The sequence below is a fragment of the Gopherus flavomarginatus genome, chromosome 23, assembly GCF_025201925.1.
Source record: "Gopherus flavomarginatus isolate rGopFla2 chromosome 23, rGopFla2.mat.asm, whole genome shotgun sequence".
In the NCBI taxonomy this organism is placed as follows: domain Eukaryota; kingdom Metazoa; phylum Chordata; order Testudines; family Testudinidae; genus Gopherus; species Gopherus flavomarginatus.
In genome coordinates this window covers 14,280,596-14,341,543 of record NC_066639.1, presented here as the reverse complement: position 1 = coordinate 14,341,543, position 60,948 = coordinate 14,280,596, and the positions used below count along the sequence as shown (strand labels likewise).

The 60,948-nt window shown below is 51.6% G+C and overlaps 1 protein-coding gene, 3 non-coding genes and 1 pseudogene across 4 annotated transcripts; 2 read left to right on the top strand and 3 right to left on the bottom strand.

Annotated features, from left to right (window-relative positions):
• Positions 1-217: 217 nt before the first annotated feature.
• LOC127039370 (zinc finger protein 436-like) lies at positions 218-18,831 on the bottom strand. Its single transcript, XM_050932953.1, has 10 exons — positions 18,767-18,831; positions 17,757-17,843; positions 16,991-17,212; positions 15,464-15,486; positions 14,023-14,138; positions 13,745-13,777; positions 12,122-12,189; positions 11,325-11,451; positions 3,652-3,765; positions 218-3,279 (listed from the first exon to the last, which is right to left on the bottom strand). The coding sequence occupies exons 1-10, from the start codon at positions 18,815-18,817 to the stop codon at positions 2,354-2,356; spliced, it is 1,767 nt and encodes a 588-aa protein (XP_050788910.1). The 5' UTR covers positions 18,818-18,831; the 3' UTR covers positions 218-2,353.
• Positions 18,832-26,396: 7,565 nt separating this feature from the next.
• On the top strand, positions 26,397-26,468 carry TRNAC-GCA (transfer RNA cysteine (anticodon GCA)). The gene has a single exon. It is a non-coding gene; the product is annotated as a tRNA-Cys (tRNA).
• A 16,826-nt stretch (positions 26,469-43,294) lies between these two features.
• On the bottom strand, positions 43,295-43,366 carry TRNAG-UCC (transfer RNA glycine (anticodon UCC)). The gene has a single exon. It is a non-coding gene; the product is annotated as a tRNA-Gly (tRNA).
• A 4,030-nt stretch (positions 43,367-47,396) lies between these two features.
• Positions 47,397-47,468, top strand: TRNAC-GCA (transfer RNA cysteine (anticodon GCA)). The gene has a single exon. It is a non-coding gene; the product is annotated as a tRNA-Cys (tRNA).
• An 8,872-nt stretch (positions 47,469-56,340) lies between these two features.
• The window catches only part of LOC127039741 (zinc finger protein 271-like), an 8,242-nt pseudogene continuing 3,634 nt past the window's right edge, over positions 56,341-60,948 (bottom strand).

The window sequence follows — 60,948 nt, the reverse complement described above, 5'->3', positions numbered from 1 at the left end:
GTCTCTAATCATTGCCACTGAGCCGGGGAGCTTTGTTCTAAAAACAGTTTTACTTGGACTGTAGCTCACCACGGCTTTCATCTCTGCGGTGAAACCCAACAACCCAGGGCCTTCTGTTTCTACTTGAGTAGTTCTTGCCAATCTTTGGTCTTGCTGAGGGCAAATTTACATTTCTCTGGAGAAGAATCCTTTACCAAACCACCCAAAGTCTCAGCAGTGTTAGTGAGGAATGGCTTCTCCAAATATGCCAAGTTTATTTCCTTCATCCAATTGCACCTGTTTAAATCAGAAACGAGACACAAGCCTGGGTGAGACTCACTATACAGAACCAGAGGTGGGGTTTCTATTCAAAACGAGTAATTTTTCTGCAGCTGTCTCACATTAAACACTGATCTCATTTTATACACATTCGAAGCATTGCAAAGGGTGAATTCAAAAGCAACAAAAACCACTTCTATTTTCTGCACAACTGCATTGCTAGAGACAGTATTTCCCAAACATTAGGATTAGCTGGGAGATATCTTCAGGAGTAACCACCTCGAGGGCCTGGGTCACAACTGTTTTAGGAAACAAGTACATGGGTATTTTGCATAGCTCCTTACTGTGAAACTCTCTCCCCGGATGATCTGAAATAATATTGACCTAAATAACTGAACAACCCTGTGATTATATCCAGTTACTTAAGTTAGTTGTACAGTTTGGGGTGCACTGTTCTTCACCATTTCAGACTGGAGATTTCAAACCACTGCCATTTCTTTGGTAGCATGTCCCATAACTGGGACTATTCGCTCCAGCTGACTGAGTTGCATTTGAATTTTCCCCATGACATCACGGAGGCGTAGGAGAAAAGCAAAAATAAATCAATGGGAATTTGTCTCCAAATCCTCAATAAATCTGAACTACATTCTGCCAAAGAAAACTAATATCCAGTTGTGTGGCCAACCAGCCTTCAGGAAAGAGAGAAAAAATCTCCATCTCAGAGGGGTGTAAGACATTTTCTGTTTCAGATAGAATGAGATTCTAGGGCAGGTTACATCTGATGACTCAGAATCAGGACCACAGATTTTCCCAGAGCATTGTCCTCTGATCCACTGAAACCTGCTTCACTCAGCGCTCTCTCGTTGTTATTCAGTTGTATTTGCAAAAGTTTTAGCATCATGATAAATTAGCAACAGGATTCTAAACTAGGAAAGATATTGTACTTGGGACATGTCAGTATAGAAAACACAGCTGTGATTTTACATCTGATGGCTCACTGGAGCTGGCTAACTACAAAAAATGCTAATGACACCAGGCCCATGCAGGTTTCTGTTCCCCCCCATCTGGGGCGGGACTCGTACTCCCATGACTCATGGAACAAAGCAGTAGATAGGAAGGCTCTTTGGGGATTCAAGAGCTGCAAAAAGCAAAACCGGACCACTCACCCGGGAGAGCTGAGGCCACAATGAAGGAAATCGCACCGACAGCATAAAGGCCACATGTGGGAATTAGCAACAATATTTAGGTGTTTATGCTGTTTATCTAACTTGTGGATTCCCTGATGATAAATAAGGTGTAAACTCTGATGGAAGCGTTTCCCACACTCGGAGCATCTACAGCAGTGGCCTCCAAACTTTATACGCCTAAGATCACTTTTTGAATGTAAGAGCAACCCAGGATCTACCTTGTCCCTTCCCCTAGGCCCTGCCCCTTCCCCAAAACCCCACACACTCCATCTCCCCTCCCCGCCATTACTCGCTCTCCCCATCCCTCACTCACTTTCACCAAGTTGGGGCAGAGGGTTGGGGTTCAGGAGAGGGTGTGGGCTCTGGGTGAAGGAGGGGGCTCCCGGCTGGGGCAGAGTTTTGGGGTGCAGGAGGGAGTATGGGGTACTGGCTCTGGGAGGGGGCTCAGAGCTGGGGCAGGGGTTTGGGATGTAGGAGGGGGTATGGGGTGCTGGCTCTGGGACGGGGCTGGGGTGCAGCCTCCCACTGGGCAGCACTTACTGAGGATGACAGCACAGGGAGGCTAAGGCAGGCTCCCTGCCTGCCCTGGCCCCTTCCAGAAGGGGCCAACGCACCTCTGTGGCCCCTGGGTGGGTACGGGGGGCACGTGGCTCTGCATGCTGCCCCTTTCTGCAGGCACTACCCTCAAAGCTCCCATTGGCCACAGTTCCCTGTTCATGGCCAGTGGGAGCTTGCAAGCAGGAGCAGGGCACGGAGACCCCTTCCCCACCCCGGAGCCACGCAATCGACAGGTTGGTGCCCACTGGTCTACGGTGTCTATCCCATGTGGATCTTAGATGTCTCCCAAGGTCTGAGTGAAAAATGAAGGTTTTCCGACACCCACAACATTCATAGGGTCTCTCTCCTTGTTAGATTCTCTGATGATTAATAAGAGCTGATCGATCAGCATTCCTGGGGGCTGGCGCCTGTGTGGGTTCTGTGATGTGACTGTCCAGCAAAGGTTTTCCCACACTCGGAGGTTTCTCTCCCGCGTGGATTCTCTGATGTATAATAAAATCTGAGCACTGAGTGAAGATTTCCCCACACTCACAGCATTCATAGGGGGGCACCCCCCTGTGGCTCCTCTGGTGTCTGATAAGGGTTGAACGTCGCGTGAAGGTTTTCCCGCACTCACAGCACCCATAGGGGCTTGCGCCCGTGTGCATTCTCTGATGTCTGATTAGGTGCGAGTGACGATTGAAGGTTTTCCCGCACTCGCAGCACTCATAGGGTCTCTCTCCCGTGTGGATCCTCCGGTGTTCCACAACGTGTGAACGCCGCGGGAAGGTTTTCCCGCACTCGCAGCATTCATAGGGGGGCGCGCTCCTGTGGATTCGCTGATGTTTGATAAGGGTTGAGTGTCGCGTGAAGGTTTTCCCACACTCGCAGCACCGGAAGGGTCTCTCGCCCGTGTGGATCCTCTGATGTCTGATTAGGTGGGAGTGACGACTGAAGGTTTTCCCGCATTCACAGCACTCATAGGGGCGCTCTCCAGTATGGATTCTCCGGTGTTCAATAACGTGCGAGCGCCGCGGGAAGGTTTTCCCGCACTCAGGACACACATTTTTTCTCGCTCCCATCAGGATTCTCTGCTGGGCAGTGGTTTCCTTGAGGTCCTTGTGATTTTCCTCGCAACTGATGGATTTACCCACTTCCTCCTTTGGCTGCCTCTCCTCACGACTCCAGGACATGTTTCCTTGAGTTCTTTGTGATAATCCCCCGCATAGTTCCACGTGCTCAGCATCTTCCTGCTCTGGATTCTGTTCCTTGTTCTCACTCACCATCCCACCATCTCCTGAGACAGACAGAGAAACCTCAGAGGCAGGGAGGGAAAAGGGGATCGGAAACCAAAGTTAAGTGCTGGAGAGAGGGGGGAAAAGATCAGGAAATGAATCCCCCAAACTCTTCCCCAGAGAGGAGAGAGAAGGAGATCAACTCCGCCTCCACATCCCATCCCAGCGCTCAGGATGAAAGGAGGTTGGGAACTGAGCTATTGCAATGTGTTGATACGGATGGGTAGGAAGCCATATGCAATATCTGCTCTGAGGATATGACACCTGCTGGGGGACAATCCTGAACTCAAAGAGCTCTCAAGGGTCCTGGTAGGGAATTCCAGCTGTGTCCTTCAGGCACAGACTATATTTGATTTGGTCTAATAATTCCTCACCTGTGCAAATTCCTCTCAGGAGCTCTCTTTCCTCCAAGCCCTGAAGATGTGAGTCCCACAGCTCTTCTCTTTGTTCCAGCTGGGACATCACCTCAGGTCTGGAAACTGGAGACCCTACTCAGATGAAGGAAAGCAAGTGAAATCACGTGAATTCATGAGACCTTTGTCACAAAGGACATGGCCTTTTTTTAAAACCCCAGTTCATTTTAAAACATTGAAATTCTGGAGCTAAGCAGTATCAGGCACTCTGCCTATAAGGAGATTAATTCTGCTGGCAAACACACAGCCAGACACTCATCAAAGGGGCTCCTAAAACCCGGAGAAAGGAACTCCAAAGGGAAGTCACCTTGGAACTGCTTCTTACCGAGACCAAAAGGGAATGAGACAGTCATAGGGGGAACTGGGACCGGGGAGTATGAGTTTGTGGGGCTCAGCATAGTACAGAATAGGAAGGAGAGGGGATGTCACTGAGTGCCGTACAGTAACTCCTCACTTAACGTTGTAGTGATGTTCCTGAAAAATGCAACTTTAAGCGAATCCAATTTCCCTATAAGAATTAATGTAAAGGGGGGGGGGTTGAGTTCCAGCGAAATTTTTTTCACCAGACAAAAGACTATATTACACACACACACACTATACTCCCCAGAGAATGCCTTACTGCTAAATGATGAATTAGCAATTGGTGGCTCCCTCAGGGGTTAACTCTCACACTCTACAAGGCAGTAGGAACGGAGGGAGGGGAGACTGCACAGCAGACAGAGACAGAGACACACAACCTGTGTGTGGGAGAGAGAGAGAGATGCACAAGTCTCCTTTAAGTATGCTGACCCTGCTCTTAAGTACACTGCCTTGTTAATTTGATCAGTTTGCTGAGACGGCAGCTGCTGCCAGCAAGCTCCCTCCGTCCTGAGCCCTGTCGTGTGTCCCTGCCCTGCTCTATGGAAGATGCGGTAAGCGGGGTGCAGGGGGGAGGGGGACACCCTGACATTAGCGCCTCTCTTCCTCCCCTCCCCTGCCCCACAGCAAGCAGGAGTCTCGGGGAGGAGCTCCAAGGCAGAGGGCAGGAGCCGCATATGGCAGTTGGGGGAGTTGACAGCCTGTGGGGCAGATGCAGCACAGGGAATTTAGGGGAGTGGGGAGCTGATGGGGGAACTGCCAGCTGCAACGGGCTGCTCTTCCTGCAAGCAGTGAACAAAGCAGGCGGCTGCCAAACGACGTTATAAGGGAGCATTGCGCAACCTTAAACGGGCACGTTCCCTAACTGACCAGCAACGTAACAACGAAACAACGTTAACTGGGACGACTTTATGTGAGGAGTTACTGTATGTCAGGGGTGTTAGGGATCAGGGAAGCATATTCTGAGAAGTTGGGGGATATAGTGAGTCAGGTATACCGGAAAAGAGCATGAAAATCCCCCAGCGCATGGTGAAGGGTTTTAGAATGATAGAATCACAGAAACGTAGGGCAGACGGGACTTCAGGAGGTCATTTAATCCAGTCCATGCACTGAGGAAGGAACAAGGAAATCTGGACCATGAAGTATTTGTCTAAACTGTTCTTAAAAGTTTCCAGTGATGGGGATTCCACAACTTCCCTCTGAATCTTATTCCAGACCTTAACTACTCGTGTAGTTACATTTTCCCCTCCTATCTAACCTAAAATCACCCTTGCTGCAGATTAAAATTGAATACGGTCTTTCATAGACTCATAGACTCTAGGACTGGAAAGGACCTCGAGAGGTCATCGAGTCCAGTCCCCTGCCCTCATGGCAGGACCAAATACTGTCTAGACTATCCCTGATAGACATTTATCTAACCTACTCTTAAATATCTCCAGAGATGGAGATTCCACAACCTCCCTAGGCAATCTATTCCAGTGTTTTACTACCCTGACAGTTAGGAACGTTTTCCCTAATGTCCAACCTAAATCTCTCTTGCTGCAGTTTAAGCCCATTGCTTCTTGTTCTATCATTGGAGGCTAAGGTGAACAAGTTTTTTCCCTCCTCCTGATGACACCCTTTTAGATACCTGAAAACTATCATGTCCCCTCTCAGTCTTCTCTTTTCCAAACTAAACAAACCCAATTCCTTCAGCCTTCCTTCATAGGTCATGTTCTCAAGACCTTTAATCATTCTTGTTGCTCTTCTCTGGACCCTCTCCAATTTCTCCACATCTTTCTTGAAATGCGGCGCCCAGAACTGGACACAATACTCCAGTTGAGGCCTAACCAGCGCAGAGTAAAGCGGAAGAATGACTCCTCGTGTCTTGTTTACAACACACCTGTTAATGCATCCCAGAATCACGTTTGCTTTTTTTGCAACAGTTTTGTACCCACTTTATAATAAATTAATCTAGACCCAATTTCCGTAGTTTCCCTATGAGAATGGCATCTGGGCCTGTGTCAAAGGATGTACTAAAATTAAGATATACCAAATCTGCCGCCTCCCTGCAATACCCTAGGCCAGCGGTCGGCAACCTTTCAGAAGTGAGTGCTGAGTCTTCAATTATTCACTTTAATTTAAGGTTTCGCGTGCCGGTCATACATTTTAAGGTTTTTTAGGTTTCTCTCTCTAAGTCTATATATAATATAACTAACACTACTCTTGCAGGTAAAGTAAACAAGGTTTTCAAAATGTTTAAGAAGCTTCATTTAAAATTAAATTAAAATGCTGATCTTAAGCCGCCGGCCTGCTCAGCCCGCTGCTGGTCTGGGGTTCTGTTCACCTAGGCTGGCAGCGGGCTGAGCGGCGCCTGTGGCCAGAACCCTGGCTGACAAGGGGCCAGCAGCCAGACCTCCAGGTTGGCAGCAGGCTGAGCGGGGCCAGCAGCTGGGATCCCAGCTGGTAAGGGAGCCGGCAGCCAGAACCCCAGACTGGCAGCAGGCTGAGTGGGGCCGGGACCCCAAACCAGTGGTGGGCTGAGCAAGACCAGCACCCCAGACCAGCAGCGGGCCAAGCGGCTCAGCCGGCTGCCGGTCTGGGGTTCTGGCTGCTGGCCCCTTGCCGGTTGGGGTCCCAGTCGCCGGCCCTGCTCAGCCCACTGCCAGCCTGGGGTCCCGGCCCTGCACACATAGAGCGGGTACCTACCTTCTCCCTGGTTCTGGCCCATTCTCTTCCTCTCTCTCTCTCTGCTCTGAGCTGAGGGTGGGGGTGCATTGAGCACAGGGCTGGGGGTGAAGGAGCAGGCTAGGGGTTGGGGTGCAGGGTCTGGCCAGGAGCTAGAATGAGGAAGGGGGCTCAGGGTTGGGACAGGAGGTTTGGGTGTGGAGTGCTTACCTGGGCAGTTTCCATTTGGTGCAACAGGTGCAGGTGGGAATGTGAGGGGGTGTGCAGGAACTCCCACTTGGTGCTCAGGGTGGGGGGAGTGCAGGAGTCAGGGCAGGGGGTGTGGGGAAGGATGGGTACATGTGGAGGGTGCAGGAGTCAGGGCAGAGGGCTGGGGCATGTGAGGGGGTATAGGAGTCAGGGCATGGGGTGTGAGGGGGCTGGGTATGTGTGGAGGATGCAGGAATCAGGGCTGGGGTTGTGGGGGGGATGCAGGGGGCTGGGGTGCAAGGGGGGTGCTGGGATCAGGGGGGTGCTCCCAGCCCCCTGCCCTGAGCGGCTCACAGCAGGGGGCTGGAGGGATACGCCCCACTCCTACCCTCCCTCCCCACAGCCCCGCTCCTGCCTCCCTTCCCCACCTCCTTACCGGTCTGAGCAGCGAGGGCGCTGGGGCTGCTCTTCTCCCCTCCCTCGCAAGGGCCATCGGTGGCAGGGAGGGAGAGGAGGTGGGGCTCGACGGAGCATGCTGGAGGAAGAGGCAGGGGAGGGGGAAGCTTGGCTGCCAGTGGAGCCTGCCCTACAGCAGCAGCCAGCAGGACCAAGCTTGCTTCTGCCCAAGCCCCGACCAGAGAGAGCAATAGATGGGGGGCGGAGAAGAGTGGGCTGAGCTGGGCACAATTTTTAATGACACGTTGATACCTGCCGGGATCTGGCTCAGCCCGCTGTCGGGGTTTGGCAGCTGGCTGAGCGGGACCCCGGCAGGCAGCAGCATGCCATTAAAAACCAGCTTGCGTGCCATCTTTGGCACGCGTGCCATAGGCTGCCAACCCCTGCCCTAGACCAATAACGCTGATAAAGAAGGAAATTAGCTTGGTGGCATGATCCGTTCTTGACAAATCCATGCTGCCTATTCCTCATAACGCTCTTATCCTCCAGTTGCTGACAAACTGAATGTTTAACAATCCATTCCAGTATTTTTCCAGCTCTCAGCATTAGGCTGACTGATCTATAACTCCTCTGGTCCTCTTTGTTCTCCTTTTAAAGACAGGTACTGTATTTGTCCTCCCCCGGCCCTCCGGGATCTCACATGTCCTGCAAGAGTTCTCAAAGACAATTGCTACTGGTGCTGAGATTGCCTCAGACAGTTCCTGAAGTAGACAGGACACGCTTGGGGAATTAGATATTATAATTCAATAGCAACAAACTAATTCCTCTGGAAAAGGAGACTATGAAAAGTAAAAATAAGACCGTGTGATCTCAGGAGGGACTGCCTCAAAGATCCAAGGAGCCTGCAGGGAAGAGAGACTGTGGCTGCTGCAGAGAGGGATGGGGAAGTGAGACCCTCCAAGTCCCCAGAAGTTTCATTACCAACCTAGGACATCACCAAGAGGGAAGAAGTCACCTTGTGACTGAGAGGAGTGTAAGGAATTAGAAACGGTGGCTGGGGTCACAGTTTGTAGGGAAGAGGGGGGTGCGTGGGTGTGAACCTTGCTGCAACATTTGCACACACCTAGGATGGATGTGAGTTTCTAACTTCCCCCGAAGGATCTCAGCCACTTGGCATTTATCTCAGCTGGTACAGGGCACCCACTGCCTCTCCGGGGAAGCAGTCTTGAAAAAGTGAACTGTAAAAGTTGGAATTTCAGATCAGTAGGAGCCAAACTGATGAATCAAAGTGATTGAAATGCGCATGTGCAGGCAGACTAAGGCTACGTCTACACTACAGCATAAAATCGAAATTACTAAAACCGGTTTTATAAAACCGATATTATAAAATCGATTTTATGCGTCCACACTAGGGCACATTAATTCGGTGGTGTGCGTCCATGGTCCTAGGCTACCATCGATTTCCGGAGCGGTGCACTCTGGGTAGCTACATGAAAGGAATGAGACCAATAACTTCAATTTCCGTCCACACTAACACTAAATTGATATAGTAATATCGATTTTAGGGTTACTCCTCTCGTTGGGGAGGAGTACAGAAATCGATTCTAAGAGCCCTTAAAATCGATTTAAAGTGCCTTGTAGTGTGGACGGGTACAGAGTTAAATCGATTTAACGCTGTTTAAATCGATTTAACTGTGTAGTGTGGACCAGGCTTAAGGCTCTGTTAACAGCAGGTTTCTTGCAATCAGCTCTCACGGTGTTTGGTTGTCTCTAGGGGACGGGCTGGGGCCATTGCTGAATCTGAGCTACCTTGAATGTGAGCCCCACCATTGATAGCTTTCAGACAATGGGTGTTTTCAGCCTTTTTTTTTTTTTGCATTTTATAGGGGTTCCCTTTGGAAGATTTGCCCTGAGGCCAAAATCTCTGGGGGGAAATAATATTTAAAGTACTCCAATCCAAACACAGGTTTTCACTTGGCCTACACTTGGAAGTTTTGCTATCACAGCACCTATGTGAAAAATCAAGTCAGTAACGGAAGTGGGGGAGGAGATGACACCCTGCTTGCGGTCTCCCCTGTTACACGTGTAAGCACAATGAATGGTATAAAATTGGCGAATGAATGTCCTGAAAAAGCCTTCCTTTCAGCAACGCAATGGCGCCATACTGAAGACGACAACGATGTGTAACTGAAATAGCTACGTCAGCAAAAGCCTGTTACGGTGGCAAAAAAAGTCAATTTAAAAAAAAAAATCAAGGTAATGAAATGTTCATAAGCCATATTAATGCAGTTCAGGTTGCCCAGTGCTGTGTTCGTGCCTGTTATTTACTATGAATGCTTTTAGTTCTTTCTGTATATTTGATTTATTTAAATATTAACTCCTCTTTAGAATCTTTCCCTTCAGCAAAGAGTGTGTCTGAATTCGAAGGCCCAGAACACTGTTCAGGAATTGTATCTATTATGCTGCATTTTAACCATCTCGGGCGCCTTCGTGTCTACACAAGTCCAGATGTTCGTGGAAACCATCTCCTTAACATATATCTACAATGCTGACATAAGCACGTATAGACTTGGGACACTAACAAGGGTTGCGTGCTACAGCAGATGTTTCCTGTTGGGAAATCAACAGCGAAGAATGACTGTGGGGATAAGAAGGACCCACTGAGAGAGATTATCTGGTCAGACTAACAGTTCTTCAAGCTGTAAATAATCATGGCGTCACACATAAATCAGGTAAACCGAGAAATGACACCAGAACATATGTTTCTGGGAGAATATTCCTGGCAACGAGGTTTCCTTTGTTTGAAACCCTATCTAATGATACTGATATGGGAACTGAGTTGGGAAGGAATAAAAACTGCTCCTCCCCTCCAAATTCAGGAGAGACACAGATCCATGCTCTTGGCGTGACAACAATGTAACGTAATGTACCTAGTTCTGTCTGTGCTGCTGTACTGATCTCTAAGATTAAATCATTCCAATCGAGCTTGTTATTTCGACAATCTTGAGTCATTAACTCAGACATGCAGCAGCTGCTTCATGCCTTTCACTCTATGGACAGGGATAAACCAACCTCTAAAACCAGGAAATGAAAAGTTGAAGCCCACAACACCTTTGCAACAATCTTAACTTTGCCCCGAGCCCCTACCCTGGAGCTGGGAACAGTTCAGTCAGGTTGGTGCAAAGGTAAACAAACTATCAAGGGAAGTGGAGGATTCTCCATCTCCTGAAGTCTTCAGGTCCAGACCGGATGCCTATCTGGAAGATGATTTAGTTCAGCACAAGATATTCAGCTCTGTACAGCAGTAACTGGATGAAATTCTATGGCCTGTTGTACAGGAGGTCTGATTAGGTGACCTAATAGTCCCTCCTGGCCTTTTAATCTATGAATCAATAATATCTAAGAAGAAGGACCAAGAAAACGTGTCATTGTTTGCGTTGTGTTCCACAGACTGGAATGCCAGCATTTATCTGCAGGCCCTCCAGCTGTGTGCAATGTGTCAGCTGTAGCTGTAACTGGATGGGGGAGGGAATAGTTGGAGCAGTGTTGTAGGTTGTGCCAGTGACTGTGCACAAGGGTGTGTTCTTGCCGGGGGATTGTCAGCACTCTGGTGCCGTACATCTCAGTTGCTTACAGGGTTCAGTGAGGGGTAAGTGAAGGCAATGACTCAGAAATCATCCTTGGGGGAGGGAGGGAGATAAAGGGGTGGCAACATTTTGTAAGTCTGAGCTGGTTTGTGTGAACTAGGCTCAGTGTTTGAGTGTTGGCCAGGGGTCGGCAACTTCTGTTCTGTATGCCTGACCTAAACCCACGTTTGCCTTAGCCAAGAGAAGACGTTGGACTTTGTGCTGTGTGCTCTGCTCCCAAAGTGTTCTCTAGCATGGGAGGGCAGAGCGCTAGGGTTTGTGTCACTGCCATGTCGGGGTGATGCTGAAACAGGGCAGAGCAGAGGTGGCATTGTGGGATGATGTGACCCTTCACCCTGCATTTCCCCTTATAAGAACTGAGGGGACAGGACTCCTTACCCAGCGAGGTCACATTCTCATAGTTCTCCTGCATGACATCCCAGCAGAGGACTCTCTGAGTGGAGTCCAGCAGAGCCCACTCGTCCCTGGTGAAATACACAGCCACCTCCTCGAAGGTCACCGGCCTCTGAAAGAGCAAGAGGCCAACACTCAGGACCTGCTGCCCCACTCACAGCCCCACAATTCACAGGGGCGCAGGGCCAATCAAATGGAAGCTCTGGGAGTTTCACAGTTAGCAGAGTCCCATCCGCACCCCTCACAGAGCAGCCAGGAGGCATCAGGGTGAGAGGAGAAAGAGAGAGACCCTTGTGCCTCCCCTCTCCCTGCTGGGGTAGGACATTCTCATGCCTCACAGGCGGATATAGGACATGGAGCCCCCAGCAGTGCCCAGGGACAGCTCCCTGGTGGGAATCCAAACTCCCTTCTCATTGCTAGCAGCTGGTGTGAAGGGATGGGGCACCTCCTCTAAGCCCCTTTGTATCTCACAGCAGCCCCTGGTTAGTGGGTTCTGCCTGCAGCACTGGCAGTCTGGTAATTTCTCCAGCTCTGCCCGACGCGGTGTTTCCTGTCACTGAAATAGGGCAGTTTCCTCTCCCAACCTCCATGGGTCTGTTCCTAGAATCTAAACCCCAGCACACAAGTCCTAGCAGGTCTGTCACAACCTGTCCCCCTCCTTTCCTCCACCCTGTGGATTTCCTGCCCCCGTCCCACCTCCAGACTAAACTCCCACCTCCTCTGTGTTTACTGCCCCTGTCGGTGCAGAGGGAACCCCCCAGCAACTCCCTGATAATCCCTACCTGAGCCAGCTCCTCGGCCGTGGGAGGCTGGGCCCATCCGGAGGGAAGGGTGGATGTCGTTCTGCAGCCTGTCAGTTTGTGCAGATAACAGTCTCAGGGAACCATGCTGGTGCTCATTTTAAAAAAAAACTTTTCTATACAGGTTCTTATATGGTGTTCACCACGGTAGTATCTGAGCACCTTCTGGTAGTGCGTGAAGCAACATGTCAGGGTGAGGAGGGGGATTGGAGAGATTTCAGAACCAGCTTTAGTGCATTTCACAGCACATCCCCCAGGCTCTTTCCCTGCAGCGAAATGTTCTAGACTCTCCTACTGGCAAAACACGCAGTCGCTTTATTGCCGGGCAGACCCGACCCTTCCCACCAGGGCTAAACCCACTGAGATCCTTTAACACCCGACGTGGTCCCTGAGGGCAGCACATCCCCCGGCAGGGTGGGATCTAGGCAGAGGTAGAGACTGGATAAAATCTGTCCAGCGTTGAGACAGGAACTGGAGCTGAACAGGTCTGGGAGCTTGTGACCTCTCTTCCCACTTATTTCTCCTCAGTTCTCTCTCCCTCCCTCCGGCTGGGGGACTTGGTTCCTGTCTATTCATGGAGGCCTTCGCCATCCTACTAGTGCCAATGTCATTCTGGATCCAATCTTTGTGCTTCATCCTCAACTCTGCTAGCCACCGAAGGGGTTTCAGTCTCTCTGGCTGTGACAGATACAGCAGGGAAAGGGTCACTGGGCACAGCTGCAAGCCGGGATTCTGAATACGGAGAGATTTTAGAAATGGGGGTTTTATGGCAATGAATCGTTCCTTGGCTCGGTCCGTATCCCAAGAAATGCCCTCTTCCCTTTCAGAGCCAACAGGGATAGAAGACAATGAGGGAGCTAGTCCGTGTTTCTCAAGCAGTGGTTTGCTACCCCAGGTGACTCACGACAGGCATTAAGAGGGGTCGTGAGATACGACCAGTTTTGTTATGAGCTAAAGCAACGCAAGTCTCACTCTCCCACTTTTATCTTTCAAGGTCAACAGTTCTGTCAGCCTCTTGAAACAGCCGTCCAAGTTATAGAGGCTCAGTCTTGAGACACATTTTATTCTTCCTTTCCCCCCCCCCTCAAAACCTGACTTCAAATAAGGGGTCACCAGTGTGAAAAGTGGGAGACACTCTGACATGCATTCTTAGCAGCTCCCTTCTCACTCACAATGATCCCAAATACAATCTACGGCTCTCCTCTCCTTGACAGCCAGTCTGGACACAGGAGATCAGCCCCATCTCTCATTCAGGGCCAGGGTCTATTCAGGGTACAGCTGGGCTCCCCCCATCCTCACTCCAGAGACTCCGCTGCCCCCACGTGGCCATGTTCAGTCACTCATTAAAGCAGTCAGACTGTCCAGGGTATGGATGTTTTATTCTTATCTCACCTATATCACACCTTTCAAGTGTGGTTGTTCCTTTTCCCAAAGGGAAACACCCCCCTGAGATCAGGATTCACTCCCCATTTGACGTCACAGCAGGAGTGAATCAGTCATGGGGCTCACCCAGCTTCACATTGGGACTGGAGGCAGCACCCCCCTGTCGCTAACATGGTTATTGGTCTGAAATCTCCCCAGGACCCATCAGAGACAGACACGTACCTGTGTCACTCCCCAGCTCCAGTCGCAGCATCTCTAGAGAAGGAGAGGACGGGAGAGGTGAGAATTCAGGGGAGGTTCCCATTGGTTATTAATGTAATCACTGTTCAGTATGAGATGGCAACACAGCCCGAGGTGGATGATGCAGCCGCTACTCCCATGGGGAAGGGCGACTCGCTGAGCTGGGCTGTGAGATGGAGTCAGTAACAGAGTCCCCGACTCCTCCCCAGGTCCAGGGCTGCTCTAGCTAGTGGGGAGACAACCCCCCGATTCCAATTCACCTTTGAATTCCAGCAGCATCTGCTGCAGCATGGCGCTTTTCAGAGAGAAATGGCTGAGTCTCTTCTCCAGCTCCGCAAACCCCGGATCTGGCTTCTGAAACATCCCGTCCGCCCTGCTGGGGAAAGGAGGAGGGGTGAGAAATGGGCCCGATCCCCAATCCCAGCAACCCCCAAACTCCAGGAAACCTGGATCTGCGCTTTGTAGCCTGAGGTGATCATGGTTATGGTGAGTCACCTGCCCTCAGCCCTCCTGTGCTCTCCACAGAGATGGGACATGAGGAAGAGAGGTTTTGGAGCTTTCTCTGGGACACTGGTTCTGTAGGGTGCTGAGCCACCCCCTGTGCTGGGTTACTCCGTTCTGTAGGGTGCTGAGCCACCCCCTGTGCTGGGTTACTCCGGTAACAAGGGGCATCGGCAGTGGGGAAAGGAAGGAGACATGGACCAAAGAGTGGGCATGTCTCACATGCTCACTGTGGCCCAGACAGAGCCCAGGTGTTCAGCAGGGAATGAGCCTGGGCCCTTTAATGCCAAAAGCCCAGAGCCCTTCATCTGAAGCCGTAACTCTGGGGTGTCCAACTCATTTGGCAGAGAGGGACGTATGATGGTCAGTGGGCCAGGGCATCAATTTCTGACTCCGTCCACGGCTCCATTCAGAGCAGGGCACTCGCTGCTCTCAGTGGGACACCCAGGCAGAGATGTCAAGGGGAGAGTCTGCCCTTTGGAGAGGAAATCAGCTTTTCATTTTTATTAAGTCCTTTATGGTCAGTGTCACTCCGTGGGGAAAATAGCCCCCTCCCAAACCTGCTCGGGCTCCTGCTGTTTCTGCTCTTTCTTTCCTTTCCACCCTCCTTTCTCCAGCTCTTCTTTGTTTCGTCTCCCCACTGTTCTCCCCTCCCTACAGAAAACCCCTATTCCCACCCCCAAAGGCTTCACTCCGACCCCCTGCCCATTCCACCAGTGACCGGCCATGGAATATTGAACATTGACATTAAAGTGTTGTCATTTCAGCTGACCCTCGAATGAGATGAACGGAGGACAGGGGAGTTCACACCCCTCTGAGCCGTGCCTTCAGGCTGCTGGCAGACACACAAAGACAACAGTGGCCACGTCTGCATTTGGGAGGGTTTCTTTGCAACCATGAGCCCTAGAAATTTACGAAACCACTGAAAGCTGAGATTCTGCACAGTGTGGATACGTGAGGTGGCCAGATAAATACGTCCGACAGGCTGGGTCTGGCCCATATGTCTGACAGCCCTGGTGGGACCTCATTAGCTGTCAGAGTAACAGGCTTTTCCCCCTTGTGAGGCATCACCCGGGGAGACGTGATCACAGGCACCAAGCCAGCAGATCACACTGCAGGGGCAGGGGAAAGCACCGTATTTAGTGCAGTTTCCAAGCTCAACTGAGCATGAGGGGAAGTGAAATGGAGCCGGGGACTCACCTGCTCTCAGCGCTCCCGGCACCCTGGAGAGGGAGAGAAAGAAGAGGCAGTTGGGGGAGTGTCCCAGGCAGAGGAGCCAACATTGGAGTCTCTGGTGTTTGGGGCATTTCAGACACTTGGGGGCATGTTCAGAGAGCAGCTGCCGCCCCCCAGGAATCTCTGCTGGGACGTCATCATCGGGGAAAATTTCTGACCAAGCACTTTACAGGAAGGAAATATTCATCTGCCTTGAGAGTGAAATGCCCACTAGTGCTGAGAGCCCCGCAAGCTCCTACCCCATTAAACCCATTCAATGGGGTGACAAGGGGCCTTAGGGCTGGCTTGCAGCCTCGGCATGGCAGGGAGGGGATGTCACCCTCCAGCCCAAATGCAGTTAGACATTGGCACGGCATTTACTATGTCACTCGATCAGGGCTCTGCCCCTCCCTGTGTCTCACTTTCCCCATTTGTAACACAGAGACAGTGCCCTGACCCTGCTTCGTAAAGTGCTTTGGGGACTAGGGCTCAGAACAGGGGTGGGCAATAATTTTCGCAGCGGGGCCACTCCATGAATTTTGGTAAGTTGTCATGGGCTGCACATTTCTACTGTATTAATGGAGGGGGTGTGGGGCCTGGGAGTTTGGTGCAGGAGGGAGCTCTGGGTTGGTACAGAGTGTTGGGGTGCTGGAGAGGGTGTGAGGGGTGTGGGCTCGGGGAGGGAGTTTGGTGAAGGAGGGGGCTCTGACCTGGGGCAGGGGATTAGGGTGCAGGAGGGGGTGCGGGGTCTGGGAGGGAGTTTGGGTGCAGGAGGGGTTCTGACCTGGGGCAGGGGATTAGGGTGCAGGAGGGGGTGTAGGGTCTGGGAGGGAGTTTGGGTGCAGGAGGGGTTCTGACCTGGGGCAGGGGATTAGGGTGCAGGAGGGGATGCGGGGTCTGGGAGGGAGTTTGGGTGCAAGAGGGGTTCTGACCTGGGGCAGGGGATTAGGGTGCAGGAGGGGGGTGCGGGGTCTGGGAGGGAGTTTGGGTGCAGGAGGGGTTCTGACCTGGGGCAGGGGATTAGGGTGCAGGAGGGGGTGCAGGGTCTGGAAGGGAGTTTGGGTGCAGGAGGGGTTCTGACCTGGGGCAGGGGATTAGGGTGCAAGAGGGGGTGCGGAGTCTGGGAGGGAGTTTGGGTGCAGGAGGGGTTCTGACCTGGGGCAGGGGGTTGGGGTGCGGGAGGTGTGAGGTGCAGGCTGCCTGTTGGCCTGCTGTGGCCCCACGCCACTCCCGGAAGCACCGCCGCTGCAGCTCCCATTGGCCGGTGCTGGGGGCGGGGGCCGGCCACTTCCGGGAGCAGCATGGGGCCATGGCAGGCAGGCAGGCAGCCTGCCTGAGTGCCCCACTGCGCCGTGGGACTTTTAGCAGCCCAGAGATCGCGAGGAGGCAGCCAAAGGGCCTGGCAGGCCAGAGAAAAATGAGAGACAGGCTGGGTCTGGCCCGCAGGCCGTATTTTGCCCACCCCGGCTCAAAAGTGCCTATAGAAACACTGCGTAGGATCATTGCAATGACCTGCAGGGGTTGGCTCAGCGGCTGCTGCCCCTTCTCTCCTCCCCTCTCGCTGAGCAGGGAAATCTCCCACGACAGGCTGCAGACGCCCTCATCCCTTCTCTGGACAATGGCTCTCTCTAGCTCCTCCAGCCGGGACAGCAGCCGCTGCTCCTGCTCCTCCAGAAACCCACGCAGCTCCTGCCACTCCCCGACGATCTTCTGCCTCTCGGCTTCCGTCTGTTTCTGCGATCACAGGGACAGGGCGGCTCGGTAACAGCGGAGAACCATAAATGCACCTCCCGGCGGGTGGGGGAGTTACTTACCAGAGCACAGGATCTCTTGCACTGAGGGATGGGAAGGTTATTTACCCCAGGGAGGGAGGAGGGATCAGGGTAGGGGTGAGCTGTACATCGCTCACAGGGGGGGATTTTTCTCCCCCAAACCTCATCAGATTGCCCTGGGCCAAACCCTCCATCTCTGCAGCCCAGAGTTCCTCTCCTTCCCCTCCCCGCCCCGCCGCAGCTATAAAGGATCCCCGGTCACTGTAACACGCAGACAGCCTGCGGGCAGGTCTCTGGGCTAACACAGAGACTGACCCTCTCCTGCCCAGCAGCCTCCTGCACCCTGAGGGCATCATGTCACCCACGTGTCAGACCCTGCCCTCTCCCTGGGCTCCAGTGGGGATGGTTCCCTGGCTGAGGCTGGCAGGCTGGGCCCTGCATTCACCGTCACTCAGGGCACTGTGATCCCAGGCAAACCTGAGGGGCAGGGGTCTCTGAGCACCTACCAGCAGCTCCTGGCTTTGCTGCTGCTCCTCGGCTTTGGCTGCTTCTCTCTCTTTTCCCAGAGGGGCCAGATGCTCTCGTGGGGGCTCCTGGAAGAAGAGGGGGAGGGGGTTAGAAACTGCTGCAAACGACCTCACAACTGCTAGATTTCAAGGCCTGAGGGGCTGGTGAAAAGGGGACCAGGTTTCCCTGGGAAAACACAGGACCCCTTGGAGAAGTGACAGGGGTGCAGCCTAACTCCCCTAGCTCCCAATGTTCCCCGTGCCCACCACCTCCCAAGCAACCAACTTCAGACATTGCCCCCAACTTCCCCCGGCGGTCCTCTGGCCCCACCCACAGCCCTCACCATTAACATCAGTGCCGGATCTGGGCATGGACCCCTGCAGTCAAATAGCCCCAATCCCAAGCTCTGCCCCCCTCACAGATACCCCCAAAGCTCCCAGCTCTGTCCCCCCCCCACGGACACCCCCCAAACTCCCAGCTCTGCCCCCCCAAGGGCACCCCCCAAAAACCCCAGCTCTGCCCCCCACTGATGCCCCCAAACTCTCAGCTCTTCCCCCCCACTGACACCCCCAAAGCCCCCAGCTCTGTCCCCCCACTGACACCCCCAAAACCCCCAGCTCTGCCCCCCACGACACCCCCCAAATCCCCAGCTCCAAACAAACTCACGACCCCCAGCCCCAGCCCTGATACCCCTCCCCCCGGCTCTGACCCCCCCCCAGCGCACCCCAAACTCCCAGCTCCCAGCAGCCCCACAGGCCCCACCCCCAGCCGCTCTGACACCCCAGATCCCCACCCCCCCCGGCTCCCGGGCCCAGCCCGGGCTCCGAGCTCTGCAGCTGAGCCCCGCTCCGGCCCCACCCGGGACACTCGCCCCCACGCAGCCCCGGGCAGCCCCGCTCCGGCCGGGGGGAGCTCGGGGGACCCCCCCCGGGCAGGGGGCGAACCAGGCAGACGGGCCCGGCCCCTCCCGGCAGGAGCGTGTCCGCCCCACGCGTGTCCCGGGCCCCACCGGGCTGCAGGGCTGGAGCAGCCCCCGCGCTGCGCTCCCGGCCCCGGCCATGGCCCCGCTGCAAAGCGCCGCGAGTGCGCGGGGCCGCGACAGGAAGGGGCGGCCCCGGCCCGGCCCCTCGCGGGGGGTTTGTGACACGCGGAGACTCGGGCTCCGCCGGGGACCCCCCCCCGCTCCCCGCGGGGGGGGATTCCTGCCCCCCCCAGCTCTGAGCCGGGGGCGGGGACAAGGGGGGGCGCTGAGAGCCAGGAACCAACCCACAGCCCGGGGTGTGATGGAAACCGCGTCCGGGGGGGGGCCTGGGGGAGGCACGGGGGGGGCAGCAGGCGGGGCTGGGGGGGACGCTCTGGGGAAGGGGCGCTGGGGTGGTGGGCCGGGCTGGGGGATGCTACGGGGGGGCAGAGCTGGGGGGGACGCTCTGGGGAAGGGGCGCAGGGGTGGTGGGCCGGGCTGGGGGATGCTACGGGGGGGCAGAGCTGGGGGGGACACTCTGGGGAAGGGGCGCTGGGGTGGTGGGCCGGGCTGGGGGATGCTACGGGGGGGCAGAGCTGGGGGGGACGCTCTGGGGAAGGGGCGCAGGGGTGGTGGGCCGGGCTGGGGGATGCTACGGGGGGGCAGCAGGCGGGGCTGGGGGGGACGCTCTGGGGAAGGAGTGCGGGGGTGGTGGGCCAGGCTGGGGGATGCTACGGGGGGGGCAGCAGGCGGGGCTGGGGGGGACGCTCTGGGGAAGGGGCGTGGGGGAGGTGGGCCGGGCCTGGGCAATGCTCCGGGGGAGGCACGGGGGGGCAGCAGGTGGAGCTGGGGGGGACGCTCTGGGGAAAGGGCCCTGGGGTGGTGGGCTGGGCCTGGGGGAGGCACGGGGGGGCAGCAGGCGGGGCTGGGGGGACGCTCTGGGGAAGGGGTGTGGGGGGGTGGGCCGGGCCTGGGCAATGCTCTGGGGGAGGCATGGGGGGGGCAGCAGGTGGAGCTGGGGGGGTCACTGGGGAAGGGGCCTGGGGAATGCTCCGGGGGAGGTGGGCAGGGCTAGCAGGTGGAGCTGGGGGGGACGCTCTGGGGAAGGGGCGCAGGGGTGGCGGGGCGGGCCTAGGGGAAGCACCGGGGGGGGGCAGCAGGCGGAGCTGTGGGGGATGCTCTGGGGAAGGGGAAGGGGGCGGCGGGCCGGGCCTGGGGGATGCTCTGGGAGAGGCACGAGAGGGGGTAGCAGGCGTGTCTGGGGGGGACACTCTGGGGAAGGGGCATGGGGGTGGCGGGCCAGGCCTGGGGGATGCTATGGGGTGGGAGCGCAGCAGGCGGAGCTGGGGGGGACGCTCTGGGGAAGGGGTGTGAGGGGTGGTGGGCCGGGCCTGGGGGATGCTCCGAGGGAGGCACGGGGGGCAGCAGGTGGAGCTGCGGGGGACGCTCTGGGGAAGGGGTGTGAGAGGTGGCGGGCTGGGCCTGGGGGATGCTCCAGGGGAGGCATGGGGGGGCAACAGGCGGAGCTGGGTGGGACGCTCTGGGGAAGGGGTGCAGGGGCGGTGGGGCGGGCTGTGCCTGGGGGATGCTCCGAGGCAGGCGCGCAGGAGTGGCAGCTGGGGCCGGGGGAGAGAGCTGGCTCCAAACTTTGGTGGAGCCAGGAGGGCCTCCTGCTCTCATATTGGTGGAGAACGGGCCCCAGGCCCATACAACTCGCCGCCCCTGCCCAGCACCCCTAGTTCCAGCACCTGCGCTCCGGGCTTGGCAGTTCAGAGCCCCCGGGGCACTTCTGGGCTTCTGCGTTAGTCAGGGGCATGTACAAACGTTGCACCTCTTTCGTACAAATTAAAGCCTGTGCCCATTCGCTCCCGCAGCTGGATCGGGCCTGGCATGTGCCCCCAGGGCTGCGGGACTCGCAGGGAGTGAGCGCTGCCTGGGTCTTGCGGGCACAGGACGGGCTGGGACTGGCAGGTGGGATGGGAAGCAGAGAGAACAAAAATGGGTCAGATGCTGCCCAACTCCAGGGCTCTGTGAATACAAGGGGCTGCTGCCTCAGTGGGCTGGGAGTTGGGCTGGGGAGCCGCTGCTCCCCCCATGGAGTCTGTGCACGGAGGAGACCTTCATTAACCCCTCTGTGCCGTGCAAGGGGGATTTTTTCCACATGGAACTAGCCCCACTAGGGCAGTCCCAGGCTCTGCCGACACCAGCCTATGGACAGGACCAGCATGTCTGTCCGGCTCCTAGGCGTCGGGGCAGCCATGCGAGCGCCACGTGCTGGCCCCACCCTGAGCACCGGCTCCACAATTCCTGGCCAATGGGAGCTGCGGAGCTGGCGCATAGGGCGGGAGCAGTGTGCAGAGCCGGCGCTTGGGGTGGGGACAGCGCGCGGAGCCCCCGTGGCCGCCGCTATGCCTAGGAGCCGGAGGGACATGCTGGCCGCTTCCTCGGAGCTGCCTGAGGTAAGCGCCCCTCAACTCTTCCTGCACCGCAACTCCCAGCTCTGAGCCCTCTCCCGCACCATGAACCCCTCATCCCCAGCCCCCTCCTCTGCCCCAAACTCCTCATCCCCTGCCCCACCCTGACCCCCCCCAACCGGAGCCCTCACCCCCTCCCACACCCTGAAACCCTCATTTTTGGCCCCACCCCAGAGCCCACAGCCGGTGCCCTCACCCCCTCCTGCACCCCAACTCCCTGCTCCAGCCTAGTGAAAATGAGCAGCGGAGGGAGGGGGATGGCGTGAGCAGGGCGGGGGCAACTATGTTCGGTTTTGTGCTATTAGAAAGTTGGCAACCCTAGATTTTCTCCACCTGCAACCAGCCCCCTGGGGCAGCCCCGGGCTCTGCCCACACCAGCCCCTGGGCCAGAGACTCCAGGCAAATGAGACAAGGCGGGTGAGGGAATATCTTTTATTGGACCAAATTTTCTCTCTCCCCAACAGAAGTTGGTCCAATAAAAGCTATTTCCTCACCCACGTTGTATCGACAGTGGGTGGCTGCCTCTGCATGGCAATGGGGTGCTCATTCCCTGCCACCAACAAGGCCTGGGACAGGCGCAGGCAGGGCTTAATTTGTAATGAAAGAGGTGCTGGGGCTCACACAAATTTTTTTTTTTTCCCTTTCATAACCAAGCCCAGATCGGCTGTGGCTCTGAGCCGGCAGGCCCTGAGCTGCCAGGCCGAGGGGCTCCGAGAAGCTCAGCCTTAGCAAGTCCTGGATACAGGAGGGGACGAGAGAAGCAAGTGTACAATCCTTTCAAACTTTCCCCCTTTTCCCTCTAGTTGTTTCATATGGATACAAAATCCCACAGCTCTTGCTTTTCTCGCTCTCTCGTTATCAAATACACCTCTACCTCGATATAACGCGACCCGATATAACATGAATTCGGATATACTGCGGTAAAGCAGTGCTCGGGGGGTGGTGGCTGCGCACTCCAGTGGACCAAAGCAAGTTCGGTATAACATGGTAAGAGTTTTTGGCTCCCGACAACAGCGTTATATTGAGGTAGAGGTGTAGTTAGTCTTGACCCATTTTCTCACAATTTTTTCAAAGCCTGATATAAAACACCCTCAAATTTTGCCCTTTTTCTCCCGAGTTATCGATTACTATTTTAACGTACCCTGAGATTTTCTCTGTCTCTCGTCATAAAATATTAACATAAAAACTCCTCCAATTTTGCTCTTTTCTTCAAATTCTGGAATATGGAGAGAACATCCTTGCAAACCGTGTCCTTTGTCTGTCTCTTTATTAAATATTGAGAAACATTAACTGAAAAATGACCTTTATTTATTATTGACTAGTATAAAATCTCTCCCACTTTCTCCCTTTTCCTCTCTAATTTGCAAAAATTGTTCCAACATTCTTCAGATTTCCACCCTTCTCTCTTTAATGTCTGAACTTTGGTATCAAGTCTCAGAGTTTGCCTTTTCTGTGTAATTATCAAATGTCAATTACAAATCCTCTCAACTCAAGGGCTGTTCCCTATGTCTTTAAATTACAGCAACTTCTCCTTTTCGGGGTGGGGGTAACCGATTGCCCTGAGTCAGTCTCCATAGTGGAGGTTACAGGGAGTTAAATTCCCAAATGATCAACTTTCCCCTGTCGGTGGGGAGTGGGGACTCATTCCTTTCCCCTTTTATCGCCATTAAAATGTTTGCTGAAAAAGAGACTTGCCCCATATTTAATAGACATCAAAGCCAGAGCCCTCCCCCTCTTTGGGGCATCAATGGCTTCCTGCTGCTGACACGACAGCTGGCTGAACACTTTTCTTTTCCCCATGGGGCAGGGGAGGAAACCCTCACATTCCCATCCCCGATTTCACCAGGAGCCAAACACTCCAGGACAGATGTTTTCCATGAGGGGTTGCGTCATCCAGTGCTGAGACGAGGCCACCTCTGGGGTGGGTCCATGGTGGCCGCTATTTGCCAGTGACAGGGCATGGAAATTGGCTTCTCCATCCCTTCCATTCTCCTGTTAAAGAAGCGTCCTCCAGAGCTCCCTCTGCCTGTGTGAATACCCTGGCAGGGGGTGCTGGTAACTTCCTATCCATTTATCAAATACAGAAACAAACCCACCACTTTCACACGTCTTGGGTGGCAGGCCAGTCCTCGCCCACAGACAACCTGCCAACCTGAAACACATTCTCACCTGTAACTGCACACCACACCATAGGAACTCTAGCTCAGGAACCAATCCATGCAACAAACCTCGATGCCAACTCTGCCCACATATCTACACCAGCGACACCATCACAGGACCTAACCAGATCAGCCACACCATCACCAGTTCATTCACCTGCACGTCCACCAATGTAATATACGCCATCATATGCCAGCAATGCCCCTCTGCTATGTACATCGGCCAAACTGGACAGTCGCCACGGAAAAGGATAAACGGACACAAATCAGATATTAGGAATGGCAATATACAACAACCTGTAGGAGAACACTTCAACCTCCCTGGCCACACTATTGCAGACCTTAAGGTGGCCATCCTGCAGCAAAAAAACTTCAGGACCAGACTTCAAAGAGAAACTGCTGAGCTTCAGTTCATCTGCAAATTTGACACCATCAGCTCAGGATTAAACGAAGACTGTGAATGGCTTGCCAACTACAAAACCAGTTTCTCCTCCCTTGGTTTTCACACCTCCACTGCTAGAACAGGGCCTCATCCTCCCTGATTGAACTAACCTCATTATCTCTAGCTTGCCTGCATATATATACCTGCCCCTGGAACTTTCCACTACATGCATCTGACGAAGTGGGTATTCACCCATGAAAGCTCATGCTCCGAAACGTCTGTTAGTCTATAAAGTGCCACAGGACTCTTTGCTGCTTTTACAAACCCACCACTGATTTTCCTTCTCTTCCCCCTCTGAAAACTACAGGAAGTGTGCAGCTGTAACCCACACACCTTCTGGGTGTGGTGTGCAGTCCCATCTAGTGGCACCCAGACCACTTAGAGCAATTAATGAGTCTGATCTACCCCTATCTAACAGACAAGTGGCTTTTTAAGCTCCAGAAGTCCCTGGTTCGATCCTGCCCAGTGACAGTCGGTCAGCATTACACAGACACCTTTGGCTGCCTGGGATCAGTGGTGCACCGTGACAGAGCAGCCTTCTGCAAATTGAAGTCATGTTTATTTTGCTCTAGGAAAAAAAGGGTAAGAGAAATATTATTTTAAAATCGCAAACCACCTTCACACATGCCTGGCTTACCTAAAGGCCTATCCGCTGACAGTCAGCTAGGCAGGCAGAACTTTTTCAGACACCCCAGCGGGGTCCTCGTGTCTACGCATCTTTCCCCCAAACAATGACCTGAACGGCCAGGTCCATCTCTTGAGCGAGTCCCTTTTTAAACTGCCCAGTTCTTTTGCCCAGGCTGTGGCCTGGCTCATCAAACATGCCGTAAGGGGGCTGGAGCGAGGCAGGAGAATATGCGAAGCTCAGAGTTTGGGTATTGTCTCCTTTCAGCCCTGTAGTGTTTGTCACGTGGTGGCTCATCCTGAGCCAGTCTTCTTCCTTTTCTTATTTTCCAGACGGCCCCCTATTAAACTAAACCAAATCAATCATACTATCACCACCTCAACGGCCCAGACAACACGCAGCATTCATTCGTATTGCAGAGCAGCAGCAACTCCAGCTCAAAAGGTCTAGAGAAACGGGACGAAGCGGAGGTGGAGGTCAGTGGGGCATAGGAGAGGGGAGTTGAGGCGGGATCAGGATTGGTGGAGAATCCCACCCAGTTGACACACACGATCCTTGCTGAGGCCCTGCTGGTTTGGAGCAAGCCCTCCATTCATATTACGTTCCACTTTCACTTGATTCTACAGACTCTCCCCAAATGCTATTATTTTCACTCCTCTTCTCTTTCCGTGACTCAGTGCCTGCCCCCGGCCCTGCCACACCCAAGCACCTCTCCCCAACCCACCGTGACCAAATTCAAACCCATGTCTCCCAACGACGTCTTTACCTTGAAGACACTGCTCAACCATCTTGAGAACTAGGCAAAAGGAGGCCATCTCAGGGTACGTCCATACTACAGGATAAATTTGAATTAGCTTAAACCGATTTTATAAAACAGATATTATAAAGTCGATTGTGCGCGTCCACACTAGGCACATTAATTCGGTGGTGTGCATCCGTGGTCCGAGGCTAGTGTCGATTTCTGGAGCGGTGCACTGTGGGTAGCTACTGTAAAAGAATGAGGCCAATAACGTCGATTTGCGTCTACACTAACCCTAAATCGATATAGTAATATCGATTTTAGCGTTACTCCTCTCGTTTTGTAGGAGTAAAGAAATCGATTTAAAGAGCCCTTTAAATCGATATAAAGAGCAGTGTAGTGTGGACGGATGCAGCGTTAAATCGATTTAACGCTGTTAAAATCGATTTAACAGCGTAGTGTGGACCAGGCCTTAGAAAGAGCAATTAATGAGTCTGCTCTACCCTTACCTGACAGCTAGTTGCCTTTTAGCTCATGCTGGAGCTTCCTGGGCCAGAGCAGGGGCCTGAGCTGAGCTGGGGAGCGGGACCAGGGAGCTATGCTGGAGGCAGAGCAGCTGGAGCAGGAGCTGGGCCTAGAGCAATCTGGAGCTGCGTGCGGTGAGCAGCTTGGGAGAGTGAGGGGGACCCTGGGTCGAGGGCCCAGTGCAGGGAGATGACTCCAGCTAAAGGCCTTGCAGGCCAGGCTTGAGGGGGAGCATAACCCTGACATGGGGGGCTGATGCTGGGAAGAAGGGTCCTGCCACCTAGAACCAGAAGGCGTGTGACCACCGCCAGAGCAAGTGTCCAACCCGCGGCATCCCTGCAGCACAGCCAGGGTCTGGGGGGGCAGGGGCCTGGGACATGTGAGGAACAGACTGTGAACTGCCCTTGCAATCCACAGACACTGGTTCTGGTGTCCCCGTGCCATGGAGCAGGGTGACAAGTCTTCCTTTAACCTGTCCCATTTTGTCCTTATTTTTTAAATTGATTGCTGGTTAATACATTATGTTTGCTTGCACTGTATGTAATGATCAGTGGGTCAGGGCGGTGCAAAGTGTGGTGTTTACATGCACCTATAATGTTTAACAAAAACCCATTTTTAAAACCATCCATATCTGAGAAAGTTACAGGAGTACTTTGAAATTGGGTGTGTCCTTAAAAATCCTCATGATACTAGGTCCTACAATACATTGGCCCAGGGAGTATAGCTCAGTGGTAGAGCATTTGACTGCAGATCAAGAGGTCCCTGGTTCAAATCCAGGTGCTCCCTGACCAATTGCTCTTTTAATGAATATATATCTCCAGTATGTTCAGGAGTTCCACTAAATGCGGATGTGAAATGAATTTAAACATTCACCATCTTAGGCCTGGTCCACACTACGCAGTTAAATCGATTTAAACACCATCTAAGAGCCACATCCAGCTGGTTGGTGCACTGGTGCCGGCCGAGGCCACCAGCAGTTTTGCACCTTCACATTCAGCCAGCAGCAACTGGTCCCTCAGGACATCGAACAAGTGGCTCTGAGCAGGAAAATAGCCGCTAAGAAGATAGTCAGAGCTACCAGAAAGGCCACCATGCCAAGGGCCAGGAGTAGCCCTAAGAAAGTGGTGGCTGCAGCAGGGACCAAAACGGCAAGGAAAAGCCCCCAAAAGGTCAAAGTTGCCAAGCCTCAGGCTACGTCTACACTACAGGATAAATTCGAATGAGCTTAAACTGATTTTATAAAACAGATATTATAAAGTCGATTGTGCGCGTCCACACTAGGCACATTAATTCGGTGGTGTGCGTCCATGGTCCGAGGCGAGCGTCGATTTCTGGAGTGGTGCACTGTGGGTAGCTACTGTAAAAGAATGAGGCCAATAACGTCGATTTGCGTCCACACTAACCCTAATCCGATATAGTAATATCGATTTTAGCGTTACTCCTCTCATTTTGTAGGAGTAAAGAAATCGATTTAAAGAGCCCTTTAAATCGATATAAAGAGCAGTGTAGTGTGGATGGGTGCAGAGTTAAATCGATTTAACGCTGTTAAAATCGGTTTAACGCTGTTAAAATCGGTTTAACAGCGTAGTGTAGACCAGGCCCCAGGCAGTGGTTCTGCGCTTACCTAAAACCCAGACAGGAGAGAGTGAGGCCAAAGCCAACCCCAAAACCAGGGCTAAGCAGGGGGCCCTGAGAAGAAAATCATGGGATTGAATCTCGCCCCCCAGCGGCTCTTTTAAGAATCCCCATGGACCTCCCAGAGAGAGCCAGGTCTCCAAGGACAAACCACCTCATGGAGAGTAAAGCTGGTGACAGCAGGGCATGTTTCTCTTCGACCTCCCAGGTGCGTGGTACACTGACAGGGCAGCTGCCCATAGCTCCTGACATGAGTTCGTTCTTTTTCCGAACCAGCACTAGCGGGAGTGTGTCCCTGTCAGGTCACCAGCTGTACAATAGGCTGTGTCTGCTTCTCAGTTTGGTTTAATCCCAGTTTTTAATGTATTTATTATGATAATTTCACAGTACTCTGCCTCATTCTAACATTGTGGACACATTACAACAACCTTCGGAACTAAAATGCCATGAGAAAGTGGAAATGTGGGTAGCTTAAATCATTCAGGTGTGTGTGTGTGTGTGTGTGTAAGGCACAACACTAATTTTTAACCACATCTTTCTTAACGTCTTTATATATCATGTCGTACATTAATTATACCAAGTGGATTATTCAATGCAATATCTTTTTTATGCATTGCCCAGAACGGATTTTAGAGTTATTTAATGCACCTTTCCTGTTGCATGTACAGGTGTTTATTTCATTCTGTGAAGTGCATGAGTAGCTCCAATAATTGTTAATTTTCTCTCTGTGTGTGAAGCACAACATATTAATTTAGTAATGCTGAAAATGTTCTCTTCTCCCTGCAGCACTGCCTCAGGATCACCTGCCTCTTTGTAAATTAATCAGTTCCTGTGTCTCTAGGAGAAAAATAATGTTTTTGTGGGGAAAAAAACATGTATTTAATAAAAGGGACTGACACCAAATGGCCACACGATGGCACCACATCAGGAATGAAAAGCAACAGGCTCAGGCCTGGTCTACACTACGAGTTTAAACCGAATTTAGCAGCGTTAAACCAATTTAACCCTGCACCCGTCCACACAACGAGGCCCTTAATATTGATATAAAGGGCTCTTTAAACCGGTTTCTGTACTTCTCCCCGAAGAGAGGAGTAGTGCTGAAATTGGTATTGCCATGTCAGATTAGGGTTAGCGTGGCCGCAAATCGACGGTATTGGCCTCCAGGCTGTATCCCACAGTGCACCATTGTGACCGCTCTGGACAGCAATCTGAACTCGGATGCACTGGCCAGGTAGACAGGAAAAGCCCCGCAAACTTATGAATTGCATTTCCTGTTTGCCCAGCATGGAGCTCTGATCAGCACGGGTGGTGATGTAGTCCCAAATCCAAAAAGAGTTCCAGCATGGACCATAGGGGAGATACTGGATCTGATCGCTGTATGGGGAGACAAATCTGTTCTGTCACAGCTCCGTTACAGAAGATGAAATGCCAAAGCATTTGAAAAAAATCTCCAGGCTATGATACAGAGTCCACAGCACAGTGCCATGTGACAAGCATAAAGGAAAGCCAAAGAATCAAATGGACGCTCATGGAGGAAGGGAGGGGGGACTGAGGACTCCAGCTATGCCACAGTCCCCGCAGTCTCTGAAAAGCATTTGCATTCTTGGCTGAGCTCCCAGTGCCTGAAGGGTCAAAAACATTTTCCCGGGTGTTTCAGGGTATATGTCATCAATTTAAACCCTTCCACCCCTCGAAAGAAAAGGGGGAAAAAAACATTTCTCGCCTTTTTTCAATGTCACCCTATGTCTACTGCATGCTGCTGGTAGACGGGGTAGCTGCAGCGCTGAACACCAGCACCCCCTTCCTGGTGGCAGATGGTACAATATGACTGCGATCCATCATCATCATCATCATCATCATCATCATCAGCCCGTGAGTGCTCCTAGCTGGCCTCATTGAGGGCGGCTGGGTAAAAATGGGAATGACTCCCGGTCATTCCCGGCAGAGGGTACAGAACGGCTGGTAACCGTCCTCATCATAGCAACTGGAGGCTGAGCTCTATCAGCCCCCCCTTTCATGTCTAAAGAAAAGATTCTGTACTGCCTGGACTATTACAGCAGCGGGAGGCTGGGCTCCTCTCCCCCCCATGGTTTAATGTCCTGCCTGGACTATCATAGCAGCTGGAGGCTGCCTCCCTCTCATTTTATCTCACTAAAAAGTCAGTGTTTCTTATTCCTGCATTCTTTATTACTTCATCACACAAATGGGGGGACACTGCCACGGTAGCCCAGGAGGATTGGGGGAGGAGGGAAGCAAGGGGCACCCCCTAGAATGGCATGCAGCTCATCATTTCTGCGGGATCTCTGGGGCTCTGACATGGAGCGGCTGTGCTCTCTGGTTCTCTAGTAGACTTGCCCCATATTCTAGGCAGGACTGACTCTATTTTTAGACAAAACATAAACATAAATGATCCGGGGAGTCATTCCCATTTTTATCCATGTGCCCCCGGCCGACCTCAGCGAGGCCAGCCAGGAGCCCCCATGACAGCAGAAGACGGTACAGAACGACTGATAACCATCATCTCATCGCCAATTTACAATGGCATGGCAGACGGTGCAATAGGGATGGTAACCATCTGCTACCTTGCAAAGGCAAATGAATGCTGCTGTGTAGCACTGCAGTACCGCCTCTGTCAGGGGCATCCAGTACACACACGGACAGTGACAAAAGGCAAAACGGGCTTCATGGCAGCCACGCTAAGGCGTCTGCTAGGGCAATCCAGGGAAAAAGGGTGCTAAATGATTGTCTGTCGTTGCTTTCACGGAGGAAGGATTGAGTGACAACATTTACCCAGAATCACCCGTGACACTGTTTTGGCCCCATCATGCATTGGGATCTCAACCCAGAATTTCAATGGGCGGGAGAGACTGCGGGAACTATGGGATAGCTACCCACAGTGCAATGCTCCAGAAATCGATGCTAGCCTCGGTACATGGATGCACATGGCCGAATTAATGTGCTTAGTCTGGCCGTGTGCACTCAACTTTATACAGTCCATTTTACAAAACCGGTTTATGTAAAATCGGAATAATCGTGTAGTGTAGACATACCCTCATTCTTTCCTGTTGATGAATGGCCACTTCCTCAGGTGATCTTGTTTTCACCTGGCTGGAGCATTGGCTACCCTTTTGTCTCTGTTTGGGACCATTCTCCAGCATTGTCTTAGTAATATCATGCAGCAGAATCTTATAACTTCACATACAATGTTGCCAGACATATTTTACCAGGACAATAATGATCAGCAAATTATGTGCTTTTAAATGATATCTTACAAGGCATACTTTGCACAAACTTTGACATTGTCAAAAGGATGAACAGACTGTCATGCACACTCCCTGGTGTCACTGTAGGCCCAGTAACTGACCCTGTCCCCACCTACCAGTGATGAGTCTCTCCCAGCCCAGCATTCTGGCTGGAGTGGAGGGAAGAACCTGCTCCTTTGGCCCTCCCAGATGGGAGTTGGGGATCAGTCCCATCTGGGTCCAGAGTCACCACTGCTGCAGGGAGAGGTACAGACTTGGGGTCAGGCAGTGAGGCAGAGCCCTGGGCAGGGGCTGGTCATGTCTCAGTTGCCCCAGCAGTCCTGCTCTGTCTGTGACAATCCCTGTGCAGGGAGTCCATGGTGGCTGTAGCCCACTCCTATAGCTGCCCCTGCCTCGTTCAGGAGGAGGAGCCTGGCTCTGAGTGGGGGACAGTGGCCAGTCCCCTGGCTCTGAGCCACAGTGTCCAGCCCCTCCCATCACTGTCAGGTGTGTCTATACTATGGAGTTATGCCAACATAGCTACAGTACCACAGCTGTACAGGCTCTGTAGTGTAGACGTGGTCTTGATATTTTCACAGAAGCTTTATTCCCTAGGGCAGGGGTCCCCAACGCGGTGCCCGCAGGCACCATGGCACCCGTGGGGGCATCTAAATGCACCCATGTCCTGGCCGGCAGTTGAGTGTCCTCAGAAATGCCGCCGAATTTCTGCAGCATTTTGGCGGCAATGCCTTTCAATGACGTCGCTTGTCGGCGGCAAGGGGCGTCATTGACAGGCTTCACTGCAGAAATGCTGCAGAAATTTGGTGGCGACACCTCTTGATGACGCCACTTGCCACAGAAATTTGGCAGCATTTCAACAGATGCTCCACTGCAGCTACGGGCCTTCGTCTGGCGCCTGCCAGACGAAATGTTTGGGGACCACTGCCCTAGGGAGAGACCCAGGCATGGCGGCTGCATTCAGTTCATCTACCCCCTAAAGAGCTGAGGCCGGAGATGCTTCCCAGGGACCTCTGTCACAGCCTGCCCTCTATGCTGTGGGTGATGTGGCTCCACCCCAGCATGCAGCCCCTTTTCCATCTTTCAGCACCCTGGGTCTGGGAACCTGGCTGTGCTCAGAGCTGACAAACTGCCTCCTGCCCATCCAGCCTGCTGTGTGGCAATGAGTCATTTTGGTTGCACAAGTAGGACCTAGGAGAATAACCCTCAACAAATGTTTTGGTGGTCTAGTGGTGAGCGTAGCTGCCTTCTAACCAATTGATGTGGGTTTGATTCCCAGCCAATGCAGAGATGTGTTTTTTCCTTGTCTGGAATTGGTTTAATTTCAGTCACACTGTGCTCTAATCACATTGACAACACAATTGTCAGAGAATTTATGTCCCAAATCCCAGCAGGTCATTAAACACGTGGGGCCCGCAGGGGCAGGACTATACAGTGATCTGTATGAATCACCATTGTGTAATATGAGAAAGTCAGAAACGGTGGGAACATGCATTTGTATCTCCTTGTCTTCAGTGTGTAGGTAGATGTCACGTCATGTGGTTAGATGTTCGGCTGCGTGTGTGTGTCTGTGTGTTCTCCCTGTGTGCTCCCCCAGCTCTGCGCAGACAGCCGGCACAGCAGACCTTGAATTCACCCAATGACGTCAAGGTACGAAGGCTCAAGGCCATATTTATTTTTTGACAAAGCACAGTACTAGACCACGGAGAGCCTATCTGACCACAAAGACATGTATGCCCGTAACAATGGACCAATTCAGTGAACATTGGGACTTTCCATTCCTCTATAGGGTAGACAAAGACACTCTTTATACCCCAATGCAAACAAGTTAGTACCACCCCTCTGACATTGTTACTATCTCCTGACGTGGCTAGTTATCATCCATCACCTTGTACATGTTGGGTGCATCAAAACATCTCTGTTACATACTGTCATCCTGACCTTATCTTTGAGGAGGGGTCAGTGTGTTCCTATTATCGTTGGGGAAGGTTTTTGTGCCATCCTTGATAGGGGGATGTTCTGGTACCACTTGCTATCGGGATGTGTTTGCATGAGCACTCTGTGCCTAGCACGTCTTAGGAATGTGAATGTCTGCAATATCAGCCCTGTTCTTGCCAGATTCTGTGAGCAGGGCCTGCCTCTTGCTCATAGCTTGTCTTTGCTTCATATCAGTCAAGCTCTGACTACTACTTTAGCCCAGGCCTCAGACCAGGCCTCTGATACAAGGGCGTATGCCTCGGGCTCTCTTCCTACTGCGCAGTGTTATAATTCCAGCTATATGAGGTGTTCGTACGATGAGCCGCAGGATGGGAACAATCTAGAATAATAAAGTTTTGGATCAGTTTTTGCCCCGCCGATGCTTTTTATGCTACAATAATAATGACATAAACAACAGTGAAGCACCAATGTGGACACAAAAACGCATGGGTATAAACTGGCCATTGACAAGTTTAGCCTTGAAATTAGATGAAGGTTTCTCACCATCAGAAGAGTGAAATTCTGGAACAGCCTTCCAAGGGGAGCAGTGGAAGCAAAATACCAGACTGGCGTCAAGGCTGAGCTGGATGAGTTTATGGTTGGGATGGTGTGATGGGACTTGCCTACAATGGCATGTAGCCAATCTGCAACAGCTAACAGCAAATATCCCCAATGGCCCTGGATGGGACATTGGATGGGGAGGGCTCTGAGTTACTACAGAGAATTCTTTCCCAGGTGTCTGGCTGCTGGGTCTTGCTCACAGGCTCAGGGTCTAACCGATCGCCATATTTGGAGTTGGGAAGGATTTTTTCCCTGGGTCAGATTGGCAGAGATCCTGGATTTTTTCGTCTTTCTGTGGAGCATGGGTCACTTGCAAATTTAAACTAGTGCAAATGGTGGCTTCTCTGTAACATGACGTCTTTAAGCCATGATTTGAGGTCTTCAGTAACTCAGCCAGAGGTTAGGGGTCTATTACAGGAGTGGGTGGGTGAGGTTAGGGTTAGGGTTTTGACAATTCCCCTCACCCTTGGCCCTTCCTCTCCTTACTGATGCGAGTGAAGTGAGACTGTCTCAGGATTTATTGCCCTGACTAGGAACTTCAGCTAACAGGCAGTCCTCACTCTGAGCGGGATTTGACCTGGGTAGGAAGCTGTCATAAACAGATGGTTAAGGGTTAATGTCTCTTTTACCTGTAAAGGGTTAAGAAGTTCAGTGAACCTGGCTGACACCTGACCAGAGGACCAACGGAGGGGACAAGATACTTACAAATCTTGGTGGAGGGAAGTCTTTGTTTGTGCTGTTTGTTTTGTTCGTTGTTCGCTCTTAAGGCTAAGGCCACGTCTACACTACAGCATAAAATCGAAATTATTAAAACCGGTTTTATAAAACTGGTTTTATAAAATCGATTTTACGCATCCACACTAGGGCACATTAATTCGGTGGTGTGCGTCCATGGTCCTAGGCTATCATCGATTTCCGGAGCGGTGCACTCTGGGTAGCTCAGTAAAAGAATGAGTTCAATAACTTTGATTTCCGTCCACACTAACCCTAAATCGATATAGTAATATCGATTTTAGGGTTACTCCTCTAGTTGGGGAGGCGTACAGAAATCGATTTTAAGAGCCCTTAAAATCGATTTAAAGTGCCTTGTAGTGTGGACGGGTACAGCGTTAAATCGATTTAACGCTGTTTAAATCGATTTAACGCTGTAGTGTGGACCAGGCCTAAGAGGGGGCCAGACGTGCAACCAGGTCTTTCTCCAATCTTTCTGAAACAGTCTTTCATGTTGAAAATAGTAAGTACTAGCTAGAAAAGGTGGATTAGTCTTATGTGTGTTTTCTTAACTTGCAAATGTGTATTTTGCTGGAAGAATTTTTACCTCTGTTTGCTGTAACTTGTATTTTAGGCTGAGGGGGAGGGAGTCCCTCTAGTCTATACAAGCTGAAGACCCTGTAAACATTTTCCATCCTGGTTTTACAGAGATAATTTTTACTTTTTCTTTCTTTAATTAAAAGCTTTCTTTTTTAAGAACCTGATTAATTTTTTCCCTTGTTTTAAGACCCAAGGGGTTTGGGTCCTGGGTCCCCCAGGGAAGGTTTTGGAGGACAGGGAGTGTACCAGACACTGGAATTTCTGGTTGGTGGCAGCGCTATCTGATCTAAGCTAGGAATTAAGCTTAGAAGGGTACATGCAGGTCCCCACTTTTCGGACGCTAAAATTCAAAGTGGGAAAAATGCCTTGACAGAATTGAGACTGTCTCACGATTTATTGCCCTGACTAGGAACTTCAGCTAACAGGCAGTCCTCACTCTGAACGGGATTTGACCTGAGTAGGAAGCCCTGGTGGATTTCGAGTCCAATGCATTAGCCATCACAGCTATAAGCAAATGGAAACTCCAACCCCAGAGAAACGGGGAAAGAATCTCAATGCCCGCACTTGAAATGGTCTGAAATACGGAATTCAGACTGCAAACCTGGCTCCTAAAGCAGAGCGTGAATGTCAGGGTTTGTTCTCTGTGAGTACTTGTGTACAACAGCACGGAGTGTCCCCTCCTACGGGGTGGGAAAGGGAAAGGATGCGCAGGCTGGAGCTTGATTAAAATGAGGATCACTGGACCAGAGACCCGTGCACGGCCGTTTGCTGTAGAATCCCAGGATCCGGAGTGAGACAAATGTTTACTGCAGTCAACAATGGCTCCCCTGGGCTAGTAGCAGTATTGGGCAGCTGGAAATGTCACACAGGAGCAGCTAGAGCATGGGTGGGTCAGAAGCAGGCATCTTCCCTGCAGCATGGGAGCCCTGGCTTTGTTCTCTGGCCAACAGAGGGCTGCATTTTATTGCCTAGAAAATGTCAAATCCAAATTGTGTGTGGTGGGGCGATCAATGTGTTGGGGTGGGGTGAGGATGGGGAGGGTGTTCTTTGGTTTTGATTTGTTTCTTTCTCACACTGTAAATGTCCTTGATCATCTTGGTGGATAAAATGTTTGTAGAAGGCCAAGTGAAAATAAGAAAAGCTAAAAATCTGCCTGGGAGTGAGGGGTCTCTGAGTGTCAGGGCAGGGATGGAGATTTTCATGGAGGGGGAGTGTTATGGGATAGAGGAGAGTCTTTTGGTGGAGCACAGGGAGAGGTTTTCCGGTTTCGTTGTGATCAAGTGACAAACTCCCCATCTTGCCCCCCTGATGCTGCCCCAGCTCAGACCCCACTGAAATCCCCCCCAACATGGGACCACAGCCTCCCTGCTGGCAAAGCCTCTGATAAATGAGAGACAAACTACCCTAGTCTCACCCTTCTCCCAGCTGAAACCACCTCGCAGAGCCCAGAGCAACCCCTGCCCAGCTGGAGCTCCTGGCAGCCACATACCCTGACGTCCCTGTGCAGGGGCAGCTGCCAGGTCCTACCTCGGGAGTAGGGTGGTGACTACCCCGACCTGTCACATGCAGGACTGGGCTTCAGTCCCTGATTGGAGAGCTGTGATTAGCCTCCTGCTGCTCAGCTCTGAGCCAGGGTCACCTCTGGGTGGGCCAGAGCTTATGGCAGTGCCCTTCTCCGGCGCGTAAAGAAAACCCAGAGAAAAACACCTGGCGACCCAGAATTTAGTCTCTACGTTTTTTTCAGCAAGGCTGAACCTCCCCACGTTCAAGTCACCAAAAGAACAAAAGGAATAAACGTAATTCTTAACTGCCAGCTTTATAAAATCTTATGATAAAGAAACATGAATAATAAATCATTGCAATGTCATGTCTACAACATGACATGGCTACTTTATAATCCACCGTTATACCTAAATATCAGTGCAGAAAACATCAAGCTAAACAGGTCAGTCCCCACAGAAACACAGTGAGAAGAAACTCATGGGTCCCCCAAAACTTAGGAGGTGTTTCTCAGTTAGGGTACGTCTACACTACAGGATAAATTCGAATTAGCTTAAACCGATTTTATAAAACAGATATTATAAAGTCGATTGTGCACGTCCACACTAGGCACATTAATTCGGTGGTGTGCGTCCGTGGTCCGAGGCTAGCGTCGATTTCTGGAGCGGTGCACTGTGGGTGGCTACTGTAAAAGAATGAGGCCGATTTGCGTCCACACTAACCCTAAATCGATATAGTAATATCGATTTTAGCGTTACTCCTCTCGTTTTGTAGGAGTACAGAAATCGATTTAAAGAGCCCTTTAAATCGATATAAAGAGCAATGTAGTGTGGACGGGTGCAGCATTAAATCGATTTAACGCTGTTAAAATCAGTTTAACAGCGTAGTGTGGACCAGGCCCCAGGGAGCAGTTCTGAGTCCTTCATGCTCATTCCTTAGCTTATGGTGCCACTGTGTGGCTGTTTCATTTCCCTCCTCACTTTCACGCAGAAACACAATTTTCTTTGCTCAAGTGATTGTCAAGCAAAATCTCTCTGTGTCCCTGCTCTGACCAGGGGCATTAAATTCCATTGAAATTTTTTCACCTACAATGCAAATAGCAGATGGGACTTGGCTACCTTCTGCCCTGAAAGTGGGACAATGACTCTCCTCTTTCTTTCTTTCTGCTGCTGTTGTTATTTCATGGAATATCTCATAGAAGATCAGGGTTGGAAGAGACCTCAGAAGGGATCTAGTCCAAACCCCTGCTCAAAGCAGGACCAACCTCAACTCAGACACAGTGATGTTAGACGTGACTTCCCAAGAGAACACAAGTGCAGTGGAGTGAGAAAACTGGGTGTCAGGTGCTTGTGGCCAAGTTGTTAAGCCACCCCAGCCCCCTATTAAAAAATCCGTTTACGTCTCTGGGCACAGGTTTGAATCCATGTTATTCTTGCTGTGATTTAGTGCTTGACCCTCTGTGACCCCCCACCACCACTGGACCTGGGTCCACTCTCCCTTCTTAGAGCCCCATGAGTATTTCGGTGTGTGCAAGGAAACACGCCGCAAACACAGAGCTTAAAGTCCCCAAATTTAAAAGCTATAAAAATCAATTCTCACTAGGACAGACAAAAAGCAGCTGACAGTAACTTTTTCTGATTGATCAAAGCAGGTTTCGGGGGTTGTTTAGTCTTTGGGAAAACGCATCACTCGTTGCTCTGAATAACAGAAGCAAGTGAAATAAGAACATGGAGAAACCATGCTGGTATTCTCACCATTGGGATAGCAACAGAGCGGTGTAGCCGGGGGAGGCTGTGTGACACCCCTGGCAGCAGGCTTTTGTGTGTTGTCTGTATGTGGCTGAATGATTATGTGAGCAATTAGACCGCAAAGAGGGTTTCCTGTGCTGGGTTGAATCCTGGGTTGGGGCGTTGGCTGTTTTGGCTGCCGTTTCTAATCTGCACAGTAAAGCATCCCCGAGGTCGCCAGTTGTTATTAAACAATCAGGAGGGACCTCTCGCTTTGCCATGGCCTGTATAGAATTAGTGACATTAAAGCGCTGCCCAGGCTGGGGAAGGGGGTTGAGACGCTGGGATGGGGAAAGTTCATGGGGTGCTGGCTGCTCTGGGTGTAACCTACCGAGAGGGCTGTATAGCTCGGTGGTACGGTGCGTGCTTTGCCTACATTAGGCCCTGGATTTAATCTCCAGTGTCTTTTGTCCTACCCAGCTGCGATGATCTACTAGTTACGGCTTTGCACAAGCTCAGTTCCTGTTTACTGCAGGAGGGATGCACAGTCTCATGGAAGGTCTGTGGGGTTTATGCTCCTAAATCTCCTTGGCTCTACAGAGATCCCTGTCCCCTGTGCCTCTTGGGATGATGGTTGATGATGAAGAAGGAGGGAACCGCTGAGTCCTGGAGGGAAAGGTTGCAAAAGCACAGACTGAATGGCAGGAAACAGGGGAGCAGTCAATGGAGCTGGAACAGTTTTTAGCATGGGGTTGCTGAGCTGCACCCCCCATTCCCCTGTCCTCAGCCCTCACCGCCCCCTACAGCTGGGGCCGGCAGCAGGGCCCTGGCTCCGGGAGGCGGGGACGTGGACAGGGGTAAGGCAGCCAAGGCTGGGGGCAGAGCCAAGAGTGGAGCTGGAGGCTGGGATTCCGCGCAAAACCTGGGACTGCTGCAGCACCCACTGCACCCCTAGTTCCCACGCTGATGGGAGTCGTTCGGTGCTTAGAGAGCAAAGCTGCCAGTGATTTTCACACTGCCGAGACACTGCCCCCGTGCGGGGATGGGAGGCAAGGCTTTGGGATGCTGATGCTGATGGAGAGAAGAAATGCTTGGGCGGAGAGTTGTATGGGCCCATGGTGCCCGTGCTCCACCAATAGGAGAGTGTGAGGGGTGCCCTGGATCCACCAAAGTTTGGAGCCGGTTCTCTGCCCTGGGTCCGTGTGCTGCCGCCGCTGCTGCCCCCCCACGCCTCCCCTGGAGTGTCCCCCTGCTACCCCCATGCAACTCCCCTAGAGCGTCCCCGCAGCCCCCTGGACCTCCTGTGTCCTCCCCACTGCCCCTGCGTGCCTCTCCCAGAGTGTCCCCCCGGCCCTGCCTGCTGCCCCTGCCTGCCTTCTCCAGAATGCCCCCACCACCACCACCTGTGGCCGCAGGCAGTTTAAAAGGGCCGGGGGTCCCCGTCGCCACAATCAGCTGTGCAATGGGGCTAAGGCAGCTTCCTGCCTGTCCGCTCTGCTTCTGGAAGCCGCCAGCACGTCCCTGCAGCCGTGTGTGTGTGTGTGTGTGTGTGTGTGTGTGTGTGTGTGTGTGTGTGTGTGTGAGCTGTGGGGGCTGTGCCTGCGGGCTGCGGCGTGTGGAGACCCCTCTGGCCCGCCGCCTAGGGGCTGCGGCCAGAGAAGGGTGCAGTCACTTTTGGGAACTGCCCAAGGAAAATGCTGCACCCCTCACCCTCTCCCACACCCCTGCCCCAGCCCAGACCCTGCCCCCTGCACCCAAACTCCCTCCCAGAACCTGCCCCCACACCCCCTCCTGCACCCCAACCCCCTGCCCTAGCCCAGACCCTGCCCCCTGCACCCAAACTCCCTCCTAGAACCTGACCCCCACACTCTCTCCTTCACCCCAACCCCCTGCTCCAGCCTGCACCCTAACTCCCTCCCAGAACCTGCCCCCACAGTCCCTCCTGCACCCCAACCCCGTGCCCTAGCGCACACCCTAACTTGTTCCCAGAGCCTGCCCCCGCACCCTCTCCTGCACCCCAACCTCATGCCCCAGGCCAGAGCTTGCCCTTGCACCCTAACTCCCTCCCAGAGCCCCCCCTACACCCCCTCCTGCACCCCAACCCCCTGCCCCAGGGCACACCCTAACTCCCTCCCTCCTGCACCCCAACTCCCTGCCCTAGCCTGCACCCTGGATCTGGGTCAGGGTAAGAGCCACGCGAGCAGCTGTGAGGAGCAGGGGGCCCAGGGGAAGAAGACATGGGCCAGGGGCTTCTTTGCCCCCACCCCACCAAACGGGGCAGGTGGAGCAGCCCGGGCTCCCCAGCCTGGCTCTGGCTTCTGGCTTGGCTAGGTGCGGGGCCTCAGGGGGAAGAGGAGGGGCAGGGGTGCAGTGGTCCCCCCTACTTTTAGGAAGAATCCATGACCCTTTCCCTGGATGGGGCTAGACAGAGAGCAAACGCAACCAGGGACCCAGCCCCTGGCAATGTCCCTCTGCTGGGAGAAAACCCCGGGGATAAGTAGGAGCTGGGTCAGGAGTGGGGTAGAGGGTCCCTGGGGACACAGAGGAGCTGAAGGCCCCCAGAGTTAGAAGAACCAGGCAATGCAGAGTGACAGGGCTTCACATCCTGCCCAGCTGGGGCTGAGGGAATCAGCATCTACTGGGGGCGGAGGGATGGAGCTGCATCGGCGGCCGAACGGGAGGCAGGTTGGGACCGAGGAACCTGGAGAACATTTTGGTCTTGATCTTTTGGTTGGGCTGGTTGGGTTGGTTTCGCTCGCGGCTCCCTCCCAGGGAGATGACACGTCTTTGCAAGATGCTAAAATTTATGAACCAAAACGGCCACTCCCTGATGCCAGGACCTAAGGAGCGAAGAGCCCCATGATTCCTCTGTGTGCCTGGGCGCTGAAAAGGGATTTGCAGCCACTCACTTGATTGCTGTGGGCAGTAATGTATCCAGACAAAACCATTTCTCTTATCATCTGCTCCCAGCTTCTGAGAGCTAGAGGCCGAGGCCACTCAGAGCATGGGAATGCAGCCCTGATCATCACTGGCTAATAGCAATCAACGGATTTATCCCGTACGAAATTTTCGAATCGCTTTCTGCACCCAGTTATAGTTTTGACCCTCACAACATCCCCTGGCAATGAGTTCCACAGGTTGAGTGGGCCCTGTGTGAAAGAGTTTTACATAAAGGCTCATTTTCTCCTGGTGAGCGGTTATGAACAGGTCACATCCCCTTCTACTTGTGCAGATTATAAATGCTGTGGGGTGAGTTCCTGAGAAAGGGCAGGGGACGAGAGAACAAGAGGGGAGCAACAGAGAGTGTGAAGGCGAGAAATATGGGGTAAGGGGAGAGAAAGGGACCGGGAGCACGAAGAAACACTCCGTGGCTGAAGTCAGGACGTTGGCCCAACTCAAGCCTGCTCATCACAGGTGTTAGCAAGAGGGGAGGTAGCAGGTTTCCTGTGGCATTTCTGCCTAACCCATTTGAATGGTTAATTCTTGCACTGATTGCCAATTGATCCTGACCAACGAGCTGAGGGTGGTAGGATTCTTGTCCCGGATTCAGGCTACACAGAGCTAAAACCAAGGCATTCGCTATCTTGTCGGGACCTTCCAGGGGTACGGCGAGGATGCTCATACGGAGGGCAAAGCAAAGCTGTTGTGATTTTTATTAGAATCTGTAAAAGAAACGGAAAAGCTCCAAACCACAGGCACAGACAGCATGAATCCAGGACTGGGGATATCGGTGGTGTCGTTCTTTGCATGTGAACTTGGACTTACGTACTCACACCCTTCCTTGAGGGCCTGGCGGTGAGAGACAAAGGACCAGCCCTGCCTCGGGCCTGCCCAATGAGTCCAACGGTCCAGGTTCCTCGGTGCCCAAGACTGATGATAGCTAAAAATAGAGCTGAAAGGTCAGAGGATGCAAAGCAAACACCCTTAACACGGTGGTTTGCTGTTACAGGGCCTGAGCACGGCCATGAATATTCATTCTTGTGGCCAGCCTTCCACATCCACATCTAACTTCCTCACCCTCACGATACTGGGGTGCACCTAGCCGATAGGTTGACATATGAATACATATTGATGCCATTTAACTCATTATCACTCACACCCCACTCAGACAAGTTGGTGGTTTGACATCTGCCAACTATCCTATCCTAAAACGTCCAAGCCCAGGGTCACGTCAATGTTCCTGCCTGGCACTGAGAGCTCCCAGCTTCTGCTATTAAGCAAGCTATTCCTAGTTCCCCTAAATCTAAGGGTAACAGTCAGGCCATGTATCTATGCCAAGAGTCACAGGCCTACCACACTTATGCTAACTTGCTGCAGCTAATGTCTTACAGCTGATACAGGCCTGTAGGTGCCCCCTAGCCCTATAGGCTACAGTGTAACAGTCTGAACTTTGATTCTTTGATCCAGTGGGATCTCAACACACCTGAGCCTTTGCTTTCCCCCCTTTCTATTATTATTTCGAAATGTTTGGCTTAACCATGATCGTCTACTTACCTTTATATTTCCACTTTCTCCCCATCATGCATGAGCACGATACAAACACCTCCCACAGCTGGAATTATACCACTGAAGACAAGTATCAGGGGGTAGCCATGTTAGTCTGTAGCCACAAAAACAACGAGGAGTCTGGTGGCACCTTAAAGACTAACAGATTTATTTGGGCATAAGTTTTAGTGGGTAAAAAATCCACTTCTTCATATGCATGGAGTCACCTGAAGATGCATGCAGTCATGGCTTTTTACCCATGAAAGCTTATGCCCAAATATATCTGGTAGTCTTTAAGGTGCCACCAGACTTCTCGTTACTGAAGACAAGAAGATACAGAGGCATGTCCTCATGGTTTCTGACGTTCTCAAATGGCAGACGTAGAGCCCTGTAAATCTGTGGATGTCTGGGGTGAAGCGTGCGGTGGGTCAGGAAGTCTCTGGGGAGACATGGAGGATGGTTGGTGGTCCAGGGTTTGGCACAGCCCCACGTCACTGGTGCATGGTGACCTGTGGAGCTGTTAGTGAAGCCCTGCAAATCTGCGGACAATTTTTGCAGATTGTGGATACAAGTTCTGTGTTTGTGCAGGGCTCTAGACACAAGGGCAACTTTTACATCTCACTCTCAGCTGCTGTTCCTTGCGTCCCCCCCACTGCGTCTTTAATGACCTACTGGAATTTGGGACATAAATCCTCTGACAATTGCGTTGACAATATCATTAGAACACAATGTGACGGAAATTAAACCGTTTCCAGACAAGGGCCTGGTCCACACTACAGCGTTAAATCGATTTTAAATCGCTGTACCCGTCCACACTACAAGGCACTTTAAATCAATTTTAAGGGCTCTTAAAATCGATTTCTGTACTCCTCCCCAACAAGAGGAGTAATCGTAAAATCGATATTGCTATATCGATTTAGGGTTAGTGTGGACGGAAATCGACGTTATTGGTCTCATTCTTTTACTGAGCTACCCAGAGTGCACCGCTCCGGAAATCGATGGTAGCCCAGGACCATGGACGCACACCACCGAATTAATGTGCCCTAGTGTGGATGCGTAAAATCGATTTTATAATATCGGTTTTATAAAACCGGTTTTAATAATTTCGATTTTATGCTGTAGTGTAGACCTGGCCAAGGAAAAAAGGGCAAACCGCTGCATTGGCCGGGAATCGAACCCGGGTCAACTGCTTGGAAGGCAGCTATGCTCACCACTATACCACCAATGCATCTGGCAAAAGGTATTCTCCCAGGTGTCACATGTACCAGCAAAATGACTCATACCTGCAAAGCTGGTGAGTAGGATGGCTGGGAAGGAGGCAACCTGTCAGCTCTAAGCACAGACAGGTTCCCCAAATGGCTGAAATGTGGAGCGGGAGGTACTACAGCCTGGGGTGAGGGGTCACCAGCCTTCCCCGCTTCTCTCAAAGAATGGAAATAAAGCTAAATTGCCAGAATGGCAAACCTTAGCAGAGGCAGCTCCTATTAAAGTAAACATTTGTGTGAGTTCTTGCTGCGCACCGCAGGTTTTGTCGCTGCTGCTGATTCCAATCCTTGCAGGCTGCGGCGATGAGCCAGGTTGTCTGTCACCTTCTCTGGGTGTCTGGTACAGGCAGCACCTCTCTCTCCCGGGGAAATAAAGTTTTTGTGCAGAATAACAAAAACTTTTCACTGAAAGGAGGGAAAAGAAATGGCCCCACAAAAGCACCAGGACATGAGGAAGGTAACAACAGGATTCCTCTAGGCCTGACTCTGGCCTGGTCCACACTACGTTGTTAAACCGATTTTAACAGCATTAAATCAATTTAATGCTGCACCCGTCCACACTACACTGCTCTTTATATCGATTTAAAGGGCTCCTTAAATCAATTTCTGTACTCCTACAAAACGAGAGGAGTAACGCTAAAATCGATATTACTATATCGATTTAGGGTTAGTGTGGACGCAAATCAACGTTATTGGCCTCATTATTTTACAATAGCTACCCACAGTGCACCGCTCCAGAAATTGATGCTAGCCTCGGACCATGGACGCACACCACTGAATTAATGTGCCTAGTGTGGACGCGCACAATCGACTTTATAATATCTGTTTTATAAAATCGGTATAAGCTAATTCGAATTTATCCTGTAATGTAGAGGTACCCTCTGACAAGTGATTGATCTCCCATGGCTTGTATTTGAAGAGCTGTTTAATTTTACCCTTGGTAACTTACAAGGCTGACCCAATTTTATCCATTGTGACGCTAGGGTTGAAGGATTAAATCATATTATGAAACAAATGTTTAAAAAACTATCTGAACTGGAGCTTTCTGGTATGAAAGGCTGATTTCCCCAATTCAGTTCAAAATGCTCGTCTAGAAACCTCCCCAGGATCCCTACACAGGGGAGTGGGAGTGAAAGGAGAAATCCTCAGCCCTGCCCTTCGCTCCAGGCTGAGTTTTCAGGGGCTGGGAGGGGGCAAACTGAGGTCTGTTACCGCACTGGCTGACAATAAAACAACTCTCTGCTCAGATCTAGCTTGTCGTAATGCCCCAGCCTTGTCTAATAATTCGCACTGAAGTACAGCAAGCTGGGTCTGTAGTTCTTCCAGTCCACCCTTGTAGAGTTATCAACCAGACCTCGACAGTGCTACCAGAATGCAACCAAGTATCACAGGGGTGGCCGTGTTAGTCTGGATCTGTAAAAGCAGCAAAGAATCCTGTGGCACCTTATAGACTAACAGATATTTTGGAGCATGAGCTGTCGTGGGTGAATACCCACTTCGTTGGATGCATGTAGCGGAAATTTCCAGGGGCAGATATATATATGCAAGCAAGCTAGAGATAACGAGTTTAGTTCAATCAGGGAGGACGAGGCCCTCTTCTAGCAGTTGAGGTGTGAAAACCAAGGGAGGAGAAACTGGTTTTGTAGTTGGCTAGCCATTCACAGTCTTTGTTTAATCCTAAACTGATGGTGTCAAATTTGCAGATGAACTGAAGCTCAGCAGTTTCTCTTTGAAGTCTGGTCCTGAAGTTTTTTTACTGCAGGATGGCCACCTTAAGGTCTGCAATAGTGTGGCCAGGGAGGTTGAAGTGTTCTCCTACAAGTTGTTGTATATTGCCATTCCTAATATCTGATTTGTGTCCATTTATCCTTTTCCGTAGAGACTGGCCAGTTTGGCCGATGTACATAGCAGAGGGGCATTGCTGGCATATGATGGTGTATATTACATTGGTGGACGTGCAGGTGAATGACCCAGTGATGGTGTGGCTGATCTGGTTAGGTCCTGTGATGGTGTCGCTGGTGTAGATATGTGGGCAGAGTTGGCATCGAGGTTTGTTGCATGGATTGGTTGCTAAGCTAGAGTTACTATGGTGCGGTGTGCAGTTACGGGTGAGAATGTGTTTTAGGTTGGCAGGTTGCCTGTGGGCGAGGACTGGCCTGCCACCCAAGGCCTGTGAAAGTGTGAGATCATTGTCCAGGATGGGTTGTAGATCCCTGATGATGCGTTGGAGGAGTTTTAGCTGGGGACTGTATGTGATGACCAGTGGAGTCCTGTTGGTTTCTTTCTTGGGTTTGTCTTGCAGTAGGAGGCCTCTGGGTACACGTCTGGCTCTGTTGATGTGTTTCCTTATTTCCTCATGCGGGTATCGTAGTTTTGTAGAATGCAACCAGTCAACTAATGGGAGGCGCCTACAGACAGTATCCTGGTCATGATGCCAATTCTGTAAATAGGGGAATGGTCCTGCTATTGTGGGGAACTTCCCGGGCTTGTGCATGACCCCGGTGGAATCGGATTGGGAAAGGATCTGAGTCCTGGCTCCAGTTCCCTCTACCTGGAGTTGTAAGAGACAACAGTCTGTAACCCACTAACGCCCCTTTGACTGGAAAGGTATTAACAGGCCACTTAACATGCAATGGTCTCTTATAATAGCTTAGGGTCTGGGTGACAATTGTATTTTTAGTTCTATCTGTAAAATACCTTAATTCCTATGAAAATAAATGCAGTTCCAAATATTCTAATATCCATGACCGAGTCAAATGTTAGTGAGTCCCGTACATGATTGTGTTCGACAAACATAAATGCCAAAATAATTAGAAAAATAAATTCCTGTTCTTAATAAAAGAGAAAAAAACCCTTAATCACATATCTTAAAATTAAGTAAATACATTTTTAGAGGAGTGAAAAACAATTGACTAAAATAGAGGAGATAATGGCAATAACACAGGGTGTGCCTGTTAGAGAAAGCAAGCAGATTTTAAGCAGATTCTATTTATTTTTATTTATCTCTACTAAAGATAAGTGTACAAAGTACCTGTGTTAAAGAAGTGTTAAACAAGCTATAAGCCAATTAACAACCTCCAGGTTTTTTTTTTCTTTTCCCCTCTGTAACTGATGACATGCTAGATGGGGACTTCAATACCACCCTGGGTGCATGTAATCACCTTGGGATTGCACTTTGCTGGGGATCTGGCAAGGGGAAAAGCAGCTTCTGAGGATTAATTTAACACCATATTTTGTGTTTATTCATCTATTTTAAAGGCAGGTTAAATCTCTGCGAACATCTGCTCTGACCTGCTACCTAACAGGCCAGAGAATTTTCCCCAGTGAGTCCTACATGGACCTCAACACTTTAAGGTTGAACAAGGACAGATCGCTCAGAAAGCCATCGTGTTGGGATGTAAAGATGTGAAATGCTACGGGGGGGAAACTGGCCCGTATTTCAAGCTTAAATTCTGCAAGGTCTACATCTAAGCATAAAACTCAGCTCTGCCCTGGCTATGAATTAAGCCCAGGCCTGCTGGATGAGAGACAAGAATTTTCCCACTGAACCACAAGTGTGCAAAATATAAAAAGTGACCTGTGCACTATAGGCCGGACCCACTGCCAGAGCCCCTCTCTGCTCCAGGGCACAGGGGTGTGGCTGACACTCTCGGGAGCTCTCTGCGTCTGGTCAGACCGGAATTCTCTGGGAATGAAGTCATTAATGATATAGAAATTAATGGGTTGAAGTTACATGTGCCTTTAAGGGACTGGAATAACGCTGAAGAGGTTAAAAGGTACGTAGCTGGGTGTGGTTCCCTCAAAAGTTGTGCTCTGGAGAGCCAAAGCAGGTGTGGGGATTGTGCAAGGTGAGGTGTTTATGCGCCTATATAAAATTTAATGAACTGCCATTTTTAAAACCACCCATGTCTGGGAATATAAGAAAAACTTTTTGAAATTAGGTGCATCCTTCATAACCCACAAGACGACTGTCTCCAACAGCCTATCATCATAGGGAGTATAGCTCAGTGGTAGAGCATTTGACTGCAGATCAAGAGGTCCCTGGTTCAAATCCAGGTGCTCCCTTAAAAGTCACTTTTTGAATGGAAATATATTTTCATATCCATCTCCAGTATGTTCAGGATTTCCACCGAAGGGGGATGCTTGAAATGAATTTGAACACGTCACATTTCCCTATGCAAATGTATAAAAACGTAGCAAACCCGTCCATCAGCTGAAATCAGTTCCAGTCCTCCCAGGCTCTGGTTCGTTTTCATTGATTAACAAAGGTAGAACATGAATACATATTTGGCAGGGGCTTGGTCACCTTCGGCTGGGCTGTGCAGAAGAACAAGAACCACATCCAGCTGGGGCAAGCAAAGGTACCTTGGTGCAGGCCAAGGTCACCAGCACTTAGGTTCCTTCCAGGGCCGGCTCCAAGTGCTAGGGGCGGTACATACAGCTCTTTGGCGGCAATTTGGTGGTGGGTCCCTTGGTCCCTCTCGGAGGGAAGGACCTGCCTCCGAAGAACGAAGCAGCACGGTGGGGCTGCTGCCAAAGTGCCACCAATCATGGGTTTTTTTTTTTCCCCACCGCTTAGGGCAGCAAAAACCCTGGAGTCGGCCCTGGCTCCTTCACACTCAGCCAGCTGGGAGCAGCTGGGCCCCCTGTACAAGGCACAAGTACAAGCCAGTGACTCTGAGCAGGAAAATAACCACCAAGAAACTGCCAGGATTCCCAGAAAGGCCACCGGGCCCAGGGCTAGGAATAGTCCTACGAAAACGGTGGCTGCAGCAGGGACAACAAAAGGCAGAGAAAAGCCCCCAAAAGGTCAAAGCTGCCAAGCCCCAGAAGATGGTCAAGAGCCAACCTAAAACTCAGACAGGAGAGAGTGAAGTTAAACCCAATCCCAAAGCCAGGGCTCAGAAAGTGGCTCTGCGAAAGAAGTGAAGCAATTTCCATGGCATTGGGTAGGTGGGATCCCTCTGTGAGGATGATAGGTTACAAAATGCTGGATTCAATGGAAGATGAGGCCATAGGAGGGGAAGGGGAAGGGTGGTGCCACACAGGGTCATAATACTCAGACCTAGGGTCTCACTGTCACGTCCCTTGTTTTTCCCACCACTAATACCCTAAGAGACCCTCCCTCACACACTGTCACACACAACCTTATCCCCTTGTGCCTATGGCCTAGTCCACACTACACAGTTAAATCGATTTAAACAGCGTTAAATCGATTTAACTCTGTACCCGTCCACATTACAAGGCACTTTAAATCGATTTAAAGGGCTCTTAAAATCGATTTCTGTACTCCTCCCCAACGAGAGGAGTAACCCTAAAATCGATATTATTATACCGATTTAGGGTTAGTGTGGATGGAAATCGAAGTTATTGGTCTCATTCCTTTAATGTAGCTACTCAGAGTGCACCGCTCCGGAAATCGATGGTAGCCTAGGACCATGGACGCACACCACCGAATTAATGTGCCCTAGTGTGGACGCATAAAATCGATTTTATAATATCGGTTTTATAAAACCGGTTTTAGTAATTTCAATTTTATGCTGTAGTGTAGACGTAGCCTAAGCCACCCCTATCCCTACCCCTCACACTGCACTGGATACATCATCTCTGGACTCTTCTTGCATCTCCCCAGCCAGGCGGGAGAGAGGCTGAAGGACCACGGGACACAGGTAGGGGCTAGACGGGAATGGATGAGACACTTCTGCTGCCTCTTCTTAAATGATACCTTAATCTCACCCTTGAAAAGTTCCAGCACTGGGTGGGCTCAAACCACAAACAGTTGGTGGCAAGAACCAGTTTTATCACAGAAAGATGTTACTCTTTCTGCAGACGTGAACGTGGATTTCTTGTAACTCATGCAACCCCTCCCTGCAAATCTCGCCATGAGACAAAGGCCTATAGGTAGGCGCCAGTGGCTTAATGAGCAGTGCTGCATGGTGTGATGCTGAGGTTATGACTTCAGGCCTCCCCTAGAGCACCAGCTTTCTTTAAGGAAATGGTTTCTGCCATTCATCTACCCTGAGGAAAATACAATTCTTGCTCAAAAGACACCTAGTTCCCCTTCCTCTATAGCACGGGTGGGCAAACTACAGCCTGCAGGCCAGATCTGGCTGCCGCCCCCGCAGCTCCCATTGGCTGTGACCTGCAGCCAATGGGAGCTGTGGCAGAAGTGCCCGCGGACAGGACAGCGTGCAGAAACGCCTGGCCGTGCCTCTGTGTAGGAGCCGGAGAAGGGACACGCAGGTGCTTCCAGGAGTCACTTGAGGTAAGCACTTCCTGGAGATTGAACACCCTGTGCCTCACCCCCCTGCCCTGATCGCCCTCCAAACCCCTTAATCCCAGCCCAGAGCACCTTCCTGCACCCCAAATCTCTCAGCCCCACCCCAGAGCCTTCACCCCCTCTTGCCTCCCGACCCCAAGTCTGTGAGCATTCATGGCCTGCCACACAATTTCTATTCCCAGATGTGGCCCTCAGGCCAAAAAGTTCCCTCACTCCTGCTGGAGCAGTGTCACAGCAGCATTTTAAGTGTAAGCCCAGATCTGGCTTCAGTTACATTGTGGATGCTCTGGCACTAAGACAACAGCAATGACAACACACTAGAGTTTCTACGGTTGGCAAGATTCAAACCTATGTGGGGAAGGCCCCAATTAATTAGTAGCCTGTTGCTTTAACCACTCAGCCACAACTGCCTGATGGTCAATCACATCACAATACTATGGTTCTGTTCTCACTGAATTATCACTTCAAATCGCTCAGACCAGCTCCCACAGCACACTCACGGTTGTGCATGAGTGTAAGCGTGGCCATGGCTGAACAGCGACAATTCCTGCCCATTTCCCTTCCGGCTGGAGCGTGGTTAGAGTGTGTTTGTGTTAACAACATCGCTGTCGATTGCTGTTTCATTCCCCACTTTGACAATGCAGACCAATTTCCTGTTCAGATCTCCAGCGTATCATTCCAAGCGCCGGCGTCAGGATTTCTCTCGGGCACCTCTACCCCAGCCCTGATCCTCATCCTGCACTCCAAACCTCTGGATCCCAGTCTGGAGCATCCTCCTGCACCCCAAATTCCTCATCCCCACGCCAGAGCCTGCACCCCTTCCCACACCCCAACCCCCTGCCCCCCTCTGATGCCCCTCCTGCCCTCCAAACCCCTGGATCCCAGCCCGGAGCACGCTCCTGAACCTCAAACCCCTTATCCCCAGCCCTACCCCAGAGCCTGCACCCCCAGTTGGAGCCCTCACCCCCCCCACCATGCCCCAACCCTAATTTTGTGAGTATTTATGGCCCGCCATATAGTTTATATTCCCAGATGTGGCCCTCAGGTCAAAAGATTGCCCACCCTTGCCTTAGGGCATTGGGCTACGATGTGGATGTTTCATTTCCTGCCTCAGTTTCACACAGAGACACAATTTCCTTTGCACTGATCCACGAACAAAAAAAACCTCCTTGTGTCCCTTGTCTGAGCCAGGGCATTCGATTCCATCGAAACCTTCTCTCCTGCAACGGCAATGGTCAGGCAGAGGGGACGTGGCCACCTTCAGCCCTGACAGTGCCCCCGAGAAATCCTGCCCCCGGCTTTTGGAATGATTTGCTGGAGATTTGAACAGGAAAGAGACGGTCTGAACTGTCAAAGTGGGGAAAGAACAGCAATCGACAGTGCTGTCGTTAACATTAACACGCTCTAATCATGCTCCAGCCAGAAAGGAAACGGGCAGGAATTGTCGCTATTCAGCCATGGACACGCTTACGCTCATGCACAGCTGTGGGTGTGCTGGGGCAGCTGCTCGGAGCAATCTGAAGTGATAATTCAGTGAGAACTAGTGTGTTGTTATTGTCTTAGTGCCTGAGCATCCACAGTATAAGTGGAGCCAAATCCGGTCTTGCTCTCAAGCGCTTACAGTTGTGACACTGCTACAGGGGTGGAGGAACCCGTTCGGCTTGAGGGCCACATCTGGGAATAGAAATTTTGTGGCAGGCCATGAATGCTCACAGACTTGGGGTTGAGGTGAGGGCAGTGTGGGGAGGGCCAGAAATGAGGGGGTTGGGAGGGGGATCAGGGGTGCAGGAGGGGGGTGGGCTCGGGCTGGGGGGTGCAAGCTCTGGGTGGGGGATGAGGGATTTTGGGTGCAGGAGGGTGCTCTTGGCTGGGACAAAAGGGTGGAAGGGGGATCAGGGCTGGGGCAGGGGGTCAGGGCACAGGGGCAAGCTCAGGGGTGCAGGCTCTGGGTGGCGCTAACCTCAATTGGTTCCCGGAAGTAGCGGCATGTCCCTTCTCTGGCTCCTACATTGCCCCATCTGCCAACAGAAGCCGTGGAAGCAATACTTGGGGTGAGGGAAGCATGCAGAGCAGAGTCTCCTGGCTGCCCCTATGCGTAGGAGCTGGAGAAGTCCATCCTGCTGCTTCCGAGACCCCCCCGACCCTGCTCCCAGCAGGAGCACTGGAGTGAGGCAAACCCCAGGCCCCGCTCCCCGGGGGGCGCTTGGAGGCCTGATTAAAACAGCTGGTGGGCTGGATCCAGCCCATGGACCATAGTTTGCCCACCCCTATCCTAAGGAATGAGGGCGAAAGGCTCAGGCTGAGAAATGATTTAACAGGGGTTTGTATCAATGTAGTGTCCTGATTAAAAACTATAGCTAAAGGGAAGCCATTGTTGTTAGTACTTGTACCTGTGTAGGGACACTCCACTGGGTGTCAAGTCCATTGTCTGAACCAGGGGTAGGCGATTATTTTTACCAAGATCTAAAATTGTTGGTCATGGTCAGGGCCGTCCCTAGACATTTTGGTGCCCTATGCAACTCCCGACCCCCGCAGAGGGGCAGGAGCGGGCTTGCAGGGCAAGGGGGGGGGACCGCCCCCCAGCACAAGCCAGCAGAACAGAGCAGGTTGGGCTGGGTCGCGTCACTTCCTGCCGCCTGGTGATTGCAGGACGGGCTGACCCCACACTCACGGGGCAGCGGGAAGTGGAATGACCTGGCCCCAGCCCACTTTGCTCTGCTCCCCTGGCTCCCAGCCTCAGGACTTGAGGGGCAGGGGAGAACTGCCCCCCAGCATTCACTGGCGGCATGGCTGGTAGCCGGCAGCGCAGAGCGGGCTGGGGCTGGTTCGCTCCACTTCCCACCGCACGGTGAGTGCGGGGTGTGTCCGACCCCCTGCTGCAGTCCCCCTGGATGCAGCTCAGGGAAAGGGGTCGAATGGGGGTGGGGCTGAGGTGGAGCAGAGTTGTGGGCTTTGGGGAAGAGGCGGGGTGAGGGTGGGGCTGGAGTTTTGAGGGGCAGCTTTCCTGGCCAGCTCAGCTGGCTCGGGGATCAGGCTGGCTGCTGGAGCAGCACCCAAATTTCCTGATGCCCTACGCAGCTGTGTCATTTGCGTATGGGTAAGAATGGCCCTGGTCACGGTATAGTCAAGTTGCAGTGAGGGAGATCTAGGTTGGATATTAGGAAACAATATTTCACTAGGAAGTGATGAAGCACTGGAATGGGTTCCCCAGAGAGATGGTGGTTTTTAAGGCCCAGCTTGACAAAGCCCTGGCTGGGATGATTTAGTTGGGGATTGGTCCTGCTTTGAGCAGGGGGTTGGACTAGATACCTCCTGAGGTCTCTTCAAACCCTGATCTTCTGTCTATGATTCTAAGGTCCCGACTCCAGAGAAAATAATACACTGATGATAATAAGATGTATATAAAAAGATTTTGCAGTCACTATGGGCATAATCATAGATCATAGATTATTAGGGTTGGAAGGGACCTCAGGAGATCATCATAACTATGATTGTGTTGTGTTTCATTCCTTGTATCTGGCACCACCACCTTTCCCTTTAGCCTTGGCGTTTACCAAGGGTAAAACTAAACAGCTCCTCAGATACAAGGGAGTGTTTGTGTTCATTCCTGCGAGCTACACAGGGGTTTGATGTTGCCCCTTTCAATCCTCCTGCTCTGCTGGGATAAGGAACATTTCAGGTTGTCATTGAACTGAAGGAGGGAGATGATTTTCTGACTGGGAGGCAGCCTCGTCTTAAAGTTGTATGCCTGTCAGACAGCCCTGGTTCCCGGGTCTCTCCTGAGGGAAAGACAGTTTCTATGTAAAATACCAACACTTTTAAGGGAGAGGAGGGAAAGGCGATGGCCACATGATGGGGCCAGCCTGAAACACAACATCTTATGTGGGATGTCTTTGAACATTGACTGATCTCCACTCCCTTCTATCTGAAGCGATGTTTAGTTTTACCCTTGGAAAACTACAAGGCTGAAGCAATTTTATGGGCGGTGACACTAAGATTGAAGGATTTTTTAATGCTACAATTGTTAAAAAAAAACCCAAATCCAGTTAGTTTAAACTGGAGCTGCCTGTTATTAAAGGTTGGTTTCCCCAGGTCAGTTCCAAAATTCCTTCTAGAAACATCCTGGGTTCCCTCGTGTCTCAGTGGGAACTAAAGGGTATCGTCCAGGGCTGCCCTTCGCTCCAGGTGGATTTTCCAGGAGAGGGGGTGGAACGGACTTGTCTGTTGAGAAGGGAGCCAGGCCAGTTCTGGCGGAAGAGGAATTCCCAGCATCTTCCCAGCCCCACCCGGGCTCCTGCCTCTGTCCCCTGAGAGGCCAAGCATGTTTGACTCTAGAGCGTACAAGGGGGAGCAGCTGAGGCCAGCGGACAGCCTGGGCTGGGCAGATGCCAGGAGCAGAGCACCAGGGGCCTATACTGGCTCCCTCCTCAGCACCAAACAATCAGTCCCCGCCCCTGTGACAGCAGCCTGGAGCTAAAGCCAGTTACAATTTTCTTTAGAATATAAAAGAATTCATAAGTAACCGGGCAGCAATGATTGGAACTCTTTTCTCCTAGTGTCCCCTGCCATAGAAAGAAACAGTTTTTTGGCTTTTCGTGATACGAGAGTCAGGTTCGTTCACTATCCAGAGGCGACACATGGGGCAGTCACATGCCCTGCCCCGTCAGTAACAGGAGGTACGAGTCGTCTCTGCTGGGAGAGGCAGCTTGTCCCCCACTGTCACATTATTGTCCTGACTCCCCGGCAGATGACCACTCTCCCTGCCCTGCCCCTAGAGGGAGGGGAAACCTTTTACCCATGTCTCCAGCTCCCTTCCTTCCTCAGCAGATGATCTCTAGGTTGTGTTAAAAACACGGCATGGCAGTTCCGGCCAGCGGGTGGTTGGAGCTGGCCGTGCTACAGGAACTCTAGGAAATGACAGAAAAAAATGCCCTTTGTGCCTTTTCTGTGGGGGATTCTGTGGGCAAGAGGAAAAGGCCAGTGTCTCACCAAGAGCCAGCCGCACGATGGGTCGGTGCTGGATGTGCAGTGAGCACAAAGCTGCGTTTGGGGTTTGATGGGTTTAAAGGATGCCCGGCCAAAGGGAATTTTCATTGTTCTCGTTCAAAGAGTTTAAGCCTGGAATCGGCTTTGCTAGCTGGCTAATATCTAGCTGGCAGTCAGGGTCTATCCTCTTTATATGAATTAAATACTCCTGGGGGAATTCTGCACCACTGCGCCATGCAGAATTTTGCAGAATTCCTTATCTTCCCCCACAGAATTTCTGGCCACCACTAGGGGCTGCTGGACTCTGCAGAGCCTGGCTCGTAGGGCCTGGGAGACCCTGCCAGCTCTAGCAAAGAGTGGGGAAGGGCAGGGCTGCACCACACCACATCCCCTGATAGGACAGCAAAGAAGTTGGGGAGAGTAAAGACTCTGGGGATGCTGGTGTTTGGGCCGGGGGCTGCCCCATGGCTGGGCTCTGTGAGGAGAGGGGTTCTGGTGTCTGGCCCACAGCTGGACTCTGCAGCGAGTGGGTGCTGGTGTCTGGCCGGGGGCTATCCCACAGCTGGGCTTTGGGGGGATGGGAGTGCAGGTATCTGGGCTCTGGGGGACCCCACACAACCCTCTCCAACTGGAACTGGGTTGTTGTAGGGATTTCTTTAACTCTCCACTCCTGGGGGAATCATTTTTGCTGCTGTCTGTGTTGTTGAAAGGTATTTTGAAATAAATTACCAAAATAATTGAAACTGGAGTGATTGTATTGTGTTATTTTGACAAATAAAATATGCAGAATTTTAAAATATTGTGCACAGAGCTTTTAATTTTTTGGCACAGAATTCCCCTAAGAGTAATTAAAGGGCAAAAAAACCTCATTAATGCAGAGTTAAGGTTACCCAGTGGAATGTTGTCTGCCTTAAGAACCTCAGCTTCTACAAAACTCACGTCTGAAAACTAGGAAATTCAAAGTTAAGGTTGCCCACACAACCTTAACTCTGCCCTCTTTCAGTCATTCCCCAGTGTTCCCCCAAAACACAAACATCTTCACTCTGCCAACACCACAGTGGCTGAAAGGCACAATCTCTTCACCTCCATGTACAACCCTTCAAACCAGACCCCCAGCTTCAGCTGGGCCTGAGCAGACACAACCCCAAGCCAGGGCAAGCCAGATGGTGAAAGCAGTGAAAGCAGAGAAATTCACAACCAATCCATCTGTACTTACAGATAAACCTCCATTCCACCAACCTTCATGAGGCAGACACTGCCCCAGTCCACCTCTCCCCTCCCAAATCCCTACTCTTAAAAGCCTGCATAGAGGAACTCATTTTCCCAGAGCAGGTTCCATCGGATGAATCAAACACCAGGAGAGCAGATTCCCCCGTCACTTTCTCCTCTGATCCATTCAAACTGGCTTCACTCCACATTATTAGGGAGTCATGTTTTTGACAACAACAACAATTAGCATGGTCGTAATAGAGGGAAACTGCCGAGTTTCTCATGTGCAAAGGATCCCAGCTCATCAGAAAAATGTCCAGAAGTGGCTCTGTCAATAGACAGAAATTGGGATTTAAACTCGGAATGATCGCACTGTGGTTGGGACCCATGGAAATTCCCCATCCAGGTCTGGGACATCTTCATGTCCAGCCCTAACGAGTCGGATTTAGGATCAATTTGCTACGAAGTGCAGAGACTCTGCGGGAGGTGGAGGGGTAGAACAGAGGTGGATAAACTCCTTTGTGGCTCAGTATCTTACGTGAGGGACTGAGGGGTCTGTGCCAGGTTACTGTTTGCAACACAGTCCTTTCCACTAGGCTCTGCTTGGCTCAGTGACTCCCCTGCAGCCTCAGTCTGCTTGGGAAGGGAAGGACTGGGCACAGACACACCACCCTCCTGGGCTGGAGTGAGCAGGCCTAGTGACGGCAATGGGGAAAGAGGTAATCCTGCTGACTCACCCTATTTCCTTCCGGTGTCGCAGAGGCTGAAATGATACATTTGTCCCACTCCTGCTCCTCCTCTTCATCATATTGAAACAGATTTTAAATGAGGAAAATGGGGAAAAAAACAAACAACCCGCTGCCCTGGACCAGCGTGAGAACAACCGGGAATGAGACAATCTGTCGCCAAAGGGGGAACTTGGTGACTCTAACAATTGTTCTGCTAGTGCGGTGAGAGTATAAATGTGCCACTCAGGGCTTGTCTAGAGTATGAAAATTGTTGTTGATTAGGACAGGACAAAGGGGAAGGTGCTAGCTAACCCCGACCCCTGTGCCTGGGCTATATCAGCACTGCAAATCTAGCGGGGTGTTTACATTAGGATAGCTACCTCCAGCAGGCTGACTCCATGGAAAATCCTACAGGAGAAAAAGCCCAGCTCGATTTTCACTCAGTTTAGCTACTTGAAGTCACCCCTAATTCCCACCCCTGGGGCTGATGGACACTCCTGGCAGGAGGGACACACACTCCCATGAGTCACAGGAGAGAAGAGTTGATAGAAAGGACCACAAGATTCAACCCCGAGAAGGACAATCTCCGAAGGAAAAGCAGGCAAGTCACCTGGGGGGGGGGCTGAGAGAACAGGGTGATGCAAATGGTGCAAACAGCCCTAAAAAGTCCCTTTGTGGGAATTCGCAAATGGCTTTAAAACAATCTTTTCTCTGCCCTGCACAAAATGTTTATGGCGTGTCTCTAGTCTGTGAAATCACTGATGTCTATTAAGGTGTGAGCTCCGGCTGAAACTTTTCCTGCATTCACAGGCTGCTCTCATGTGTGGATCCTCTGATGATTAATAAGGTCCGATTTAAAAGTGAAGCTTTTCCCACACTCACAGCATTCATATCGTCTCTCTCCCGTGTGGATCCCTTGATGTCTAACAAGAGATGAGCTCTCAGTAAAGTGTTTCCCGCACTCACAGCACTCGTAGGGTTTCTCTCCTGTGTGGATCCTCCGATGTTTAATAAGGCCTGAGCTCTAAGTGAACTGTTTCCCACACTCACAGCATGTGTAGGGGCGCTCTCCTGTGTGGATTCTCTGGTGATTAACAAGGCCTGAGTGCTGAGTGAACTTTTTCCCGCACTCACAGCACTCATAAGGACTCTGCTGTGTGTGGCCTCTCTGATGTGCACTAAGGTTGTATTTCTGACTGAACTGTCTCCCGCACTCAGAGCACTCATAGGGGCGCTCTCCCGTGTGGACCCTCTGATGTTTATTAACATCTGATTTGAAAGCAAAGCTTTTCCCGCACTCGCAGCACTTATACGGTCTCTCTCCCGTGTGGATCCTCTGATGTCTAACAAGGGATGAGCTCCGCGTGAAGCTTTTCCCGCACTCGCAGCACTCATAGGGTCTCTCGTCTGTGTGGCTTGTCTGATGTTTAGTAAGGTTTGATTTCTCACTGAACTGTTTCCCGCACTCACAACATTCATAGGGTCTCTCTCCCGTGTGGCTTGTCTGATGTCTGATAAATGTTGATTTCTCAATGAATTGTTTCCCGCACTCAGAGCATTCGTAGGGGCGCTCGCCCGTGTGGATCTTCTCATATTTAAATAGGGCTGAGCTCTGAGCGAACGTTTGCCCACACTCACAGCATTCATAGGGTCTGTCTCCTGTGTGGATCCTCTGATGTCTAGGAACGGTAGACCTCCGCGTGAAGCTTTTCCCACACTCAAAGCACTCATAGGGTCTGTCTCCTGTATGGATTCTTTGATGTCTAATAAGGGTAGAGCCCCGTGCGAACCTTTTCCCGCACTCGTAGCACTCGTAGGGTCTCTCTCTTGTGTGGCTTGTCTGATGTGTGATAAGGTTTGATTTCTCACTGAACTGTTTCCCGCACTCACAGCATTTGTAGGGACGCTCTCCCGTGTGGATCTGCTGATGTCTAACGAGGGTGGAGTTCAGAGTGAAGTGTTTCCCACACTCAGATCATGTGTTTTTTCTCTCTCCTGTGGGTATTCTCTGCTGGGCTGTGATTTCCCTGGAGTTCTGGTGAGTCCCCTGACAACTAATGGATTTGCCCATTTTCTCCAAGGGCTGATTTCCCTGCTCCCTCTCTGGCCTGTGCTGACTCTCACAGGCTTTTCCCTGCACACGACGCCTGGACACATTCCCTTGGGATCCTTGTGATAATCCCCCATGTGCTTCCACTTGGTCAGCATCTTCCTGCTGAGGACTCAGCTCCTCGTTCTCACTCACCATCCCAGCACCTGCTAGGATAGAGAGAGAAACCTCAGAAACAGGGGCAGAAAATGGGGTAATCAAGCCAAAATTAGAGCTGGAGAGACAGAAAAACAACAACCTGGTAGTGAATTCTCCTAAACCCTTCTCCACAGCGGCGAGAAGAGGGGATGTGGAGACAGAATTGTATCCGTCAGGGACGGCGCTGCTGCCGGGTCTCAGTCAGGATCCATAGGAAGCCATAAGCCACAGCTGCCCATAGGATACAAGGCCTCCTGGGGATCCTCCTGGTCTCCAAGAGCTCCCAAGGCCTTTTTAGGGAGTCCCAGGTATTTCTTTCAGCCACAGAGCATTTTTGAATTGGTTTAATGATCCCTCACCTGTGCAGGCAGCTCTCTGGATCTCTCCTTCCTCAGAGCCCTGGAGATCCAGGACCCACGGCTCCTCCCCTCGTTCCAGCTGGGAGATCACATCAGGTTTGGAAACAGGAAACCCTGCTCAGGGGACAGAAAACAAAGGAGATCAGGGGAGTTCATGGGACAATTTTCGCAAAGAAAAGTCCATCAGTTTTAACCTAGAGCATTGTAAAGCTGTCAAATCCTGAGGGCAGCTCCCCAGGTGCTCCAAGGTGCAGGACATTCTGCATATGAGGGATTTAACTATCCCCATCTCTGCTGGGAACACACACAGCCAGACACTCCCGTGACAGAAAGGGTCAAGCAGCTCACAGGCTAAATGACCCAAATTCAACCTTTAGAGACATGCTAGAAAAGTATGTAAATAGTAATTAGGGCTATTCCTTATAAATAGCTAATGTAGCCATGTGCCAGAGACTAGAGCTCTGAAATGCAAACCGGTATTGTGAGAGAATTAGAGGTAATACTAATTCTGTGCGTTTACTTATAACTTGTTAGATGTTAACCATGTAAACGGATGGTTCCTATCTGTCACTATATCTACTGATTCAGAGATCAAAAGGGAATATTAACATTTAGATGAAACTTGGGTGTAATAATGCCATCATCTATATTTCTCTTTGAAGTTTGTAGTAAATGGTCTATGACTTGCTCAATGGAGAATGACCTTAGGCTGATGAATGCAACTAGTTACCTGTGTATCCATAGGAAATGGGGGGGGGGAGGTTATTTCAAGCCACAATACTGCACCCAAGGAATGCCGGCTCTCAAGAGGCTGCCAGAGAGCCATAAAAAGAACTCGTGGGCCCTGACTCAGTTATCTCAGATCTGCTTAAGCTTCGTCAGGGGAAGTTTGAGTCACAAGGCCGAGGTTCCCTGCTCCTGTCTGGGTTACCCCGATATTGGGCATTTGACTGTGACCTATGGAACTAATTCTGGAAGAACTATTTACAACTTTGACACTCACCGTCTCTACTATGAAACTGACCTAAGAACTCGACTCATATCTGCATGGATCATGGTCTTTTAACCAATACTCACTCTCTTTTCTTTTTCATAAATCTTAGTTTAGTTAATAAGAATTGGCAGTAAGCGTAGATTTGGGTAAGATCTGAACTATTCACTGACCTGGTGGGTAATGTGTCCGATCCTTTGGGATTGGTAGAACTTTGTCGGATGAACAATATTTTAAGTAACCCTAATCATATTTAACTTGGCTGTCTGGGTGGGAGTCCAAGGCTGCATTGTTCCAAGGGAACTGTGTTACTGAATTCTGGGTAAGCAGGACGGTATTGTAGAAGCTGTTTTGTTGCTGGATTGATGAATCTCATTATTAGAAATAACCACCAGTTTGGGGGATCATCTGCCCCATTCATTGCAGTATGCCCTGACTGAGCAATGTCAGTGTGACACCCCCCACCACCACTTCCAGTCACAGATCCTCATCAAAGGGGCTCCCAAAACACAAACACAGTAACCCCATGCCCCAGACAGTAAAGGCTCCAGCCAGAAGGGAAGTCACCTTGGACTTGCTCCGTAACCACAGAGAGACACCCAGACACAAGGAGAGTTGTAGGAAGGCCGGGACCGGTGAGCATGGACTGGTGGGATTCAGTGCAGTAAGGGATAGGACGGACCGGGGGCGTAGACATTACTACAGCAATGTAAAAGGGTCTCCCATTGGCATAGGTCATCCACG

Excerpts from the sequence above, each read along its gene's own strand:
- LOC127039370 (XM_050932953.1), bottom strand. The coding sequence starts at position 18,817 with ATGGCCGGGGCCGGGAGCGCAGCGCGGGGGCTGCTCCAGCCCTGCAGC. Across the intron at positions 17,213-17,756 it reads AGCAAAGCCAGGAGCTGCTG|AAACAGACGGAAGCCGAGAG; the intron begins GTAGGTGCTCAG and ends CTGTGATCGCAG. Across the intron at positions 11,452-12,121 it reads CGGCCGAGGAGCTGGCTCAG|AGGCCGGTGACCTTCGAGGA; the intron begins GTAGGGATTATC and ends TTGCTCTTTCAG.